Source organism: Hetaerina americana, unplaced genomic scaffold (assembly GCF_022747635.1).
Source record: "Hetaerina americana unplaced genomic scaffold, ioHetAmer1.1.p SCAF_3, whole genome shotgun sequence".
In the NCBI taxonomy this organism is placed as follows: Eukaryota; Metazoa; Arthropoda; class Insecta; order Odonata; family Calopterygidae; genus Hetaerina; species Hetaerina americana.
The window spans coordinates 43,191,041-43,263,129 of NW_027286874.1; the positions used below are offsets into that span (position 1 = coordinate 43,191,041).

Here is a 72,089-nt window from a genome sequence, read left to right on the forward strand (position 1 = left end):
TACGTCATCGAAGATGAACATCTTGCCATTGATTTTTCTATTGTTTTATTATTTATAAGCAATTTATAAAAACTAAGCATATACACCATAGATTTCTCCATCGTCATTTAATCAGGTGTGTGAAATTGAAAAATGCTATAAATATTAATTAATTAGGAATATTAAAATTATATGCAATAGACGACGTATTTGTTTGCGAATGATTCCATCAAAACCATCCACTGTCTACCAACGCAAAAAAGCTCAATTCCCAAAGTTTAAATCCTTTAAGAAGCTCGGTGAAAGAAAGGAATCTGATAATATCAATACTACGAAAAAATATTAATGCCTAGGTACCTCACATACACACCGCCAGAAGATTTAAAGTCTTCTCCATAATTTCGAAAAATGTTATGTTCCGAGATAGCCGCATTAAATCAGCAGCTCTTCAAATGAAATATTCTGATACCTTATTCATGACCTAACTACGCTCACCGGAAATGACACACGTTGCCGTAATCTAGGTATAAAATGTAACCATCGTTTGACTTTAAATTAGTCTCGTAAATTGAAATGAATTGGCAAAAAGAAGTCGCCTCTAGAAAGGTGTAGAGGGAAATGTGAAGCATATAAAGGAAGGTTATAACGTGGAGAAAAAACCCATACTTGAGATCAATGAAGGAATTTCATCTTTAATGTATTGGTCACTTTGGTATAATAGATAACAGCCCAAATAAGGGACTAGGTAACCATGCATACGTTCCCGATTTCAACATTTCATTCATCAGATCCGAGAATTCCTGCGAGTTCATGTAAAAACGGAGGAGGAACCAAGCAATTAAAGACCTATTTTCCTCGCATCCATATAATGCGAGTTCAAAGAACATTCAATTGATAGTTTGATAGTGAGACACCTTGATATTCAAGAGTTATTGATGAAAAATCAGCACCGTTTCCGAAAGACTAAATCCTGCGAGATACAACTTGCGCAATTTGTTCATGACATCCTAAGTTCGGGAGAGAGCAATGTTCCAGTTTCAGTGGACATGGTTTTAAAGATTTGAAAAAGGCTTCCGACAAAGTGTCTCATAGTAATCTACTCTCAAAGCTAGAAGCCTATGGTAAAGATGCAAATGTCATGGGCTGGATTAAAGACTTTTGAGTGGTCGGGTACAAAGAGTAGTGTTATAGATGGTGTTATCTCTAATGCAGTAGAAGTCACTTCGGGTGTTCCCCAGGGAAGTGTTATCGGGCCTCTTTCATTCATTCTTTACGTTAACAACATTAACTTTGTAGGCACTAGTAAGATACGTTTATTTTCCGATGAGGCAGTGGTTTACAAAGAATTCCGTAATTATGAGGATAAAGCAGCTTTAGCAGATGACCTAAATGCTAGTACGACACTTGTCAATTAGAACTAAACTTCGGAAAGTGCGTGGTGATGAATTCCCTGCCGTACGCCTACTGCATCAGAAATACCGAAATAGAAAGTGTACACTCGATTAAATACTTAAGCGTCAATCTCACTGACTAGCTGTTTCTGTTGACGATTTTCCATCCAGCTGAGGTAGGTATTAAATTAGCACTTAAAATCATTGTCATTATATAAGTTTCACATTTGATAATGCCTTTAAATATAATAATTATCATTATTGTACCCAAAAACGTGTATGCTGATTTTTACGATGCAAAGTCCTTTTCATATTTCTTATAATGATTCGAAGAATCGGTTATTAATTGAATTGAATCTGTATTTAATAGCATGTTAGTGCATTATTCTTTAAAAAACACCTCCTATCACTTGACCTATAGGTAATGAGGAAAACAAAATCGATAACGGGATTAATTCTTCAGTGGACCACTGCATGTAGTCAAGGATGCAAATCATTATGAAATACCGAGACAACATCAAAACATGTTTTGAGGTTCCAGATAATTTTATAGTAAATCGGTTTGACTGAAATACCATGCAAGTTAAAGTTCGAGGAAAAAATACATTAGTGATACAAGAAAATGGAAAATAAGCATCCTTTGCAGCTTAACTTGAATTTGAATATAATCAGTGTTATTAATTCAGCAATATTTGTCGCCTAATGATAGATAAATGACATGAGTAGGAATCTTTCATTGTAGCTGAACGTTCCCTTGGAGCATTTTATCCTACAGCATGTAGACATTTAATTTCGTTCTGACGCTGCCGTTGTTGGAGTACTTAAGATCAATCCAGAAAGCTTAAACTTTTCCAATAAGAGTTACATATATTCTCATGCAGTGTCATGTAAACAAATACTGATCAGATTGACTGGAATTTCTTGATTAGAAGAATTTCGCATAAAGCAATGATAGTTCAGTTTTTAATTTAGTCTATTTTTTCCTCGCGGTTTTGCTTAAGAATCGGAAGTGTTCAATAAAAACTCGATGAAAAATTTATAAACTTATCAATATTTAAGAATGATTAAAATTCACCTTTATACTTTAAGAAAAACCATTTGTAATTTGAGAAAAAATAATGTCGATGATTTTAATCATAGTTTCATCTTCAAGATAGTCAAGTAGCCTATGAAAACGCTTGCTAATGAACCTGATATTAATTACAAATTACTCTTTTAGATTTGATATTGAAACGAAAAGGTCATACCGAGGATGCATTATAAGAACGAGAGGAGGATTTAATGTGGTCTTTGACGTCTCCGAAGGTGTTGCACTGAAGCTTAAATAATATTTTCAGTACTCATATTTTGTCATATATATTTTCAGATTAGTAAACTGAAACATTATCACTGTAGACAATATTCATGTTAGTCGATCCAACACCTTGAAATGTTTAAAAAAAATCAGCGTCTCCTCTTCATTTTGGGTCAGGTAGGCACAAGTAGGTTTGGAGTTTTTTTACTGCGCTGTAATGAAAAATCTATCGTTATTCAGGGATGACCTCCATTCCAGGCACAGAAAACGTTACTACCCTTTGTTCCCTCCTAATTTCTAATACAGACTTCAATTTACATCGTAGTTTTGGGTCAAAACGATTTGTCTGTCGGATATACCTACCAAATTATCGGGGCGTAAAAAAGGTCAGGACTAGATTTTCTGTGAGGAGATTGAAAGAAAGGTTATGCAGCTAAAAGAAAAAGCAATGAAAAGTCCGGTTAAACGGAGCAGAAAGGCAGCGAGTGGGTCTCACCACGAATCATTCGCAAGCAGCTCACCGACTATGTAGCAATTAGGAACTTCGAGCAAGGGAGCTGACTAGGGATAGGGGAGAACCATGCTAATCGTGCCAGAAGCTCATGGTGGAAGAAATTGGCATTCGATATTTTGTCAGAGGAAATTTTCAGTGCTTGTTATTGCATAAATCCGGTGAATTTTACGCCATACATCCGCATAAGAATAAAAATTTTGAATTGAGTTCTATGGAACGCGGCCGCATTACAGTCACCGCAAAGATGGATGGGATTCACTTAATTGACAAAATTTCCCGCGACCATTCGAATTATAATTTACATGCCGTCGAATAAACGATTGAAAATTTTCGAGAATGCATGTGTTTTCACGGCTATTAGCCGTTTTTAGATTCCGATGCCATTAATGAAGCGATTAGCGGTAATTGCTCTCGGGCTGAAATCGGGGAAGCCGTTATCTGAGGGGTGTGGGTCTAGCCCACAGCTGATAGCCTAGGGGTGTTCATTGTCGGAGCTACCATTACGACTACGTCGCATTAATCTGTAATAACGTCATATAATGAATCAAGAGTCGAATTAATGAGATTTTTTAACATTTTGATTGTGTACGTTTAAACGGCGTGGTTCAGAACTCTGAATAGAGGTATACCGAAAAGTAAGTCAAGACTTAAATATAGGTCTCGGTGTTGTGCAGTGAAAAAACTTGTTCTTTTTAGGGAAAGAGAATTGGGGGATATGTGTTTGAAAAAGGATAAAGCAATCAGGGTAGAGAAATGAGTGGGAATGATGGCCGAGGAATAGGATGAGAGAAAAGAAAGGTTTAGACGGAGAAAATTCGTGAACAAAATTGGAGGAGACCGGAAAAGTGAATGGAAGTGATAATAAGAGATAGCGGGAATTCAAGGCCGTTTAATAAGGAAAAGATTTACTAAACTGCTGAGACGAGGACCTCTAAAGAAGATAATAGGAATTTGGGCGACATGGGTGCCAGTTAAGGAGGTTAAGAATGAGAGAAAAGTAATGAAGAGGTTTAAGAAGTCTATAATAAAGTGGAAACACTAATTTTCAGATGTACCTCAGAAGTCTTAAAATATGTCCAGAGATCACAAAGAAGCTACCTATGAATGATAATCTTCTTGTATTTAATATGGTTCACTTCACTGCAGTCTATAATCCTAAACATTTTTAATTATAAAGAATGAGGCGCTTAATTTATGAATAATCTTATTTTGATATGATGATAAATTGAATTCATAGATTTGTAAGATTGCATTAGTGTGTGAACAAAATCATAGTTTTTTCAATAATTTGGAAAAATTTAAATGAAATCAAAATTTATATTTCCATGATTAAATAAAGTATGCACAATAATTACTGGTCTCACCAGTTGATTAGAATTGGCTCTATAAGTAAAGACAAGGAGGAATACTGATCAGTTCAAAGATTGAAGTATCGCACTGTAAAATTGTAAGGTGATCCGCACCGTGCATAATTGAAATTTCAAACTAAGTAACCTAGTTTGGCTTTCAATGTTACTTTCTATTAAATTCCCCCCTTTATTTACTCGAGTAAAATATGAATTTATCAATTAGCAGAAAGTTACACCCCAGTTGCATTCTGTTTATCATAGGCTGAGGGGCAGAGCACCAATCACCAGAAACTGGCTTTGCCCATTAAGTTGGTAAAAAAGTTTCCAAACCTTTTAATTGCACAATTTCTATATGAATTCTGGTCTTTCAGAGGCTCCAGAGTGGTTTCAACTGTGCCAGACCAAATATTGGCAGATATACCATATAAGGAGTCACTAATTTAGTGGAGTAGAAGGAATGGAGGATGTGGACAAGAAAATAACTCTTCACTGTGCCAACTCTTTATTTTTGCTGGTTCTGTGTCAGCAGGTGATGATTTTTCAGGGATGGCCCCTCAGGGTTGCCTCAGGTGAGATAACCTAATCAACAATAAGTAATTAAACGGTACTACTTTTTATGCTGGTGTTATTCCAACTTAAAATAACATCAGATAGTGATGAATCATGAAGTGCAGGAAACAATCAGTAATCTCAGCTAATATGAAGAAACTACCTTAATTATTATTTTAAAATCTTATCACTAACTTGCTATATTAATGAAGATAAGTGCAGTAAATCAGCAATGCAATTTTGCAAATTATCCACACAGTATTCATTCCAAAAAGGAATAGCAGATATCATCTTATCCCTATAGCTGATTTCCATTATTATTCCTTCCGCAAAGTTTTTTTTAATTAAATCTACCAAACCCAAGAAATATCCATGGTTACATTTCTTCTTTTAAACTTAAAATATAATTTATTTCAATTACATGTAAAAAATATTCCTGCTTACTAAATAAAATGAGTAATGGTTAATTATATTTTTCCTGCTGGTCTCTTGTAGCATTATTTAATTATTTTTCTAGCTTTAAAACACACTACCTTTTAGACTTTTCTTTCTGTGTTTTCTAATAGCAAGAGGAGAAATAAAAATTAATGAGCAATTATTACTGGCACATGAGGAGGTTATGGTTTGAAAACACATGATAATATTATTCATATACAGTCTATGGGTCAATAAAGATGTAATTTTTAAAAAGTAGTGCAATAAATAATGAATTTATATAAACTAATAAATATGAACACTTATTGCTAGGCCATAGAAGATTTGGGTGGGTGTGGAGTTTGATTTAAACAATGGAATGGATGGAAAGGAAGACAAATTATGAAGTTCTAGGTATGTTACACAAAATAGAGAGAGTTATTGGGAAGAATTCAAGGAGGGTAGGACAAGTGAAGGTAGGATTCTGCAATATTAGAGGGGAGAATGCTGGGAAAGTGAGGTGAAGAGAAGACAATAATAGGCATTTTGGATGGAATTAAGGATTGTAGAAAGCGTGCAGAGTTAAATGAAGAGTTATTGTTATATGTAGTATGAATTTTAAGGGGATATTGTGTCATGTTAGTAAGTCATAAGGAGCACAGTAGCATGTAGTGTCAAGTCCCATAAAAGACTTCCCCAATCTAGGGTTACCCATGGACAAAAACTGAGGATTTATATACATGTGATATGCATGCGTACATAGCATGTAAAGTTATATATTTTGGTTATTGAGATATGAGACATTAGAGCGCAGCTTTACTCCATGCGTAAAAGGTATTTCTTATAAGTGTCAAAGCATTTCCACATTGAGTGAATTTTCAGGTCCCTTTAAAAAATTGTATTATATGAAATATGCTTTATTTTCCTAGTCAATTTATTACAAATGATGCATGCTTTCTTGTAAGGGCTCTTCAGTCATGAGGGAAACTTTCATTTCAATATCTGATTCTAGCAGTTGTTGTGCATTGATCATAATGAGTACGGATATTTCTTCACAGCATTCTTGTGTGTCAATATATTGCATATACCTATTAGTAATAGGGTTCTGAATGAGTGCTATTTATTAAAGTAGACCTTTCAGCAGAGATTTAGCTATTTTTTTGCTGAGAAAAAATGATAAATTGCGGATGGTAGAGGGGCATAAAAAAGAGTGGCTCACACGGTATCTTTGCAGGCAAGGTAACAATGGATGAATTGTTATTAAATTCAAGAGGCGTTTTCAAAGGATGGGAAATGGTGTACATAGCTATGAAAAGAAATATGCGTCTGACAAGGGCAACACTAATCTAACGTTTTATATTAAATGTTGATTTTATAGTATTATTTTATGAATTAATCTGACAATCATTTTATGTTACAATCTTATTTTAAATTCCTTAAGGGTCTTTAGGTAATGTTTTCACAAGGCTGTTTTTTTATGAATTTAATCTCATAGTGTAAACTGCAGGGTTGTTGAAAAGTTAAATTCATTTATCAGAGAAATGATACTTTTGTAAACTATCATTGATTAATATATCCTTCCTTGGCCCAAGCAATTTTCCATCATCTACCAGATCTTTCCTTCTTTTTTCCCTTTCACTATGCTCATAACAAATCAATCATTCATTTAAGGTATTATCACAAATAATATATGTTTTTGGATGGTCCCTTAAGCCTTTTAAATTCTACACAGTATAAGAATTTCTCATTTACTATACATAACAAGTATTTCCTTCTTCATTTCATGATTCATACCTACCCTCATGCTGTCAAAATAGCCCATTCCCTCCCTTTTTCTATCCTGCTTACCCAGCATTCTCTCTTCTATCATGACCTGCAACATTCAACCATCTTTCAAAATTGCCTTCATCCACTATTATTGCCTATTTCTGATTTCCATTGGCAACTTTCCTTCTTCACCCATGCTGCTTAAAACTTTGGCAACTGTCTCTCTGTCCAGCATGTTTTCCCCATTTTTTACTACATCCGCATCTCAAAAACCTCTAATATACAAGATTTATATAGAAAGTAGTGGTAACAATTTTTTCCTGGCATATGCATAAAGTGCTGAATTCAGACCACCGGTTAAGCATGATCGCAGATCGTATTGGCAATGATGAGATGACAGTGCACACCATTATCACTGAAAATTCTGGGATGCAGAAGATCTGTGCTAAATTTGTGGTGAAGGTGCTGATGGGTGACCAAGAGTAGACTAAAGTGTCTGCTTTTGAAGACCTGTAATGGCATCACAACGATTCCCCAACCACCTTACAGTCCCGACTTGGCACCAGCAGACTATTTCCTATTCCCAAAAGTGAAATTCTCCCTCAAAGGACACCACCATGGGACATTAAGTGCTGTCAAAGAGCTTTCAAGCTTACCTTTTAGAACCTTCAGGAATCCACCTACCAGGAGACTTTGAGTTGTGAAAAAGCAGCTGGCAAAAACGTGTTGACGCTCAAAGGATGCACATGCGTTGAAGAATTTTAAGGCATTGTAGCAACATCTGGAATAAATCTGTTTGTCCAAAACTTTTCCCAATACTTTTTATATAAACCATATATGCTCACCAATCCCCTTGACTCAAAGACCAAGTTAACATACCATATAGGGTCACTATCCTTAATAAAGTTCATACTAATATTTTCTTCCACCATGGCTTAGAGTACCTCTGTTCATTTCTCTTCTTCTTGTGTATTCTTATTTTGCTGATGCCATTCTTCCACTTATTTCCCCACTACTGTGGCCTTTTCCTCCTAAAATATTGCCCCAACATATTAGCTGCTACATTGCTTTACTCCATTTCCTCATATTTTAATGCTTAAATTAGCATTCCTAAACCTGATAATCTTAATACTTTTTTTTCTTGCAGTTAACCTTCATCCCATACTTCTCCTATTGCCATTGTAATGCATTCAATAATAACTGCAATCAGTTATTTGTCTAAATTTTACTTGATTATCTTTAGACCTAATTGACTTAATCATCCCACCAGCCAATCTTATTCCCAGTTCATTTTTATCCTCAGCATTATTGTTGAAAAATACCAGGGATAATGAAAAAAAATCTGTCTCACTGGACTGCACATCCCGATTTTTCCTCCGCTTACATGTGCCATCTGATTTATGAGTAAGTTGCAAACAGGTCTCTTATCCCTCCAGTTTACTGCTATGTTTTGCAAGGTTCTCATCAGCTTTATCAACATTAGTCAATTGAACACCTTCTCAAAATTCATTAACCCCACTAGGACATTCAGATTATTTTTGATGATCCTTTCTACTAATTTTCTCATCACTGCTGTGGTGTCACCTGTTCCTCTTTCCTTTCTAAACCCAATATGATCAGATGGTTTTTAGTACTATTTTTTAATCTCTATGGATGATTCTTAGGACTACCCATGCTGCATGTGAAATTAAATTTATCATTCTCACATCCTACTATTTTACACATTTTAAGGATGGTTTAAAAAAAATCATCTAGCCAAATTCCTTCCCAATAGATGCTGGGTTTAAGGTCAAAGAACCTCTTACTTCCATTTTCTTGAAACTCTTTGAATATTTTCATGGAATATTATCTTTTACTACTGCCTTTTTCAAATCCATCTCCCTTACGCTTTTTTCTATCTCATCTATGAGACCAAGCTATCTTTGTCTATATCACATTCTCAGCTATTTCTAAACTGTATCTTTACTGTTAAACTGACCTAGGGTCTTTACCATGAAACTCTTCTAGATATTCTTTCAACCTTCCTTGAATATCTTCTTGCCGTATGATTAATCTCTCTATCTTGTCTCTTGGGTTGGTATAGTTTTACCCTTGCTAAATCCAGGCAATTCTCTTATCTTGTATAGTGCTTCTACTTTCACTTGCATCTGAAATGTCTCCATGCTGTCTCACTACCGTTTCCACCCAATTTCCATAGTCCTATGAGAGTTGGAAGAATTTTTACATGTAAATGTGAAGGAGAATGTACAGAGAGTTGAAAAAATCTTTTGAAGATAGATACTGTTTTTAGCTCATCATTCATTCTTCTCCCTATTTTCATTCCTTTCTCCCCAATGTTCTTCTATTTTGTTCTTTAATCCATCCTCTTTAGAATCTATTCTGTAATCCATGGTTTCCTCATTCTTTTAGTCTTTATGTGAACCTGTGAACCATTTCTTTTGTTTCTTTTGCTGCTCTTCCTATCCTATTCTCAAGATCCACTTACCTTTCCCAAACCTAGTTAAACCTTTAAGATTCCTTTTTGGCACTTTCCTACCCATCCTGATCTTTTTTAAGTTAAAATTGAATTTCATTGCTACTAAATTGTTATCCAAGTCCGCATCCAGCCTGGGGAAGATGTGTGAGTTGATCCCCCTGTTCCTTCATCTATGTCTAACCATGTTAAAGGTAGCATAACTGGAACCTACATGATTCTCCCAGCAATTCTCTTGTGTGATGATATTTGGACCATATGCCTGTGATGATGTTTGAACCAGGTGTTAGTTATGTTCTAACCCTTTTCCCTAGATAACACAAATGTTTTCTCCCCTTGATAGTTTCTAATTCCTAAATTGTACTCTCCTACCTCACTTCTATCCCTCCCTTTGCCTTCTACTAAGCACCAATTCCCCATTACTATTGAGTACTTCCTTCCTAGCAAATTCCTCATTATTTCTTCTAATTTTTCATACAATCTGTGTTCCTCTTTTCCCAGGGATTACTAAATGGAAAGTAACCCTGGACTACCATTACATTGTCTGGGTCTGCTGTTATCTCTACCAATAATATTAGGATGGTCAGAAAAGTTTCCGACCACAGAACATTAAAAAAAAAAGTCTTTTATCTTTGTTAGGTCGGAAACTTTTCAGACCACCCTCATATTTTGTCACTCACCAGCTTTATATTCACTAACCATTTGCCCAGTTTTTTATTCATCATTATGATCACTCTGCATTGAATTTCCTCTCCCACTATAAATTATCATTCTAATCTCATTTCAGTAATCCCCACTGTCTCTTCATCCAACCTCATATTAGCATAACTCATCTAAATCCTCTTTCTTCATTTCTCTCTTGATGTTTTCCAACTTTTCTGTCCTCATTATTGTCCTAACATTCCAGGTTATTGTCCATCTTAACTGTGGTATATCTCTTCTGAGTCTTCTTTACAACTGCCTTTACTCTTTTCTGCAAGGATATCAGGGTATAATGACCATGGAGACACTGCTTCTCCTGCTGCTGGGCATGATGCCCCTCCCAATGGGGCATCGTGCCCATAATTGCCAGAATTCATTTTCTCTTTGTTTCCATCATTGATTTTATTGTAGGAAAGATAATTTAAATGATTTCCAATTGCCTTCCTCAATACTATTTTTAACATGATACTATCACTCAAAAACTTTGATATGGAGCGTAGCTATGTACGGCGTGGAAACGTGGTCATGGAAGCAGGAGGATAGACATAGACTGGAGGCTTTTGAAATGTGGGTTTGGAGAAGAATGGAGAAGGTGAAATGGACAGAGAAGAAATCAAATGAGGAAGTACTTGGTATGGTGGGCGAAGAGAGGGGTTTGTTGGGAGAAATCCTATGGAGGCAGGAAAAGTGGCTGAAGGGGGCATTGACCGGCAGCGGGATGTTGAAGACTGTAATTGAGGGGAGAATGTTAGGCAAACAAGGAAAGGGAAGGAACAGGATAGGGATATTGGACGGGATGAAGGGAGGAAGAAAGTACTCAGAGCTGAAGAGGGACCTGATGTAGAGTAGGATGTTGTGTTTTGCTAGGGGCCACAAATTATTTAATTAGTAATCATGTCCACCCAAAAACCTACCCTAACCGGTAGATTACCTAATAAAAAACTATCACTCAAATGGTCACCCCACTGTTGTCAGGTCTCTTTACAGCGACCTCACTTAGATGCTGAGGAACTCACGAATAGATGCTGTGTGGACTACCTTCCATCTGGATCCTCCAATTCAATCTATCAGGCATGGATGACCCAATTACGAACAATAATCATTTCCCCTGAAATAACAGCCTAAGGCTCAAAGGACCATGCAAGCTCTTCCACCATGTTAAGGGAATGAATAAATCCATCATATGCCAAAACTATCCATTAGTGACTGTCTCCTCAAACAAAGGAAATATATTTAAGCATGAAATAAGAACACCTATGAGTATTAATTTCAAAGCTTTGGCTGTTCCTTATGAGTACAGACTGTTTTTTTAATACCTACATTGTCCCTGGTCAAATGAGCAATTACCTACCTCTAAAACTTTTGCATTTCTCATAACTGTTGTAGTAGGTAAAAACATGTTTAATCTTCTCGGTCTCTGTCCAGAGAGGTTGGGAAAAAAAACATCATTTTAAACCCTTTTCCTGTATCATCTGTTAACCAAGCATGCCTGGCCAATCAATAAGCTCCTATCTGTGACAATGATGTTGTCAATGTCAACCAGCATTGTAATTGGATGATTTATAATTCTAACCTGGTCAAGAATTGAAAAGAATTTTCTTAAGCCAAAAGAACTATAGATATGAGAAATTGTGGCATCAGTTTCTACCCTTTTTACTTCATGAATATGCCCATAAATAATATTTCATTTACACTCTGTGCATTCATAATGAGTAATAATTGCTCCCAGATGTTGCCATCATGTTCATCCATGGCTGAATAGTTTTACAAAATTCAAATGCAGTCAAGGGAAATGTAACATCCCTTTCTATAGAATTTTTATTGTTGTATTGGCCCAATAACTCAGGGGGCTGCTGCTGTGGCATTCTTGTAACACCAAAAAGTGAGGCCATGAGCATATTTCAGTTTTTGTTGGTATCTCTTCTCCTAAATAGCTTCTAGAGACAGTTCCATAATCCTCATGATAACACTGCCCATGTATTCTTATTTAATCTCATGTGATTTAAGTAGATTTTTATTCAATATACCTTCTTCATCTAAATAGCCAACACAATTAGCTTAGAAAATTTTAAATAATAAAATAGAAAAATTAAGAATTATGAAGTTCATTTTAATATAGCACTTCTTTTGCTGAATCAATATTTTTTTAATTCTCTTATCAATGCATTTGTTAATAATAGTTGAAATGATGCCACTAAATTTAATGCACTTGGCAGAGATAAGCATAGCAGCCATACAATTTCATGAAATCACCCTCCCTCGCCAATTTAATATGTTAAAGGAAGCAATACAATATTAACTCTGAGAGGTCCAATTCAACCTAACTGACATGGATGACCTTATTAAGAGCAATATAGTGCAGTACAAACCATTGATATTTTTAAAACAATCTCAAAATTACTCCAACTTTTGAATTTTTAATTTAATTTTTAGTGCGGAACTCACAGTAACAGTTCATTGGCAGTACTTTATCAGGTAAGGGTAGGTTTTTGATGGATGCTGTCACTACAAATTACTGTACTCCTAACCCCAGGCCAGCATGACAAAATATTTTCAAACCTCATACTACAAATAATATAACTTAGTATTCAGCTCGGCATACTTGCTCTTTCCCTTAGTTTCATTCAAGAGGGTCAATTCTTTTCCTCCCTGTGCCCTGCGTCTCTAGCATTATCTGCTCTAATGTCATCTCCATTATCCCATTGCCTCTCTGTATCTTCTGCATTTAATTTTCCACCTTTTTTGAATTTCTCCAAATCATCTCTCTTCCTCTGCTGCGCCTAGAACTCATAATTTGGTTTCCTATACATCCATAATTTTTTTTCTATTCTTTTCCACACCTACAACTCAAATATTCTTCATATTACAGTAATAGCTGCAGTACTTTTTTTTCAGAAAAAGGTTGCCAAATAATTTAAATGAAAAAGCGGGATCCAGGGATATAATAATGAGTTAAAACATAAGACTGATGTTGCCCCATATAGCGATGATAATGACTACTTCATTACCAAATACATGCATGGAAATTCCATGAAACTGCCTTTGAATAGTAGTAGTAGTTATTATGACACCTTGGGTAATTTTTGGGAAAGATATAGGAATTTTGGAAGAGGCAGAATTTCCAAGAAATGGTGTAATGAGGTGGCATAGGGTCCACATTTTAATATCCCATCCAATAGATGGCATACTTTACTGAAAATGCTCTCCACATGACACCCAAGTAAGTAAGGATTAGGATAGCTCTGAAAAATCTGCCTCTGCCCAGATGCATGCCTAGACCCTTGGAGTAGGAACCTCTAGTATGACCTGCTATTAGACTTATGTCATCTGCATAGCACATCATGTTATTATTCTCTGGAGAGATTATGGCTTTTTCAATGTCGTTCACACGCACCAGGAAAAGTAAAGACCCTAATACAGAACCTTTTGGAGCACCATATTTTATAGTTCTCATTGTTGATTTGTAGGTAGCACCATTTGTTCCGACAATTTCTACATACTGTTTCCTATTTTCCAAAAAAGATGTAAGCCAGAGATAAGCTACTCCTGTGATACCATAATATCCTAGTTTAGTTAAAAGAATTCTAGATTTCACAGAATCAAAGGCTTTTGGTAGATCCATATGTACCCCTTTAACATGCTTTTTATCACTTAAAGCTTGTGCTTTATTGGCAGGTTTATTTTTATGGCTAGCTTTTTCAATGGGAAACAAATATCCCAGTAGTACTTAATAATTAATTGAAATTCTTTGAATTTGTTTGTAACAAGATTTGCATTTAGTACTGCTGCCCAGTCAAAACTCTTCAATTCCCATTTAAATAAATTCATATTTTCCTGTGAGTATATAAATGTGTAAACTGTATCTGCATTTCTCTCACTTCTGTCTGTTAAAGTGAGTGCATTAAATTCAATAATTTGAGCATGATGGTCTGAGATAGTAGTTTCTAAAACTAGAGATTTGAAGTTATGCTAGGCTATATTTGTAGCTATGTTGTCAATAACAGTTTTTGAGTTAGATGACTCTCTGGATGGGGCATAAATAGTTAACTGAACACTATAGCAGAGAAATATTTCTTTTAGCTTCTAAGTAGAGCTGTTATCTTTTGAAACATCTGTATTCAGGTCCATAGCAATGATAATTTAATTATTTTTCTTGATCACCTTCTCAAGTTTTTTATCCATTTTTTTTAGGAAATCATCGACTGGCGCACTTGGATATCTCCACAGACCAGTAGAAAAATAAGTTTCATTTGTCTCGGGCCATTTGCACAAGGTTATTTCAAATCCCTTTTCTTTTCCGATTCTATTTTTAAAGTTTTTATAGGCTCTGGTTACTGATTCAAAACAAGTTTTGGCGAAAAATTTAACACCAGCACCTTTGTTTTTTTTCCCTACAGAAATGATCGACAAAAAAATAATCCCTCAGCATTAGACTTTTCATTTCATTATCTTTTAGGCCATGCTCCGTTATACAAAGAAAATCCGGCCTCTCTTCCTTTAATAGGATCTCAATTTACAGATTTTTATTTGCTATGCATTAAATGTTTTGATGTAGAAGCTTCACAGAGCAATTTTTTGTGTAACCAACTATCTTTTTCGTATTTTGATTGGGGGTACTGGTTATATTGACACGGGCTACCTCTGTTTTCCACTTCCCTTGTATGCACAATATTTGCTACAATTTCAATTGCCTTACCTAACAGATATGCCCCTTTGTGATTTAAATGCAGGCCATTGTGAGCTAAGCAGCGATCATTTATACGTTTGTGTACGTCACATAATACAATCTTAAGAGCACCACAAGCCCATCTGAGATGATCATTTACCTTTTGAATATAACTAAGGTCAAAATCTCGTCAATGTAAAATACTGTTTACCACTATAACTGATTTTCAGAATTGTTTCTTCGTGCACCTGATAAGCTCATACATTTCTCCCATTACTTCATCAGGTGATCTTGAGCTTCGAAGATTGTTTGTTCCCACATGAAGAAAAACAATATCTGTCTTGTTGATTTTCACATTTTCAGCGATTTCTTCCACCTTTCGATTCATTTACTCAGTTTTGATTCCACTGAACACTTTTTTTCCACTCCTTTGATATGGACATGTTTCACAATGGAATCACCTATTAGAATAACTTTTCTGGGTTGAAAAACACTCGGGGAAGTAGAGCTTGTTTCAGCATGGATCAAAGGGGTAACAGAGGAATTTTTTTCTGCATTTTCACCACCTTTAAAGTTTTTATTTTGCTTTGCATTTTCCCAAACAAATTTGGATTTGAAAGAAACGGTTGTTGATTTAGCCAACCTCTTACCGACAACCGGTGAACAGTTATCTTCATAGAACGCAAGTTTCCAGTTCCCACTTTTTATTTTTTTCCTGAAGTGTGGCCAAATCCTTCATTAAAATGGATATAACTTTGTCCTTAGATTCAATCTCCTGCTTATGTTTGGCAAAATTTTCTTCTTCAGGAATCATTTATCATATTACAGAGCATCTATTATTCCCTTTTCACAGGCTAAAACCAATTTTGCTTGTATAGAATCAATCACAGGTATTTTTTTTGTTTTTATAGTTTCCTATGCTATTTCATATTATTTTCCCTTATTTTTTTACTAGGTAGCCTCAATTGAATTTGTTTATGTTCTCTAAATGATTTTCTAGCTGCTCTTCCCAAGAGAAACTAGTTACAGAAATGACATAACATTTTTTATGGTGATACAGAGAATCTGATTTTGATACAGTATTTCTGCATTAATAGTTTGAGTTGTGTATCATTGGTGTGTAGTCCATGTCTCATGTTGAAAACCTGTGCATGATTATTTGTGGTGTGTCTCATTAAATTTTAGATGAAAGAGGCACTCTATTAGCTCCAGAGAATAGAAGGTCTGATTTAGAATCATAGATTTCCCAGTTTAAGTATTCATAAAAGCATGAACAAGTGCCAAAGAAAGATAAGCTGTCCAAACAAACGACCCTGCTACAGAACCATTAGCCTTCAGATCGTTTTCAGTAAAAAAACATCAATAGTGGCCAAAAAGAGGCTGGCTTCAGAAATTAAAGAAAACTCCTGAAGAACAGGGCAAGGCATGAAAAATGAGGGTTGACCATAACACTCCTGGCTGGATTTTCATGAAGGCAATAGGAACTGCCTTTAAATGATCGTCTTCAATTTTGTGTATCAGAGCTAGCTGTCAAAGAGTGCTTGCACAAAAAAATGGAGCCAGCCATCAACATATTTTCCTAGTATAACTCCATAGGAGTACACTATATGTTCAAATTCATCATTTATTGAACAATGAAAACCTCATTAATAATTTATGCACTGTATAAAAATTGTACCATTCGTCTGCCAATCTTTATACCAAGAAATTTTGCATCACAAAACCACAATTCATGGAGAGCACAGTCCTATGTGAATGTTAGTTGTTCCCACTAAAAAATATGTGGTTGTATTATAGCAAATGTGTGCATCCCTGTATCACATGATACAAAATGATATTTGTCTTTAGAATCGAACTTTACCAATATTTTCTGTATCCATTTCTAATTGTATCAAAATAATGAGCCCAAGTCAACAACATTATACATAGCCAAGTGTCATGATACAAGCAGCCTGTATCATATGCAGCTGTCTAGCATATTACAGAAATCTCTGCAGGATGATACTGAATTCTCTACATCATTATTGCAAAAATAAATCAGGATTTTCTATATTCTTATCTGCATTTTTATTCTGGTTTAGTACAATCCTAATAGATAATTCCTACATCTCCTTGTAATTTTTCTTCTCCAAATATCATCACCATATCACATCTGATAGCTTTTATCCTTTTATTCACCAGCCCTTTTTTATTAGTATTAGCTCTTGGCTTTTAAATACCATCCTCAATTTCAGCTCAAGCATATTCAAAATACTTATCTTTTCCCAAAAATTTCTTTCTCATAATTCAGTATTCTTTTTTTTCTGCTCGCTGTCAAGGAGTTTCCTTCATTCATTCATCAAATCTGATTTATCATCATTGATTAACAAACTCCTGTTTCAATTTTTCCTCTACTGTGTACCATGTCAGTAGCATTGCATATTGCTTGATTGATGATTTCCCATGCATAATTTACATCCTTAAAATTCTTAAGCGTCATTTTTTCTATTCATTTGATGCTTATAAGTCTTTATTTGCCTCTCCTCTTTTAGTTTTCCACTGGCCAAAATAACTTGTTCTTATTTTCGATTTTTTTAGCTTTAAAACGGATTTCATCAAGATAAAAATTGTGAGCACAATATATACCGGCTCCAAGACAACTCCTACAGGCTAGACCTTGATTTTTAAATCTATCTTTAACCATTTCTTGTTCTAAACCACCATCCATGAGTATCTATTTCTTTCATGTTGAAATCAAACCTGCCCGAAGTTTTTCTTCAAGCTTAATTCTGCCAGATTATCTCTTCTTTAATTCGTTGTACTTAACCCATAGGCTCCGAAAAAACTTTCTTGTGTCCTTCTACCGAAACAGCATTCATATTTCCACATATTATTGCATCTACCAAGTTTATACCATTCGTATTTAAGGGCGCGGCATTAAAGAGTTGTTCACTAACGAGACTCGTTCATGAATTGCTTGCGGGTATTTCCGATGCTCATTTATCATTCATGGCCATGTGATGACAACAGTACAGCATGGAATAGTTCATTGTGGGCGGTGAACTGAAGATTTCGTGAATACTAAATATTGACACAGTTTGTCGAGTCACGGAATCGCGGTCTGGTAGGCTTTTATTCTGCTTTTTACGGTTGATCAATTCATCTTATATTCTGGTATTCACTAACCAAAATAATATTATGTTAATTGCTCAACTTTTGAAGTACTCAATTTAAGGCTGCACTGTTAATCATTTAGACATCATTCCCAAAACTTCTTGTGCCAGAATTTTGTTTTAAATGAGTCAAACCCCTTTATTCAACTGCACATAATTGTATTAACTCAGTTCAACGATAGATCGGCCTGGTTTGAAGCCTAAGCAGTTCTTCGACATACGATCTCTTTTTGCGTGTAACCTTTATATTTACTTTATAACGAAGAACTTGACTCATTTTCGACTAAGAATTTAACTTATACTGATCGTGTTTGTGTTTTTACCTTAGGTAATATTAACAATGAAGGCAGCAAATAAGGATAAGCTTATGGATAGAAAGGTGAGGTGCTAAATATTGGTCAATATAACATTAAATGCTCAGAAAATTGTAATGAGAATATGTTTACATTGTAGCTTCCAGGAACCTACCGAGCTAGAAAAGGAAAGGCCTTTAAGCGGAAAAAAGCCCAAAGTACCCGGACAGTTGGCAATAAAAAACTACTGGAAGATAATAAAAAAGAAGATATCATTATTTCCAAACTTGAAAAAAATTTAAAATTGAAACGAACGTCAGGTATTACCAAGTCCTTTGTTGACGATGGATTGGACTGTATCCTTATAATAGTTCTTTTTAATGAACATATAGTAGTAGTAGTTCATAAGAAGAGTGGAATTAACGAGCTTACGACGGAAGAAGAACACCTTTCGTTAACCGTTTTTGCCATATCATTGGATTCTTTTGGTTTCTTACCCCCGAGATGCGATTGCTTTTCTTCCAAGAGTCCTAACTGTTTTGATTAAGTTAGTGTGATATTCAACCGTTGTTCAGTTACATGTTATCATAAATCTAATCTCATTTCAACACATTGAATATGATTGAAATGAGGCTGCATTATGGTTATAACAAAAGAAATTGTGGGTTCATTTTTCCACCTGAAGCTTTATCCCATTACATTGGTACTGATCAGCAAATCAGATTTATTACTTGGGAAATAATTTTCTTAACAGTCTCATTGGAAAATTAGTTTTTTTCCATTAATAATTTTTGTGTGTTTGCTTTCCCCCTTGTCATCTGTTAGCTTGCAAGTCCCAATTCTCAATTATTCCCATATATTTGTTGTCTTTGTCACCACTTACTCACGGGGCTAATCTTATCTTTGATAATGTTTGCTATACCAAAGCCATCAACTAAAATTTATGATTAGTCGCCAGTTATTTATATAATACATGGGTCAAGATTATTGGTGTTGGGGACTTCCATCATGCTGGCTCAAATTTAAATAATAATTTGTGACAGGTGACATAAGAGCAAAAGAAGTGTAGTGGAAGATGTATTGCGAGGATATGGTAATTCTACAGAGGAAGAATGAAATTGGTGCAGTATTCAAGAATTTTAAAACACTATCAGGAAGTAAGAAGGGAAGATAATAGTTGAAGTAGAAAATATCCAGGAGAGATGGAAGGAATATATAAAAGAACTAACTGTATGGTAAAGAACTTGGGCCAGCAAGGTTAAACAAAGATAGAGAATGTGATGTAGATGAAGAGAGCTAAAGACCAGGGTTACTGGACGGTGAGTTATAAAGGGCATTAAAGAAAATGAAATCAAATAAGACCGTGGGGGTTGACATTATTCCTGCGAAACTATATAAATTTTATCAATTTGGGAGGGAGAGTCTTTATGCATTAATGAGTATCATTTATGAATTAGGAATCTGACTGGAAGACTTAGTGAGATCAGTGTTAGTTCCTATTCCGAAACAGATAAAGGGTACATCATGTGAGGACTACAGAACTATAAGTTTAATTTCCCACTCGGCTAAAGTGGTTCTGAGGATCATTAACAAAAGGATAGAGAGTAGGGCAAATGATTACTTAGGGCATGAACAGTTTGAGTTAAGGAAGGGGAGAAGCAGGCGTGATGCCATTGCAGTAATGAGATCACTAATCCAGAGGAATTTAGAATACAATCAGGATGTATCTACCTGTTTTGTAGATTTCGAAAAGGCATTTGCTAGAGTATTGGGAAAAACCAATGAGTATATCGCAGAAAATGGGAATAGATTGAAGAGACATGAGGCTAATCCCCAAAAATCTGTACATGTCTCAGACTGCTCAGCTGCAAGTGAGGAACGGTGAGTACAGATGGGCAGTATTAAGAAGATGACTGAGGCAGGGTTGTCCATTATCACTCGTGCTGTTCTATGTATATATGGTGGAAATGATTAAAGAGGCATAGGGGGAACTGGAGGTAGGAATGAAAGTCGGTGGGGAATACATAAAATCAGTTTTGCTGATAACCAAGCTCTAGTTTGTTTGTCAGCTGAGGGATGGCAAGCATTGCTGAGTGAATTGGAAATTCAGTGCAATGGATATGGGATGGGTATTTATATAAATTAAAACAAAGGTTATAAGGCTTTCCAGAAAGAGAAAGGATGAGTGCAACTTTTAAGTAGGGGTGCTAAAACTAGAGCAGGTAGAACAGTTTACGTTTCTCAGAATTGTTATGGACCAAAATGATCAAAGAAGTTAGGACATATGGAGAAGAATTGCATAAGGCAAAGAAGTATTCACCAGGAGGAGAGAATTGATGGCTGGGGCTTCGAGTAAGGATTTTATGTTAAGTCCCATGCAAAGTTTGACATAGAGAATAGTTATGTGCATCACAGAAACATGGTCACTGAAGCATAGACTACTACTGAAGTACAGATAGATTGGAGGCTTTTTTAATGTAGGTGAGGAGAAGGATGGAGAAGGTGAAGTGGTGGACTGAAAACAAATGAAGTGATAGGTATGGTGGGAGAGGAGAGGGTATTGTTGGGAGAAATCGTAAGGAGGCAGGAAGAATAGATGGAAATTATATTGATCAGCAGTGAGATGTTGAAGACTGTGATAAAGAGAAGAATTTTCAGCAAACAAGAAAAGGGCAAGAAATAGGAATAGATGGGAGATGGATGTTGGACGGGATGAAGGGGGGAGGAATTATACTGAGGGGCCTGTTGTAAAGTAGGATGTTGGGTTATGTTTTTTAGGAGAAACAAATATTTATTTGGTAGTTGTGTCCATCTAAAACTTACCTTAACCGGTGTATTACCTAATAGTAATTGTTATAAAGTAAAGCTTTTTTTATGTTGACATGCATTATTAATCCAAACTTAAAGTGGCTGAAGCTATTGCCATGTGTCTTTAAATTATTAAATGCTCTTTATCTGAAATAATTCCATGGTGATCTTCAATAATAATCCTCATTTGCATGAATGCATTTTATTTATCTTCATATTTTAACTTCAGTAGCAATCAATAAAATTTATAAATCTAAAAAGTGTTAATTTTATCAGATTTTATATCTCTCTCACTCCCTTCTAAACTATAGGGTAACTAAGGATCTCAAAATTTGTAATAGCCCTAAAAATTCATCATGTTCTCAACCTTCAACATGTTTTTACGGTGGCTAAGGTCGCTTTCAAGTGTGGCTGTTTATAGACCACTGCAGGGATTCACGTTTCACTCTTGCCACGTATGACATCTTCAGAAGGAAAGATGATATGCATTGCAATTTGAGAGAAACATTGAGCAGCACGTTACTCCATACTCACATTCAAAAGCCACTTAAATATTACCAAATTGCTGGGAGCATTTTTACATTGAAGCTAATGTTCATGTTCAATTTAGTGTCTTATTTATCTTGAAATTTATTTTCCTATTTCTTTGACAATTATGGATGATGACTGTCCTATTTCTTAACCAAAAACCATAGATTTACTTGAAAGTTGTGAACAGGTTTCAGACAATCTTAAAAGAATTCCAAAGGGTGAAGAAAAATCTCATCAAAAACATCCAAAAGAGAAGCATCCAAGAAAATTAACTTCTGAACCTGATGAGGAAAGTCATGTCAGTCACCAGAGAAGCAAGGAGTGGAAGATTGAGGATTTGAACTCTGGTGGTCCAGAATGTACCTTAAAATCACTGGATAGAGAAGATGTTTGTGAAACACAAAATGTTGAGGAAGAGGTGAGTTTAGTGTAGAAGTAATATTAATTTTTTTCACATTTAGGAGCAAAAGTACCTATCAATTTTCAAATCGAGATATAAATTTGTAAAGAAAGCACAACATCATTGAGTTTTTCTTCCCTTCAAAAGCACCATAATTGACTTAATTGGATTATAAAATAATTCTTGCATGGCAAAAGGGTATGACACATAATAGATAAAACAAGGAAAATTAACAATTATGTATGCAACGGCAATGATAGGAGTGGACCCTGTTGCTGGCACTTCAACATATATGGCTGGATCTAAAATTGTATGCCAGTATGGAATGGGTTACGTCATTTAAGAAGAGGTTCTCTGTTGTGCAATGTTAAGTCTGAACTAGCTACTAAGCCTAATTATTTGGGAAGTATATTGAAATCAATGGAAATTCATATGAGAAGCAATTTTAATATCCAGATGCAATCCTGAATTTACTACAAATATTGATCAGAACCTATGTTTTTACAGGGCATATATTAAAAGAACACAAAAAAGGGGATGTAAATATTAAAGCTAAATGTTGTGATGATAAATAAATTGACTCATTAAATGAATGGTTGATCATTTTTTCTCAGTGCTTGAAATTGAGTGTAGTACAGCCAAGTATTCATGATACTCTGATACCACTCAGTAATTCATATAATCCAGAATTTGAATTTATCACGATATGTATGTACAAACAAAGTCTTGAATCTTGGTGAAACATTAAAATATTACGCATTAATTATGTTTAGTAGCATATAAATATTAGAATGGTAATGATGTACTCTTTGCATATTCCAATATTTAAATGGGATGCACTAAAATCACTTATGCATAGTAACATGTCATGTAGTGTTTTTGGTTAAAACAATATATTTTTATTTATTGAAATGAATTTATGATCATAAATAAGTTTTTTTCACTTACATGCAACTTTTTTCCCTGTTTAAAGTTGTAAAAGCTGCAAAAGTGTATAATTTTGCAAAATTTCAATTTTATCTCGCATCTTATGTATTGAAAGACAATGCCAAGATGTTAAAATGATTCATTCAGCATCCATTACTAGCCTATGGAAATAGTATTTCCATGAAATTCTAATAGACGCACTTGGTATCACACCATATTTTTCAGTAGCTGATGGTAGGGCATGTAGGTATTTTGAAATGTGCATAAGAAGTAGTCTAATCTTCTGCAATGGGCTCCTCACACTGAATTTCCACCATATACAGGTGTGTTAGTCCAGTTTGATTCTTACTTTTTGCCCAAAGTTTTACCTGACGGTCTATTACAATTGAAATTACAACATTTTTTTGTCCAGCTGGAATTGCTGTGTAAAGGCATTGCATGTAGTTATTTAGATTGAACTGTGCTGTAATTTAGAAATGCCACATGAAACTGTTATATTTTTGACAGTTGTTACAAGTTAGTATACAAATGGTTGGTTATTTAATTTATTTACTCTTTACCAAGTGCCACCAGTGGTTTCAAGTTGAAATTCTGTATTGATCTAGAAATCCCACTCATCGCCTGACACATTAAAAAATATGCCTCTAAGCATTAATTGTTACTTCTAAATGTCAGCATGATAAAGCTCATTAGTGTTGGTGATTTATAATGTATTTAATAAAAAATGAAATTGTGGCAAAGGTTTGCTGTCAAAAAACCAAGGTAATTTTTATGTGGTATATTTCCAGTTGATTGATTTAACTGAAAAATAATAACTTGCATAATGATGACTGAAAATTTGACTCTTACAATGTGAATTGACAATAAACAAGACAAAAATGGCTGTATCAGCACATAAATGCACTATTAAGGACTTATAAACTTGCTACTCATGCATCTTGGCCACAGCTACTATACAAAAGATGTGGTCAATCAGTCTTGGCATTCCACCTGAATTTTTTTTTCTTGTATACCCAAGGGAATGTAGGAGAAACCCTTGTTTTCAGCAAAACATCTATTTTTATGGAAAATATAGTCAGATTTTTGAAATGCGATTCTCTGTGTCTTCTTTTGAGTTCTGTTGGATAAGGATTTCTTATATGTATTTGGTGCTGTGTTACTTCTGCAAAATGTTTGTTTAATCAGTTTACTTGATATTTAGGGTACAAGAATAGAAAGGAAAAGGCAGTGTCCTGCAGAACCTGACAGCAGTGATGACAAGCAACTTATTTCCATTAAAAGACAAGTTAAAGGCTATATGAATAGACTTGCTGAGGCTAATATGCATAAAATTTCCACCCAGGTAAAACTAATGCTAATTTTATAATTATTTTTTCTTCTAATTCTGTATGACAGTATATGTCATTCTTGTATTTTTAATGGTTTTTCAGGTGATTATTTTAAGTAGGTAATTTAGTTAAAATTATCATTTAAATAAGATCTTATTATGCATGGTGAGTTATTGAAGTGTGACTTTAAATGTCATATCACTTCATGACTGCTTTAATGAAAAATTTTCTTAAGCAAATAAATTTTCCTGATAGGTTATTACTGAATTTATGTAAAGATCTCTTTAATTTTGTCATAATGTAATTTTAAGTAATTTGCTTAGTTATCTTTGACTTCTTGAAATATAGCTTTCTCTAATGTAAGGAGATATGAGTACAAAATCACCACATTTCTCTGCGCATAAGACAGTCATTTCTAAGGTCAGAATTAATAAAAAATTCTTGGATCAGACCAAAAAAAGAATCAAAGCATTTTAATGTTAGCACTTTATACTTAGAATATAGAATTATTAGTTTTAAAAATTAGCTACTACATAAACGTTTGAATAACTGATCGAAGCACTTTTTCATTTGATAAAATTTTATTATTTTACGACTGGGTTTCAATGTATTACATCATCATCAGGTGACCTGATGATGACGTAATACATCGAAACGGTCGTAAATACACTGGTCGTAAAATAAAAAAAATTTATCGAGTAGAAAAGTGCTTCGATCAGTTATTCATTATGTTCGACTTCCACCACATCACGCCTGAAGCTACTCAATTTGTACATGAACATTTATTCATTATAGAATCCCAGAAATTTGTCATCACTGCTGCTAAAATCATATTAGCAGTTCATTTTACTGGGGTGGCCACTTTCCTTATACACAATGGCATCTTCTCTTCCATTTGGTGCATTGCTAATTCCACATTTGTAAAAGACACTACTATATAATAGTCTCGCTTCTTTTTGATGGAGCTTTTTCGCGTACTCTCAAACACTATAAATCGATGGCAATTTCACTCTTCCCATCTGTGTGACGTCATGAGTTGGGGCCTCACTCTACTTTATCCACTCTTCCATAGATCCCTTGAATTGTTTATTTACCTTAAATGCCCCGAGGTTGCAATTGAGAAGTTAATCCACCAGGAATCACTGTAAGATATATCTTCCATTCCGTGGCAAGGCTTTTTGTTGGCTCCTTTTTCTGGGCCTTAAACTGATTGCACACTAACAAAGGTGATTTCATCAGAAGACTACCTGAATGCCTGGTCCACACCTTCTGTAACCACAACATCATACCCTCTCCATCCATCCATCCTGTGGGATGAACGTATATATCAATTCCATGTGGAATTGTACAATTAGGCTGCATTTTTCATTTAAATATTAATGGAGAAGGGGGATTTGAACCTTCAGTGCAGCATTCAAGAACAACAAAATAGTGCATCTTCTTGTTTCTGGGAGACTTTATCACTACTGACTTAACACCTTTAACGTCCTCTGTACTATTTGAGGGCATGTGAAGGGTATCTCATCCGTGTTCCCGAATTGTTCTATTTAAAAACACATCCTTTTTATTGAGTTTGTGATGTATATGTGAAATTCTATAGCCTTTTGAGTCAAGGGGCAGTTTTTGTGCTATTGTACTTCTGGTATGCATGCACAGACCATTTCTCTTAATGAATCCCTGACACCATGATATCATCCCAGAAAAATCAGCAATAGACATACCTATTGCTGATTTTCTTGTTTTAATCAAAATCATTTTAATTGAAATAGTAATCCCTTTCTTCCTGTGATTCAGGATCCAGTTCTTAACATGTTCCTCAAACTTTTGTCATTTAGATGCTCATGAATGTGAACATTTCTTTTAAATTCCTATTTGCATTCACTTAATCAGTCTTCTGTTTCCTGCATCCTCATGTCATCTTCTCAGTCTCTGGGCTAAAATACCTTTCAGCTGCTCTGTTTCTGTGTTCTTCTGCGTAATTCATGACTTCAATTTTAAATGCAATACAATATGATCTCTTCTTCTCTCTTACGATCCAATGAGGTTATTCTTATTGTAACTTTTTATGTAAAACTTAGTTTCCATATGTGAAAGCAGATATGCACATTAAAAAGATAGAAATGAATAAACACATTGAATGACGCTATTATACTACTTACAGCTGAGTGCCCAAAGACTCCACATTTATCAAGAGAGATACAATGTTTGAGCAGAGGGGCAAAAGCCCCATTAGGCCAACACATATTAGTTTCGCAGCAGCACCGCACCACTCAGGAAATATTAAAATATTTGCTTACTACTGGCTAAGAACACTGTTATTATCGAAATTTGTGATAAAAATAAACATTTCTATGCCTGATAATGAAAGAAATAGGTAAAAGTATTTTCCCCAGCGAATCGGCTTGCGACTGGAAAACTTGCAATGGAAATAAGTCATACCCATATGCCCTGGCCCGTAAGATGTAGGCTGATTTAAGGGCATATTTGGAAGTGAATATTATGGGCTGGGAATAGTGGTATTTAGCGGGTGTTCCGGGAGAGAAACATTTGATAGTGATGGGGGATTGGAAGGTGATGGTCCGCAAAGGAAGGGATAGTAGTGAGGTGGGGACTATGGTTTAGGAACAAGGATGCTGCGAATGATGTATTCCATTTTTCCTTAATGGTATCAGCTCAGTTTCCTCACCCATGATTTCCTCTACAGCCTGCTACTACTGCTTCCTTTTCAATCCAGTTAATTCTTCTACAATCCATTTCCTAACTCACCTTCTCTGCTATATCGTTTTGAATCAAACTCTACATGTAATTATAATGCAAAGATTTCAGAGTGTAAAAATCATTTGCCCTGACCGGAATTCGAACCCAGATCCCTTGATGTCTGGCCGAGTACCTCTGCCAGTTAAGTTACAGAGGCATCGTCTTACACTCTGAAATTTTGGGGGCTCTATAGGAACAGGATGCTGTGACAAAATACTGTGCATACAATGTCACTGGTGTTCATAGTTTTGTGGGGTGCACCACAGTCCAGGAGGTTAAAGCCAAGTTAAGTCACAGCATCTTATGGTTCAATTTATGATACATACTGTGCATTGGGAAAATATTTATGTTCCAGTCATCCTCACAATTACAGAATCTACAACATATATTTAAAATTTAATGAAATTTTTGCTTCTTTATCTTAAGCTCTTTTATCTCTAATTTTCTCTGTGTGTGTTCTATCTTCCTCCAGCTTCTTAACTTTATGGAAAGAAAAAAAACAGCTGTGTCAATTCCACCTAATTTTTTAATTTTACATCCCAGGTTTAAATATGTAGTATCATCATCATTCTTAACTTTAGAACCAACATTAATTTCCTCTCTCACATGTCATCTTTGGTTAAGATCTATTTTAAGTGCATACCTCTCATCTCAGCACGTATATTGCGTATGATTAAGAATGTTTGGGATCATACCACTTAATTGAAAAAATGCATTGTACGTTACATAAAGAATGGGGAGTTCGCAGCAATTTAGAGTTTCCAATCATGAATTATCAGTAAATTAACTTTTTAATGGTGAAACTTCTATAAAAATTAAGCTTTGATGGAAAAGTAAATAATCACCTTTAGTCGCATATGTGAAGAATGTCAGCCAATTCCAGTAACATTTATTCTAAGTCATAAAGTTTAACATTTTATTCTAAGTTAAATAACATGAAATAAATTAAAATAGCATTTATTCTAAGCTTAAAAGTAAGTTATAACTTCTCTCTTTAAAGAGAAGATGTAATTTATGTACATGCCTTGCATGCAGCAAAGCTTGTATTTCAGCATGGATGAAATCTCATTCTTATTCTGCTTTGAGGCAAAATTTGGATGTTGTGAAGAGCATAAAGATGATATCACTGTTGTTTAGACTGATATACTTTTTACATATTTTCTCTCGATTTTAGTCTTGAAATTATTAGATACCATTACATATTTGGTGTTTTATAATTGCCTTTTTTGTTTCTTTGCGCAGATGGAAAACTTGTACATGTCCAACAGCAAGAATAGCATTAACAAAATTTTGGTAGAGGTAGTAACAGCATCCTTGGTAGCACCTGTGAGAACACCAGAAAGACTTATCATGGAAAATGCCATGTTAATTGCTATCCTGCATTCCAATGTTGACATTTCAGTTGGTGAGTTCCTGGCTAGATTTATTTTAAGAATTCAGCAAAAGAGTGCCGGCCTTTGTAGTTTTTTGATGGATCCAAAGACTAAGCACCATTACACTTAATGTTAGCTCAATCATCATATTATCTGAAACAAAAACACAGAAATTTAGTATTACTCTCCCAAATAATAAGGTATATGTATTTTTAAAAACTTTTATCCATAATGGCCTCCAGTATCATTGATAGAATTTAACGTACAGCATTTCTTGATTCCTCTTGATATGGAATTTGGCTTCATAGCTCTCCATATCCGAATGATTTCCTTACAGAGAAGTGCTGATTGGGCTTCTGATGAGGGCATTTTGTAAAGTCCATGCCAAGTCAGAGAGATGGCAGCACTGCATCCAAGTTATTTTCAGTTAGTAGCATCTCTTGAAGGAACACACATCAAGTTTCAGCCACATAGGTATATATGAAGAATTTGATGGACTTGAATAGGTCATGATTTTCTAATGAATTAAAGAGAATATCCTGTGTTGATTAAGCATTATTTGATTGAAAGCAAACCACTTCTAGAGACTAAAAAGAAACATTTTGGTTGATCTACACTATCAATTAGAATGCTTAAGTTCCAAAAGTTTCAGTGTGACTATTTGATCACAGGGTTTGCTGAATATTCTGGGTGCCCTTTTGTGATTACTTCTCTAGAAATGATTGATTAAATCCATGGTTTAGAGATGGATGATAGAAGGTTGAGGAGCATGAGTAGGCATAGAATATGGCATAGAGTAGGTAGGCATCTCGAGTGAATGGACAAAATATTTTGCACAAAGTTTAGGCTGCTATCCTTAAGATGGGTGCCATATTTGCTCACAATCAATCAAAAACAGAAATTGTGTGACATTCCAAGGTTAGTTTTCAGCTGTTTCAGCTTAATCCACAGAACTCAGGGTGTCGTTTTGTGGCTGTTGATGAAACATGGATACATCACTGCATGCCTGAAGGTGACGCACAGTTCAAGCTGTAGTTTGTCTGTTGGGATTCGGCACCAAAGAAGGAAAGGACAATGTCTTTCTTCATGACTATTTTTGGGACTCACAAGGGCAAATCTTTATTGATTATTTGGAAAAGGATCAAACCATTACATGTGCATGCCATGCATCATTACTGGACTGTTGAACCCTGAGCTGTTGGAAACATGTCTACAGTTGGCCCACATAAAAGCTCTTTTCCATCACAAATCACCAGGTCTGCAGGTGTGGTCACAAAATTTATGGATTTATAAGTCCAACTTATTCCCCATCTTCCTATTATCCTGATCCAGCTCACTTGTTCTCCAATGTAAAGAAATCAATGGTTGGAAGGATTTTATTCAACTAGTTGATTGCAGAAGCAAATGTCTATTTTGTAGATTTGTAGCAATCACATGCTTTGGAAGGTATCAAAAACCCTTAGGCAGCATTATGCCAACTTTATAGGCTTAAAAGGAGACAAATTTGAAGAATTAAAATGGTTTTAAAAGAATTAAATATTTTTCTCTTTTACATGAATTTTTCAAATCACACTCATAATTTTCTCCGTTGGAGGTAATGAATAGTCACCCTATCAAGAGCCATTCTGAAAAAAATTGGCTTACCTAGTATAATCTTTCAAGGGCTTTATCTCTAGAGTATCCAGGGCTTGAATTTATGATGTCATACATTCTGGTATAACTGCAAGGTCAGTCAGTATTTTTGTTGTGAAGGGTAATTTTAACTTCCAGTGTAAGGTAGCCCTGGAACGTATTTAGCATGGCCATTACTTTTTGTCTTAAAAACCCTCAGATCATCTGCTGAACACAGCTCTCCACCAATTCATCATTAAATCAGCTGACATCCTTCCATGACTTGGACATCTTGCAACTATCCCATTCAGTAACATTTCCTAAGGCACTTTTCTTTATTTTAAAGTAACATTTTGTAGTGACTTGGTATCATCTTCTGATACAGCTATCCTTATAGTGCAATTTTTCATTTCTTGAAGTTTCTGTGGTGCTATTTCGTGTATCTGTTTCATTAATGGTGTAAATTTATGGTCTGTTGAAGTAAATTGATGTTTATCCTTTATTACCCATTTAGCATGGAAGGGCATGGTAAATCTTCCTCAAACCAGTTAACATACCTCTAGAAAACTATTACTCCATTACTGAAGCTAGAGGGCAGATGTTGGCAAGGTTAAGTTTTGCATCACAGGCTAAAGCCATTATTATGCATCAAGTGTACTTAGTATCCATTGCTTGCCTTAAATTGTTGATGTAGAATGTTTATCAATCATGCTAATTCTTCCACTTTCGGTTTCATGATTTCCTGCATCAATATTCTATTTCAAATCATGGCCTGATTTGGGTCCACTGAATGATTTCCTTATGTTAGCACCTTTAAGTGTTAACTTTTACTCTCTTCTACAATCATGCATTTGCATCAGTCGCATTGTATTTTCTCCTGACCTCACAAAATATTTGTTTCTTCAGCATAGAACGGCACCTATTTACCTAAGATGTATATCATAACTAATCTTGTACCTAATGAAACATTTAGATGTACAGCAGTTCTGTTTTCATCGCATGATTGCCATTTCAGTCCCTTGAGCTGCCTTATTCAAAAAATTTTAGTAACTTTAACTATATATTGCATATTAAAAACTTGTGAAACATGACCTAATCAATCACTGTCATTAATCTCCTACTTCTTGAAACTTGTGAACATATTGTAGCTGTTAGCACATCAAACAAAAAGGATGGTGGATAAATTATATTAGATAAGTAAAAATGTATCCCACTTGGTTAAACTATGCCCATGTTACGTAAATCAAATTGCATAATATTTCTTAATTTGAATAAAACGGTGGAACAGTCTTTTTCATTGTATCACATGTAAACATTAGATTTCCGACTAAATGCAACTCATCTTAATTACATTCCACACTGAAAAATTGGAGCTATTCTATTGCCTGCATAATTTTGTATTCATTTCATTAGGCACAAATACATCATTAGTGGTTTTTTTCATCCATATAGTAACTTATAAGCTTACTTAATCCAACTACAAACTGCTTCCAAAGAGGAACAATTGCTTTGCATTAGGAGAAATTATATGAAATATGATCTCTAATGTTAGTGCATTATGAGGAGTAATTAGATGTTATATGCTACTAAATACAGTATGAATGCCTTGAAAATTTATAAAATATGATATGGAGGTATTTTATTGTAAATTTGAAATGTGAGGGTATTTTCTCCCTAAAATTTCAAATCTATGAGACCAATGTTTTTATTTATTGCATTTTTGTGGTAAAAACTCATCCGCTGTTCAGAAGTGTAGTAATGGTCCTGCCTAATTCCTAGTTAGGTACAAATGTTCATTTTAACCCTAGATAGCCTGGGTTTGACTTTTGGGTTTTCAAGGTTTGGGTTTCAAGCCCTATCTAGAAGGAAGTCTCTAGTTGAATGTGCAAGGGAAGCAGTAGAGAGAGAGGATGAGTTTAGATTGTTTCTCAGTTGAAAAATAGTACAACATACTGAGTGAATGAGGCCACATTTGCTGTTGTTGAAGATAATCTAAAATTAATATTTTCCCTGGATTGAAAATCAGTGATAATAGATACTATTAGATGCAATTAAAAAATAGATTTATTGATTAAAATAACGAAGTGTTGACATCAGTTTCATCCCCTTTAAATTTAATGAAAATTTACATTTAAATGTATTCCTGTATTTATTTTTGATATTTATTCTGTTTAAATGCTGAAATTGTTAGTGAATTATAGTTCTTGTTATTAGCTAATTTTAATAATTATGTTTGGATTAAATTTGATAATTTTTATACTGTTTAAATTCATGACTGTGCTAATTTTAATGTATTAACATTGTAGATAAAGACTGGTTTTAGAACAAAATCTATCAGTTTATGGTACTGAAAATTTTGGTTGCTGAATGTATTAGAGGGAGTCAAATGGAAACCGAACACCCACTACAGCAACCAGTCCACGCACCAACAAGGACATAACCCAGCAACTGCATATGCCTGAAAGTTGTCGTTATGCAGTTCTCCTACCACAGCAATCACAATATTGACATGTAAAAAGCTAGCTTCTAGCTTTAAGCAGGCTGTGTTTTATGGTGGGTATTCGGTTTTTATTTGACTGCCTATAGTACTGTAAAAGATAAGTATGAATGAGACTTTTATATTGCCGCTATCGTGCGGAGACCTTTTTTTATGAATTTTCAATTATGTACGAGTACAAGTCTAATAATTAGGTTTGGTTCTTGAAGGTTCCTCTGTCACCTATGCCGCTGCCAAGGAATTCAGTCTGCAAAATAGCAAACCAAGTGAGGATGAATGCAAGAAAGTGGACAATGTGATAGTATTAATGTCATATCTCTATAATTTTAAGGTCAGTTGATGGAAAAGTAATACATAACTATTAGCTCTGTCTTTTGATTTGTAAACCTTCGTAGTATGTCACCAGATTTTCTTACTTGTTTTCATACTGTACTGGTTGTATTTGGTGTTAGTGGGTTATGTAACTGCAACTGCAAATTCATTTAGCAAAAGTATTTGCATGTGGTGTCAATGTTTTAAAATTGATTGGTTTGATCAGATTTTGATTCAAATAAATATGTCACTGGTTCAAAATAAACTGCATGTGATGTTTGGACGTTTGTTTGTATGTTGTCCAAATTTATATATACTTACATTATTGCATGTTGGATCTAGTAGTCTAGTGGAGAGAGCACCAAGCTGCTGACCGGAGGACTCATTCAATTCTGGGTGATTCCACTGGGCACCCTCAACTTCACCCAAGTCATGTGATTTTTCAGGTACCAGTTCTTTCTAGTAAACCATAAGTGGCACAGGGGGAGGAACCCTACCCGATGTGCCGATTTTGCATGCCGGTGGGCTTATTACTAGGTGGGCTCTAACCTCAACTATCAAACTAGCCTTTGGAGTGACAAGTGTGGGTTTTTGTAGATAATATCATATTTACTCTCAGCTACATTTAAAAAAAAAAGGAATTTATGTGAAGGCTTACTTATAATATTAGTTTTTCCTAATGGTAAGAAGTATAGCAGTAGTGGTACTCCAGTGGGTCGAACGTTGAACTGTTGCCTGGAGGGCCCAGGTTCAATTCCTGAAGATGCCTCTGGGTAGTAGTAGTAGTATTTAGGGGAGGCGACCGACAGCGAAGGTCATTTGCGCAATAGGGGATGGACAGGAAAGGATGAAGGGTGGAGAGAAACCCGGCATCGGCATTAGCCTACTCTTTACGAAAGGTGCCTAGGGGTCCACAGTTAAACGTCCCATCCGACGGACGGCGCACTCACTCAAAGTGCCCTCCACAAAGCACCTCAAGTAGGGATCTAGATACCTCTGAAAAATATTCAACACCGCCAGGATTTGAACCTGCGCCCTCAGGGTGGGCCAGGGCCAAAGCCAGTACGTTAGCCCCCACACCATCTCAATCCCCCGTGCCTCTGGGCCACCTCAGTTTTGCCCAAGATGTGTACCAGATCCCAGTACTCGAAAACCTTCATAGGCGGCACAAGGAAAGGAACTGGATCCTTACCTGATATGTGTATTTCACCTGCTGTCAGGATTAATACTAGTTGAGCTCTACCCCTGTCTATCAAGCAGACCTTCGGGTTGATAGCTGTGGCTGAATTGTAAGGGAGTGTCACATCTCATAGTCTCTTATAGTACTAAACTTCAAGAATTCATTAGGTGACTTAGCATTCATTAGGCCCCAAATTTAATATTTTGCAGAATTAGTGTGAAATGAATCTCATGGAATACAAAATCTTTCCCTAAAGTCGTATGACTGAGCTAATAAAAAAATATTTTTGCCAGAATTGATACATTCGCTCACAAGTCTTGTAAAAAAGTAGCACCCTTGTGCATTTGCACGCCACTGCCAGCAGGTTTTCCATGCTTCATATGCCCTCTGGAAGGCATTGCCCAGAATGCTGCAAAGCTCCCTCATCATAACCTGTTGTAACGCTTCCACAGAGCCATGGGGATGTCCTTTCAGCATGTATTTGATGTGGGGAAGAGGACAACTTATAATAAATATTTTTTCTTTATTGCAGGTTATCGGTGAGATTTTAATCTATGACATTCTTAACCTGTTGGCAGAAAACTTCTCGGAAAAAAATGCAGAGCTCATTGTGTTGTTGTTACGAATTTCTGGGATTAGTCTACGTAAACAAAACTCACTTCAGTTGACAGAATTGGTACAATTGATTCAAGAAAAAGCTACTGCTGCAAGAGTGTCAGAAAATGGGTTAGTAAAATTCAATAATGTTCTGATGCACTATTTACAGCATATTTCAACTCAAAAATTATTTTGTCTGATTTTAAAGTTATCATTCAGTTCTTGGTGTTTGATCTCATGAAACTCATGCATCTTGTTCAATATTTCTATTCCATTTTTGTACCATGTGATGAGGGCTGAAATAAAAAAATTCATTAAATGCAGGAGTATTTACGATGGAAAATTCTTAGTGAAGTTAAGGTTTAAATGGAATGAAAAATTAATAGTCAACTTCCACCATGCTCCCTCCTTGTCTCCTCAGAATCCTGCAGAGAACTAAATTTAGATGGTCACAGCTTCATTTCATCTCACAGCTCTTTCTTGCAAGAATTAGTGTGTGTCATGGTATTGAATGGGAATTTTAATGATTATTATTTCCCAGTTGCGAGCCTGAAGGTTACTTTTAAGAAAATAAGGATATCATTATTTTTTTCTCTGAAAAAGTTCATACTGTTCTAGTCAATTACAATTGGGCAATATAAGTATCTTTCAAAGTTCTAGAAGTTATACCTACCTCTTATGATCTTAAGGTAAAAGCATTAAATTTAATTTCTCTCCTGACGTGGGAATTTGTAATGCAGACGTTCATGCATTTTAATTCATGAAAAACATCACGTCAATTAGCATTTAAATCACATGGTTATGAATAGCATCTCCCTTAATGATGCATTAAGCATTAGTATTTGATTTATGTGTGTTTTAATTTTTCTCTATTAGTCATGAACATGTTTGTAGCTCGAAGTTAATTTATTGCTCTCATTGTTATAACTGAGCATGATTTTATTCTTTTGCAGTTCTCGTGCTAAGTTTATTCTGGATATCCTCCTTGCATTAAAGAATAATAATGTACAAAAAATACCCAACTTTGATTCAGACCACATGGAACATTTGAAGAAGCTTATGAGAGGTTTTCTCCATCCAGGCAGCTGTACAACTCCAATTAATATGACCCTTGATCTAATCCTGAAAAGTAAGTTATTTTCCATCTCTAATGAAATTAAGCATTTGGTACTCTGAAGTGTTCATAGTGCAGCTAGAGAGATTTTTCTTTGTTTGAGAGGCACAGTATTTTTTTAATTTGAATGGCAATCAAATAGTGAAAGTAAGCATAGGTCAAGTTGCCATAGAGGCAACATAGTAGAGTAGTAAAAAATTTAGCAAATTTCCATTATGTTGAAATTCTTTTTATAATCAGTTATATTAGAATTCCACTGTCGACAAAAGACCTGTTTTAACTTTCTGACATGTAGCAGATTCATACATTTCTTGTCTGAAATGAAATACCTATGTATTCTTAGAGTTCATCATTCATCTCATTTCAGCAATTTATTCTCTTCCTTCATTTAAGTATTTAGTAAGTTATCAGCATTAATAACATTCAAATTGTACCTTTTCTGTGAAATTCATCCCTTATTTAATCCTAATTGCCCTGACCTGAAAATCTTGGAGATAATTTGAAAGTGCACCTCTGCATTCACAATATTTTGGTTCAGATCCCAGTTCCTTTGTAGCAAATACTTCTGGCAAATTCATGCTATTATCAGTCGTACCATAATATATTTCACAATATTTTCTTCATCATATAATTGGTGGAAAAGAATTGTGATCTCATGGCATGCAGTGATTGATCATGTCTATCCAATTTTGATTGAATCCCTCTTTACTTCTGAGGTGCTTGAAAATCTCTTTTGATTAATCCTTGCAGCTAGCTTAAAGTCTTTAGTGCGACTCCTATGAAAATGTAGTACACGTATAGATAATTGAAATGTTTGCTCTTGAATTGAATCAAAGTAGCTACACGAACAAGATGAAGTATGTTCATAGAGTTTCTTCTGTTGCACGCTGCAAGTGTATGATAATCCTAGCTTATCATTGGTCATTACAATTTATTACATATAGTACACCTTGGGAGTGGATGTGTTAACATGAGTTGAAGTCACTGGTGCTATTTTCAAGTACCTACATGTTTAGGAGGAAGAGAGAGTGGTATAGGTTAGCTTGTTGAGTACCAAAGTTACTGTGAGTGAAAATAAGCAATTATAATAATTATTATTTCTCAAAGGGTTAAAGGAAGAAAAAGAAGTAGCTTTATGGCATTTAGTTCCACTGTAATATAATTTTAATTATGAATTAATATGAAATTGTGGCATCAATTTTGAAGTTGAAAATTGTTTCATAAAGTTACAACAGGTGAAGTGATAGAATTATCTCATTCACAAATGTGTTTCAGTTTTCTTACAGTCAGTATTTCAAAAATTAATTTTTAGCCACCAATCTGGAAACTGCCAGTTCTTTGTAAAAATACAAATTTAATGTGAAGTGTTCAATTATTAGTACCAGATATCGAATATGCAGAATTTCAAAGTGCAAAAATTATTTGTCTTGACTGAAATCCAGACCTGGATCACTTAATTTTTGGCCTAGTGCTTTAGTCAGTTTAGTTACCAAGGCATCCTCTTACACTCTGAAAGTTTGGGGGCTTTTTAAGGTGCATGATGTTCGATGTGATGGTTTTTACACTTTGAAATTTCTACATTTTAATGCATGTTAGCAGATGACTCTGCTAAAAGTTACAGCTGCTGCATCTCCCTCTGTTATTTGAACCAGATGTCTAATTAATCATTTAAATTGATTGTAAAACCTTTAATAAAACATGCATTTTCATAATATATTGATAGTTGTATCGGTAGTGGTATGTGTTGTGGAAAGAAGAATCTATTAAGGGTTTAACTTAATGTGTAGTATGAAGAAAACCGTTCATTATAAATATTTATTGTGCTGATTACCTTGATTAATCACTTAGTGATGCAACCTTAATTACTTTCTTTAGCATGTATTTACAGTTGTTGAATTCAGCTTTCAATCCAGCGTTTGGGCGGTTAAAAAGTATTGGCTTCATTTGTATGATTGAAAATGTTTGCAAGTGACTTGCACTTAAATATGTAAAAGTGACATTAATAGATATTACCTCATTTTCGTGTAGGTGGAGAGCAAGGTGTTGTACGTGCTATGACAAGTGGACAACTAATTGAGGAAAGTTCCAAGCCACTTCCTCAGACATGTGATAATTGGTCTTCTGGTCCTATAGCTAAACTTTCAAAAAAACTCCGTATGAACACAGATGTTCGGAAGTCTATCTTCACCATTCTTGTTACTTCTGAGGTTAGTTTGTTTTTTTTTCTTTTAGCAATTACATTTGTAACTACTTGGTCTTAAATTCTTCTCAATTATGTATTATTGAATTGAACATAGTTGTTGAGAGTTTAAGGCTACAATACAACTTTACGGCACCCACATTGATATCTCCATGGTATGGATGAATAAAGATTATTATTATGCATGGCATTAATATGTATATATAGCATTAAGCGCCCTACTGGAATACAGGCTATCATCATTTAATGACATATTAACTCTAGTTTAAAGCTAACTCAAATAAAATAACATTTTCAAATTTTGAAGGATAATTTATCTCAAGTTTTAAACAACTACAAAATCATTGGGTTTTAAATTTGGAACTAATTTAAGATGTTGATCTAAATTTTGATATTAATGCTCTTCATTGCATTAATTCATTAATTTTGGCAAAAATACTTATAAGGTCTTTTGTTAAGGCTGATGCATCTATTATTTCAAACTAGCATATCTCTGCCTGGCTAGGTGTCTTCTGAAATGATATTGGTTTAAGTTGGGTTTTGGGTATTGGGACGGTGCGGTGGCTAGCGTACTGGCTTCCCACATAAAGGACTCAGGTTCTAATCCTGGAAACAGTAGATATTTTTCAGTGGTATCCCGATTTCTATTTAAGGTGCTTTGTGAAGAGCACTTTGAGTGAGTACACCATCCATCAAATGGAACTTTAAACAGCGGACCCCTTGGTGCCTTTCGTTAAAAGTAGGCTAATGCCGGCGCCGGGTTTCTTTCAACCCTTCCTCCTTTCCCATCCATCCTAATGGTGCAAATGACCTTGGATGTTAGTCGCCTCCCGTGAAACTACTACCACTTGCTGGGTTTTACAATCATCATTTCCATCATTTATACAGGTCACTGCCCTGTCATCCATGATTTTTTCAGATTCTCAAAAGACATTCATATAAGTGAAGCATAATATATAAGGGGGGACCCAAAAGTAACAGGAATTGGGCTGCGGTGGGGAGTGAGATTGGGGGAAGTTTTCGTTTGGCCGGTCTTACGTCAGGCTCAGGCCTCCTGTGTCAGTATACGCAGTGCCGTTGCTGTGACTGGATGGGTCCTTCCATGAGAGCTGTTTCAGTGTTCAACTTTTTTCTTTTCGGCAAAAAACATGATGGCGGAGTATCAAGAGCAACGCACTGAAGTGAAATTTTGTTTCCCGTTGGGGAAATTGGCCGCGGAAAATATTGTAATGCTCAAGACTACTTATGGGGAAACTGCCGTAAGCAAAACCAGAGTCTGCGAGTGGTTTACACATTTTAAAAATGGTGAAATGTCAATTGAAGACCAACCCCGTTCAGGATGCCCTTCAACATCAAGAATTGACGAAATCAATGTTGACAAAATCAATGCCCTCATTCGTGAAGACCGTCGCAGAACCATTGATCAACTCTGTGAGATGTCTGGAGTGTCATGGAGTTCAATTCAGATGATTCTATCTGAAGATTTGCGTATGGAAAGGGTTGCAGCCAAATTTTTCCCTCGCCATCTCACTAACGAGCAAAGGGAGGGTTGAGTTCAGGCATATTTTGAGCTTCAAAATCAGTTCGAAGAAGACCCTAATTTTTTTTCCAAGGTGATAACTGGTGATAAATCGTGGTGCTATGGATACGACCCTGAAATGAAGCAGCAATCAAGCCAATGGAAGACAGTTGGCTCTCTCCTCATCCAAAAAAAGCTCGCCAAGTGAAATCAAAAATCAAGACAATGCTCATTTGTTTTTTCGATTGCAGAGGCATTGTGCAATCGCAGTTTGTTCCCCCAGGTCAAACTGTCAACCAGAAGTTTTACCTGGCGTTTCTGAAGGGGTAGAGGGAGAGTATCTGGAAGAAAAGAGCAGATCTTTGGCACACAGACAACTGGTTCTTCCATCATGACAGTGTGCCGGCTCATACCACCCTCTCCGTGATGCAGTTTTTGACAAAAACGGCATGACATCGATTATCCACCCCCCTACTCACCAGATTTAGCTCCCTGTGACCTCTTTTTGTTCCCCAGACTCAAAAGGGACATCAAAGGAAAGCGTTTTGACTCTGTGGAGGAGGTAAAACAAAAATTGCTAGAAGGCCTAAGGATATCCCGATAAATGAATTTCAGAAATGTTTAGAATAATGGAAGCACTGTTTGGAGAAGTGCATTGTAATAAATGGGGAATACTTTGAAGGTGAACAAAATTTAATGTAAATATATTGAGAACTAAAGAATCTATGACAACATTCCTGTTATTTTTGGATCCCCGTCATATTATAATTTTCCTTTGTTTCAACTTACATTTTCTTACAATCATGGTGTTTAATAATTACTCCTTATTAGTGCCAGTGATGTATGTAGTGTACTCTTTAAATCATCATGATAATGCTCCAGGGAAATTTTGTATGTTTTATATTATAAGTACCACATTGAAATGTATCAGTCTGTATCTTGATGAGGTACAATATAATACTTTACCAGTACATGACTGACACCACTTTTTACCTGCGCATCTTTTCTAACATCAACATGATAATAGGTATTAAGATCCTTTTTCTTGTTACCTTAATCTAATGGAAAAATGGATGGTTTCAAAACCACTTTTTTCTCTTAGATTTTCACTTCAGTAAGGATAACACTCCTCAGAATGGTACTGTTGCAAATCTTTTTATAAAACTTTCCTACATCATTAAAGAAACCTTTCTGCCAAATTTGAAGTTTCTTCTCAATAATGAATCTGTGAGTAAGGGCTCTCACTTTTACCACACCATGATGTTCCTTCAAAATACTTCATATCTAGATATTGTATGAACTTTCCCTGTGACATTTAGCATAAATTCACCATGTAGATACGTGGCCACTAAGATATAAAATTAAACCAAGTTCTGGATTCAACCCATCCTTAATTTTTTATTGTTATAAATTATGTCTCTTGATGTTTTGTTGAAAATGCTGAATTATTATATATTTTATTACAGGATTGTGATGATGCATTTGAGAAAATCCTTCATTTCCATTCAAGAAATCAGCAAGATACTGAAGTAATGAACCTCATTATCCACTGCTCTATTCAAGAAAAAGTGTACAATCCATATTACCAGTTCTTGGCATGTAAGCTGTGCAGATATAACAGGAAGTTCTTGGTCAGTACCGCAATGTGCTATAAATAGTTTGTATAAAAAGTTCCGGATGTATGCATTTATGTTAGATATTGCTGCAATGCCTCAAAATTCTCCCAAGTGCAACTCTTGAGCATCAACTCACTTTTGCCAGTGGCTTTTCCATGACTCTCCTGGCTCTCTGGTTGAGAGATTCCAGAAGGTCGTTAAGGGAACGCATGCAAGCTTCTTCAACAGATCTTTCATATTGCCTGATTTGCAGTGATAATGGTGTGCACTGTAATCTTTTCAATGCCAGTACGATCTGCTTTCATGCGCACACTTAACCAATGGTCTGGAATCACCACTGCACCCAACAGTTTGGAAAAAATTGTAAACGGTACTTTTTATACAAATCTTGTGTATCGTTATTTTTGTATTGCCCAGTATAACAGACCTTCATTCATTTATATAAATAATAGACCAGTACTGCATGAATCTACATTTATATACTTAAACTTGTTGATGCCAGTACCCGTCAGTGGCCAAGGCCAAGTAAGAAGAAAGGCCCTTAATAAATACATTAGGCAATGAAAGTATTTATGCATTTATCTTGATTGATTTTTCTCAACATTGCTAACAGGTATGTCTACAGTATTCCATTTGGGATAAGCTTGATGATCTTGAAAAATTAAAGAAGCTGCAGGTGTCCAATTTTGCAAAATTTGTTTCTGGCTGCATCATTGGAAAAGATCTCCCCTTATCATCACTCAAGGTGAGAATCATATGACTATTATGTGTGAAAACGTTAAATTTTGTGTTCATTGAAACTTCCTACAAAAAAAGATCTTTGTTTATTAATGAAATTTTAGTCTTTTCTATTGAAGCTTAATTTGGAACATTTTTAATTGCCTTTGTAAGATGCGCATGTCCCTATTAATTAAGAAAAGTATCTTGAAAACAAAGTTTTTGGGAGTTTACTGATCCTGACCTGATTACTGCATCTGCTCTTAGTTTGCTGTGTGTTCCCTAAATGAATTTTAAAGAACTAGAAAAGGTAGCTCCTGCAAATAGGTAATTTTTATGAAACAATATTAATGTGAATATTGATTGTTTTCATGTAAATATTATTTGCTTGAATCTTATATATCACCATAATTTGTAAGAAAAATGTGTACCATTGTTTCTCAAGAACTAAGTAGGCTTAGTTACACAAAAACTGTAGGGCATAAACTAGTTCAGGTATTTAGAAAATGTTTGAGGACAATATAGCGAGGACATAAATACATTCATACCCTACGTTCTTGCTCCCTTTTGGGTTGGACATAGTCATAGCCTTTTTATTTATTGATGAATGGAGACTTATTCTTCATTGCTAATTCCTGCCATGCTGCCCTATCCTCGCATGCTTATATTGACTCTGCCTCATTCTTACATGGCCTTATCTTCCTGAAACTTTGAATTATCCTTGACTTTCTTGTTGTACACCTTACTCTCATAACATAAGTGCACTGATCCTCATTCTTTTGTGAATCTTTGTGCCTCATTCTTATCTCTCCTGTTTTTACCACAAGAGGAATGGGTTGGCACAGTGAGTAGTGTACTGGCTTACCACACCAAGGATCTGGGTTCGAATCCCTGTGATGGCAGGATTTTTCATTGGGATCCCAATTCTTATATGAGTGTCATCTGGAGAGCATATAAAGGGGAGTATAGCATTTGTCTGATTGGACATTAAATTTTGTCCCCCTGGCACCTATCATTGACAATTTGAAGCCCAAGACATTAATACATGCAAGTACACAGAAACTAGAGGTATTTAGAGTTATTTTAGAAAATCTCATGCTATGATACATTATAGATGAGGAAACGAATCAGAATGATGTCTGTAGATCATAATATGAATTTCAAAGCATTAAAATAATGAATTCTAATTTAAAAAAATTGTAATACAAAAGATATTTTTTTAAATATAAAACAAAGTCATACCCCCAGCTTTTTCTGCAAAAATGTGCTTTTGTTTGATATACCTTAAAGTAGTCCGTCGTGCGCAATGCCACACCACAGCAGGAATGTCACCAGATTGCTTCTTTAACCTGAATAACCCTTCTGCGATTGCCTGCATAAAGGTTTCCAAGTGGCAATATTTCTTTTGTTCCCCACTTCTTGTTGCTTTATATAGTTCAAATGCATAAATAATGGCTGCATGCATAATAAAATCTGATCACCCCCGGCCAACTCCAACCTTCTTCAAATTGTAGTCAAGTGTAGCATCAGATGTGAGTTTTGTTTGAATCCCCTCCTTGACATGAGCAATATGTCATTTTGTTTATGAAGGTAACATTAGAACATCTTGAGTCTCTCTCGAATTTTTGCATAGTAAATGTTTTCTCCTTGTAAACAGTTTCCCATTGTGTTAGCAGGCTGTACTAAAATCAAGAACCACGGTTTCAAACCAACCAGTGATACCAGTGGATTATGAAGTTGCCTCATGATTGGCTATAGCAGCACCATTGGTTGGGAGCTTGATACTCAATAAATCTGTGTAGATGTCTTTAAATGGCAATCTAAACCTTAATATTGATTAGACACCCATTAAGGCGGAGGGAGGAAGAGGCAAAACTAGTCAAGAGGTTAGGATAGCTTGACCCTGAGTCCAGGACCTTCATTGGTGGAATGCCGCACTAAGTCTCGTAGCAACTCGGGTGACAAGCAGTCAGCAGTTTAGCCTACCGATCAGAGCTAAAGGAGTGGTACAAGTGAGGAACAGTCTCCCCTTTGATGGTCAGGGATTCAACCGATGCTCAGGGGGAAGACATCAGTAGCGTGGTAGAGAGAAGAGAAGAAATTCACAGCTTTGGAGGAGGAGCTTAGAAGAAAGTTGGATGGGTGATCTGGGACTTCAAGATGTATGGTAGACTTGGAGGTCAGATGAATGACCCACCACTTGAGTGGGGACGAGGGAAGTGGGTCTTGATTCAGAGATGCTTATGTCTTTTAAAACATACCTGAGGGTCAATGGTTCCTGTTGCATTTCAGAGAGATGGCATGGTCATTGGTGGGGAGAATGACCAGCTAGAATTAGCACATGGGGGAATATTGCATTGACTGACGTCTCATTTTTGCATGTTGCAATGAAGTATAAGCCAGTAATGAGAGTGGATTTAAGATAAATCTAAATAAACTCATATGATACATCAATATATAGTTGGCATCATTGTAGAATATATGAGCATGCAATAAACTGGGTTCACAACTTCCTAGTGGAAGTGAACTTATTATAAAAAATGTTTTTATATCATAAAATAATTAGGTGGTACCTGCAGCTCCACCCATAGCTTGGGTGGAGCAGCAGGTACCACCTAACCCAGCTGCATATATTGGCTCTCCGATCAGTAGTCCAAAAGCCTTGAAAATTAATCTTCTGTGACAAATAATAAACTATGATCTTCCATGTATAAACAATTTAAAAATCATATTATTGTCCACTCTAGGAATACAGAAATGTTTGCTGAATTCCAATGACTGCTGATTCATTGTATCAAAAGATTTTATTGAAATTGTAGAAAGGAAAATCGCGTGTTATTTTGCATGGAGGAGGAAGAGATTTAAGAGCCTACTATGTTTTGAATGCTATTCATGTTTGTTGTAGATTAGTAATTCATCATTGCCCAACCAGGGAAAGAGGTTGCCCTTTGTTGCTACATTAGTAGACACTGTTATAACTATTCTTTTATTTTGTAGGTATTGGATTTCAGCATGATGAGCCGGAAAATGACCATTTTCTTGAAAGAAGCTGTGCACAACATTTTAATGAATTCCTCCCAAGAGAACTTCCACATTATATGCCAAAAGGTCACCACTCCTAAACTTCATGTGTTCAAAGAAAGCCTATGGTTATATGTTCGTCACATTTTTTCAACATCAGAGCATATTAATCAGAATGGTCAGTTGAATTTACTCACTCAAAGGGTAGGAATTATGGGGTCTATATTTGGACTCTCCTGATAAATAAATATTTTTTTAATGTTTCTTAGTTTTTCATTGTTTTCAATTTCAGCCAAGCATATAATAGATAAGCCACTTTTAATTTGCATCTAGAATCAATTGGAAACCATTCTGAAACCTTTCTTCACTTATAGCATGTGTTCTTACCTTAAAGAAAAAGAATGTTCTGTTATATTCCTTGAGATGAACTTTCTGAGTAGAAGAATCCATTGCTTCAACCTTAACTTTCAAACCCTTGGAGAATTTGAACTCTGAACTGGCTCCTCACAAGTCTAAAGCTGCCAGGCATGATACACAGTCCATTGGGCCAATCACCGTAGTCACGAGGACTCATAGTCTGCATATTGTCCATCATAACATTCTTGAAATGAATTATTAAAGTGGCTTCTTGTTGCCTTTCTCAATATAGTTTTTAACGTGCCACCATCACTCAGTGGGTTCAGATGCCTTTGAAGTTGCCTAACTGAGGAACAGATACTGCACAGACTACTTTTAGTCTGGCTCTTATACTTCAAGCTATCTGGACGATTATCAATGCTCCTGCCAGCACAGCTTTAGGGTGCATCAAAATTAACAAGCCCTTCCACCACGTCATGGTTTTAGTCCATGTGTGGGGAAATACAGCATTAATGATTTCATGGAAAAACAACAAACAGTATGCCTACATAGTCTGAGAAAATAAGTCCCTCCTATGTTTAGGGTTTCTGGTGATATCAAGGTTCACTAGAATGTGATAACGGCAGAAGAGAGAGGCTCAAAATCATGAAAGTCTAATCAAACCAAAGAAACAATAAATAACTAGCAACCCACTGGCAAAGGCTAGTAATATGCTACACATATGGTGTTAGTATTGCTTTTGCCCTGCTGTAAAAAGCACTAAATGAAAAGTTTTTGACAAACTTAATTTTAGCTGAACAAAATCTGTTTATTATTCACATTGAATGATGCTTACTATAGGCTTAGAAGTACAAGTGAATGTCAAAATGAGCAGAACTTCAAAATGTATATGAACCATAATGGGATAAACTGGTACATTGATTGTGTTCAATTTTTTAGAAAGATTGGCATCATAGAACACAAGAGACAACCTATTCTACATGAAATAAAAGCTAAGTTAACAACCTGAAAGTCAGTTTGATGGGTGAGAGTAGATTAAACCCTAAGCTAAGCCCAACACACATAAAGCTTACTCATTATGGTATGGGGTCCAGCTCCTTTCTTTGTGCCCCCAATGTATTCCCAGGAAGATGTTACTCAAAAATGAGATGGCATGGATAAAACTGAGGGTGCCCCAACGAGCCCGATCCCTCCAGCCAGCAGCCTAGCTCCATACACACTGTACTACAATGTATCTAACTAGAGGATGCAATAAAAACATGGTTGTAAGTTCACTATACCAGTTATTTTTATTCACCTATAGGTAGATAGTAACTGTTCTCACAAACTTAGATTTCTTTTGCAAAGGATATATCTTTCCTGGATCAGCATTGGTAAACATGTGATTTTCCCAAGAAAAAATGGTCTACAGGGTATACACAATAAGTATCGGGACTGGTTTCAAAAATCAAAATTTATTGCAGTTATCATTACAGTTACTTAATAATCTTCAAAATATATTCCTCCTGCATCGATACACTTGTAGTTAGGCACGTCTGCCACTCAGCAAAAGCCCGCTGGAAGTCTGTTTCCAGAATACTGTTGAGAGCCTTTATTGTCGCCGCTTGAACCGCCTTGATGCAGTCAAACTGATATCCTTTGAGCTCCTTTTGAGCTATCCTTTGACGTAATAATGTTGTCGAGAAAATCTTCCTGCATGCAGTCCAAAATTTCTTGTGAAATTTCCACCCACCACAGTTTTTGTTCCTTGCTCAAGACTTCCGGCACCAGCTTCGCACACACTTTCCTCGTAGCAAAATCCTCTGTTACAATAGTGTGGATGGTTCCGACTGAAAGGTCGGTCTCCTCACTGATAAGGGCGATGGTTAAACGCCTGTCAGAGTCCAAAACTTTTTTCACTTTGGCCACCTGAGCATCAGTTCGAGCAGTCGTCGGGCATCCGTTGTGCTGCTCATCTCCGACAAGCTCCCGGGCTTCCTTAAACATTTTGTGCCACTCAAAAATTCTTGTGCCCGTTAAGGCATCATCCCCATAAGCCTGTTTAATGAGTTCAATGGTCTCCGATGTGGATATCCCGAGTTTAATGCAAAACTTCCCAGCGTACTGTTGCTCGATCTTGCACTCCATGCTGGCACGACGGCACCACAAACAATCACACGTCACCAAAATCCACCTCCTGTCTCAACGCATGCCCGGAGGGGACTGAACTAAAGTGCGCCTGAGTGTTGGGGGACCCCTCTACCGAGCCAACTGGTCGGGCCCCCATCCACCGCTCTGTTGAGGCTACGGCAAACCAGTCACGATACTTATTGTACGGACCCTGTAAGAGATCTCTTTCTGGACTACTCTACAAATGGAAATAAATGTTTATTTTTCCCAAGGACATCTCTCCATGTTAATGCGTAGCAAAGTGAACATTTTTCGTGAGATATCAAGTGCTCCGCCAGTGCAGTCTTGCTGACACCTTGAATATCCTGGAAAGAAGATTCAACAGTGATACCGTGAAGCTGTTTCAACATGTCTTGCATCCACCCATTTCATTTATGGCAGGAACTTCTGTAAGAAGGCTGAGGATGTTGCCATGGGTTCTTTGTTCATACCAGTCATATTAAACTTCTTTAGAAGTAATTAGAGGAAAAGGCATTCAAATCAGCACCCTAGGTATTCCTTCAGATGCATGAATGACATGTTTATAATAGGGTCTATGGACTAAACACCTTCTATAACCCATAAATAAGCAGTCTTGGAACATACAACTCATGGTGGGGAAACAGAACAATGGCAGCCTTCTCTTTCTGTAGATCACTATCCACACAAAGGTCAGTTTGGTAGGTGAGTGTATAGCTCATTTAATACTGAGCCCAACAGCAAGTGAAATTCAAACGTCAGGGTAATAAGGGCGAGGTCCTTTCCCTGAGGATGACCAGAGGCATGCCTGAAAAGTAAATACATCCCTCAGGTAAGTATCCTCGCCATAACCCCTGGACTACCACATCCCCCCAGGCAAAATTAAAAACATTAAAAAGACATCAAAATCTTCACAGTATAATGCTGTCCTACAAATTCCCACTTTCTGAAACATATTTTAGGTGAGTTAAAAGGGTCATGATCATTACCATTGACCAGAATCTCAATCCTCAAATACTGCATAAAAAGAAATAACACTGAGACCAGGTGTTTCATTCCAATAGTGAACTTCCATCATGAATAAATTATGAAGGATTATTATAGCATCAAGAACATGATTTCTTCATGACAAATCACCCTTAAGCAATTCACAAGTAAGAAAATATATGGTATACATGCACATTTAGTCTTACAACAGCATTTTAACCCAAAAGTGCTGGGGAGGACTATCAACTATTATCTCTGAACTGTTTTATTGTTCCAGTTAATTTTAAAATGAGGCTTTTAGTCTATATTAAGATATCTTTTTTAAGGATAACCATAAATCATCATGTTAATATTTCCGTGAAGAAATGATATATTCATATAGTGGCCTGAATTTGAGCACCCCTTCCATTGCATTGCCATGAACTCATAAGCAATCAGAAAAATTTTCATTCTCTTGTTAACAATCTATTTTGTAAAATAAAAATTGTACCAACAAAATAACTGTACAAAGTATCATAATAGAGCATGTGAAATAAGTCCGTTCTGCTAAATGTAGTGAAACCATAGTAGTAGATTTGTGGGAAGTGACTGACAGCTAAGGTCATCTGCACCAATAGGGATGGGTGGGAAAGGAGGAAGGGTGGGGAAGGAGGAAGGGTGGAGAGAAACCCAGCATCGGCATTTACCTACACTTTTAGGAAAGGCACCAAGGGGTCCGCTGTTTAACATCCCAGCTGATGGATGGCATTCTCACTCAAAGTTCTCTCCACAATCACCCTAATTACTACAAACTAATCGCTATACAGTCAGTTTTCGCTAAAATATTTGAAAAAATATTTCTAAATAGAATTACATACTACTTCAGTAAAAATTATTTATTTTCAAGTTATTAACATGGGTTCAAGAAAATCAAGTCCATTATTTCAGCCACACGCGAGGCCATAAACTTCATTTTGATCTCTCTTGACAATAATAAGGTAACCAGCCTGTTCTTAGATTCAACCAAAGCCTTTGACTCTATACCTGTAGATAATAGTATTCTTGCTAAAAATTGCTGTGTGAAAGAATAAAAGGGGTACCGAGGCAGTGGATCTAGTCGTATTTGAAAGGTCATGAGGATATAGTTTCTATAACAGTCAGTGGTTTTGAATTCATTACCAAAGGCTAAACAAAATCCATAGGAGGGCCTAATGGGTGTATTCTTGGTCCAATATTTTTCTTAATTTATATTAATGATCTACCCTCAATTGAAATGAGAGTAAGTGTGATTAAAGCACTTCTATCTGCTGATGATACCAATATATTAGTTTCTGCAACCTACATAAATTAATTAAATTCAAAGAGTAAATCAGGATTGCAGCTACACTATACTGCGGCAATACACTCATGCAAATAAAAGAGCCTGAAACTGAGCAATACAAAATCCCAGGCAATATATGTTTCTCTCATTCCACCCAAATCCAGTCCAACAACAGTGAATAGCCAAAATATGGAATTTATCACATCCACAAAAATTCTTCCCTTCCATTCTGGCTCAAACTTGACATGGGTAACCCATATAAACTTCCTTGCAGATAAATTAGGTTCAGGATGTTTCCTCCTAAGAACTTTGAAGTATACAGTGAGCAAAGGCATACTAGTAATGCCTTACTATGGCCTTATCTACTCCTATATTAAATAGGGTGTCATTCTCTGGGGCTCATCTCCTTTCTCGCGAGTCATATTTAAACTGCAAAAGAAGGCTATTCACATCATTGCATCTAAACCCCTGATTTCATCTGCCCATTCAAATTTTCCCATCCATATACATCCTATTCTCAGTAACATACATGAAATAACATCTGTCAGACTTCTCGCCACCACAGTCACCATACCAGAACCCAGTCAAGCCTGCATATTAAATACAATTGAACCAAAGTTGTAGGCTTAGGACTAAATTCACTGGGACTAAACCAATGTAATAAATTACAACAGAAATATAAAGAGAAGAGACAACCAAATAATTCTAACTGAGAAAAAGAATTTGGGTGTCTGAAATTATTAATGGTAAAATGTGACGTTTGTGTAGAATACAACTAATGAAAACACCTATGCTTATCTGTATATGATAAAAATGCATATATGTACGAATGTACAGGGAACGTTCCGAAAGTAATGCAATTGAATTTCCCACGCCGCTCCAATTGGTCGGAGTGGGATCGAACCACTTGGAGTAGGTGGGGGACGCTAAGATTTGCCGTGAAACCGGTCTCAGTGCTCTCCGACATGGGGAAGCGCCAGGGAGTCAGTTATTGTAGACCCTGGCGCCCCGACCTTGTCACGAAAAAATGGAATCGACGTCCGAGTAATACGGATGAAAAGAAGGTATATGACAAAACTAAAATCGAGGCTATATCTAGGCTGTCATAATCCGACACTATTATTCCTAGTCCCGTACTGTCCGGAGAAAATCAAACGAGTTCGTTTTTCGTGCGAGTTGGTTGACTATGGGCCGTAAGTCTTTTGCTCGGATTTTCAGTAGTATCTCAATCGAATGAATATCTAATATAAATACATGTTACAATCTAAAATTAACAAAGCCACACAAAATGGCTATTTAGTCTCGCCCAAAGGAGCTCCAGCCGAGGATTGCAGACAGAAGAGGAGGGCGGGGATTTGGAAGCGATGATCGCCGACCCTGGCCCGCGTTGGTTGGCCTGGGACTATGTATCTTGTCGGGGTGGCACAATGTGTACGCACCACAGGAGCGCTCGCTTTGTTCGCAGCGTCATTCACCCTTTCCTCACAATTAGCAACAACGGCAAGGAACATGAGATAAAACTGTAATGAACAACGTTCTAGACAGTTAAAAATCCCATCATTTAACCGTCATCAAAGAAGAGCTTATCTCATTCTTGACTTTATTTACTATACTAATTTGTCATGCTGTAGAAAAGTTTGGAGGGTTTTTTTAGTGATTATGTAGGTCCAGGCTGGGTTCAAGAGGGCCCTGTTATACCCCCAATAGATATGCCAAGATGTGGTCAACCTTTGATTTGTTTAAAAATTCTTAAAAGTTACAAGTACTCAAAGACGGAACAAAATTGGGTTTTAAAACCAACCCATTTGAAATTACTGATGTAAGATTTTTCTTCACCCTCTGGTCAATGCTGTGATCAGGATGAAGCCAACCCCTCAATTTTACCCTTGGATCTGTTCCTGTGTAGATGCATGAAAGAAGTTACTTCCGAATAATTAATTTTTTTGAGCAAAATACACGTCTATTTTAATATGGCGCGAGATATGATTTTTCATGAAGTTTTGTATCATTTTAAAAATATATATTCAATCATAAAGTAATATTAAAAATTGGATCGAGGATATCTAGTTATTCTAAATTCCAAAAAGTCTTAAAAATCGTCTTTTTATCCGATGTAAAAGGTCAAGAAACATTTCCGAGTCTCTCCAGAGGAGACGAGTGTCGAAATGTTACATCCTGATGGGAATCCCCTACATCCACCTCATGCGCGTTTGCACGCTCGATTTACGAGATCGAATAGATAAAGGGGTAGGGCTATTAGGATAGGGGTCCTAACCCCTATCCTAATAGCCTTTTCGCCCTTGCATCTCGACCTTCCGGTCCACACCGTCACGTACGCTAGTATTGTGTCTTAAAATAAAATTTAAAAAATCTTCTGATCTTGGAATCGTCAGTCAGCGCACCAGAAACAAAGCCGGGAGCGTTACTGACTGAAGAAATGTGTGCGCAAACGCTGAAATGTGCTGAAATAGACCGCTTGAACACACGGTGAGATTCACGTATAATTCTATACAGCAAAGGGAGTTGTCCTTGGTGAACCATTCTCCATACGCAGTAGACAATTGCCCAAGTTGCGTGCAGCACACTCTTGAGATTCGGCCGTATGCGTCTCATTCAGTTGAATTTCGAATCTGACACCAAACGCAGGACACGGGGGATACATACTGGCCCGCGTTGTTTGGCCGGGGACTCCGCACCTAGGCTTGTCGGGGTGGCACCATGTGTGCACTCTAAAGGAGCGCTCTTTTTTTTCGCAGCGTCAATTTGCACTTCCCTCACCATTAACAACAACGGAAGGAACATAAGATAAAACAGTAATGAACAACGTTTTTGACTGTAAAAAATCCCATTATTTAACCGTCATCAAAGAAGGGCTTATCTCATTCTAGAGTCTATTTTTACTAGTCTGTCATGCTGTAGAAAATTTTGGTGGGTTTTTAGTTATTAAGTAGGTCCAGGCTGGGTTCAATAGTGCCCTGGTATACTCCGATAGACCTGCCGAGATATGATCAACCTTTGATTTGTTTAAAAATTCTTAACAGTTGCAAGCACACAAAGACGGAACAAAATTGGTCTTTAAAACTAATCCATTTGAAATTGCTGATATAAGATTTGGCTTCACCCTCTGGTCAATGCTGTGAACAGGATGAAGCCACCGTCTCAATGTTACCCTAGGACCCGTTCCTGTATAGATGCATGAAAGAAGTTACTTCCGAAGAATTAATTTTTTGGGCAAAATATACGTCACTTTTAATTTGGTCTTTGACGCGAGATAAGATTTTTCATTAAGTTTTGTATAAATTGAAAAATATGTATTCAATCATAAATAATATTAAAACATTGGATCGAGGGTATCGAGTTATTCTAAATGCCAAAATGTCTTGAAAATTGTGTTTTTATGCGACGTAAAACGTCAAGAAACACTTATGAGTCTCTCCAGAGGAGACGAGCGTCGGAATGTTACATCCTAACGGGAATCCCCTCATCCACCTCATACGCATTTGCACGCTCGATTCACGAGATCGAATACATAAAGGGTCCCCACCCCTATCCTACTAGCCTTTTTCGCCATTGCATCTCGGCCTTCCGATCCACACCGTCACATACGCTAGTATTGTCTCTCAAAATAAAATGTAAAAAAATGCATTTCCTTGCATCAAAATTCATCTTTACGTCAGAAATATTGTTGTTTAAAGCTCAGTCGGGTAACAACTGCGGTTTTCTCAATTCGAAGACCAAACGAGGCAGTGATCTTGGAATCGTCGGTCAGCGTACCAGAAACCAACCCGGGAGCGTTACTGACTGGAGAAATGCGTGTGCAAACGCTGAAATGTGCTGAGATAGACCACTTGAACATGCGGTGAGATTCACGTATAATTCTATACAGCAAAGGGAGTTGTCCTTGGTGAACCATTCTTCATACGCACTAGACAATTGCCCAAGTTGCGTGCAGCACACTCTTGAGATTCGGCCGTATGCGTCTCAATTGCTTGCTTCGCAGGTACTCGAGCACTTTGCACTCCGTTCATCAAATGCAGCCTGTCTCACGGTCCTTGCACATCTCCGAAAATTTCAACTCTACGTGTGCTGCGCCACCTCCTGTGTGTCGAGGGAACCATTCACTTGTTCGCTCGGGTCGAGGGGCATCGGGAGAATATGCGGGACCGGTCGGATTTACCGCTGCAAGCAATGCGTAAGTTTTATCCTCATGAAAAATATAATTCTACTAATATTCACCGTGAAGCAGCAGTTAACGAATATTTTGTGATTAGAAATAATGTCAGCCGATTAAACAAAGTGATTTATAGTAACTATAAGTTGGTCAAATTGGTTCTCATTTTTTGTTTTATTTCTTCCATCCACAAATCAGAAGAGGAGGAGACTTCATGCAGTTGTGCTGATGGCATCGGTCACCAGTCCGCGGAGAGGTTTTTTGCCGGATGCCGTCGGTGAGTGAAATGAACAACTTGAACTACGCCCTCAGCTAGCTGATCAAACTCTTGCTATTTTTTCGGTCGTGACCAGTCAGCGTAATTCTGTTTAAAAAAATGGATAATTGGTCCCTGAATTATATCAGTTTAAAGATAAAGATTTTACTCATCAAATTACGGGCGCAATCAGAATCCGGGTTTTCCAAGATTAAGTATCATTCGGCCACCGATTTATTCATCACGCTAAACTGAAGCAGGAATACGCTTGATGAAATCACCGTAGTTGAAAATTATTCTATTCATCTTACGATAGTTATCCATTCTAACTGAGAACATAAAGAAAAACAGGGCACTTACTTTGTGATACAAGATTTTCATATGCCCAGGGTTTCTAACATTACCATTCTTCCATTTCCTTTGTTGCTGGTATGCAGTCTGTGGGGTGTTAATTTGGGTTCATTATTGCCACCTGCGTCAGATGTTCGCGTATTTGTGTCTCCATTGGATTTCCTTGTGGTGTTCGATTGATTCTTGTATAATGCTATTTGATTATAACATTGCTATTTCAGCTGTTTTGACTCCGTAGTGAAAGGCGGAAATAAACGGAATGGAAAAGAGGAGCGTCCAGTCTGAGAGGGTATGGGGCACAAGGTGATATCTAAAGCATTTAGAAGGAGTCAAGGGATTATTCTTGTCTGATGGCCGAGAAAGAATAGGGCCTACGTAGTATAAGTATGATAGGAGTCTCTGGGATGTGTGTGAGTGGGAGAAGAACCCGTGTTCGGCGGTCTAACCTTGAGCGATGGGAGGATGGAATGCAAAAGAGAACATTTGAACAGAGAGGGACATAAACAATGCAGTACGTTGAATAGTTCGTCTAAAAGATAACTTCCGCTGTATAGTTCCTTGAGTTTTCCAATAGTTTCTGGAAGAATTTCCTTTGAATTATTCCAATTTATTGCTCTCAGCTTTAGGGAAAAATCGAAGTTACTGTGACATTTTTGGCACATAAAGCAGGGCACATGCCCTAATGATCGTGACTTCCGTTTTGTCGCAACTAATATAAGAGGAAGTAAAATGGAAACCCACAAAACAACCGCTACAACAACCAGTCCGCGTAACAAGGTTTTCAAGGTGCATGTTCACCAATGCGACATCAGAAGACGTCTGGTTTTAAATATATGCTGGTAGATCTTTTGAAGTCGAGGGCTTTTATTAACTAAATAGTCAAATGCTGTGCTTGGTAATAGCGGATCGAGAAACTATGCATAATTTTTTTTTTACTTTCTTTACCGTGCATTTCTTCTATATACTCCTTCCACCTCTCTTCGATTTTTCTATGTCAACTATTATCTTACCCGACTTACCTCCAACTGTTAGCACAGATCTTCCCGATAGTGATTTAACCTTGCTGTATAGCGCACCCTTCCTCTGCAAACTTGTTGTAGAGTAGTATGTTGGGTTAAGAGTAGCAAAATTTGGCCCATCACAAACTTTCTTTAACCGGTAGATTACCTGAATAAATAGGGGCAGAATGCGAACCGTGATGCATTACGTACGAATTAGCGACACCTTTCGGGGCTCAGTGATTGGTCCGTCTAAGAATTGACCAAAAAAAAAATACTCGTTGGTGATGAGGGATAGGAATGCGGAGGTAGGCGCAGGGAGGGACGTGGAGTGAGCTAGGAGAAAGTCGAAACTGGGATCACGGGGAGGATGGGGGCTTGGTCGATTGGAGTGGCTTGGCGGTGAAATTTAAACGCCGCTGCAAATATTTTGCCATACGCAGCCAAATGGCAACTGTATGGGTTATGGCGCTCATGGCTTGAGTGTAAGAATCAAGCAAGATAAGTTAAGGAATTGTTTTGCGGAGAACGCGGGTTCGAAAATGAATACTAAAACGATGGTTTCGTGTCGTTTTCTATGCAGCTTAGCACATTATTTTGAAACCCTGGTAGAGCATTTATTACGAGAACAATTTAAGTTAAAAAAAACTTCCAGCATGTTAATTCCCGCATACACAACTTCCCCGAAGTACTAGGTATATATCCGACTCCTTTCTTGGATAGAGTAGGTATACGCTGTGGTTGGGAGTGTTCGGAGCGTCGGTAGCCGAGTGGCCATTACGCTATCGACTAACCGAGCATGATTGACCATGGCGAGTGTCGACCGTATGCCTGAAATATCCTGCCTTAATTACTCCCAGTGCTGTCGGCATGTGCTGCAACTGAATCCGTAGAATCCTCCCAAAGGGTTCGAAGTACGGTGTGTGCATGCTGACGGTTGGGTTGATTGAGTCTCTTAAGATAGGATATTTTGCAACTCTTTAGTGGTTTTTGCCAATCCTATTACTTTTTAATTTGCGCCATGAATAAAAAAATAAAGATTCTTTGAGCAGAAAGGTGTGCCCGGCATGCCTGTATCTATAAAGTTGTTGGACATGATAAATTCAGATTAATCGCTTATTCAAATATCTATTAATCACAAAATGTGGCAACGGTTTTTTATACTCTCTCCTTTCCAGCTCACTTTGTCTTTTATCATCGTTGGTGGTCAATAATGATGAATTGATTGTGCAATGTAGATTCCTACCGAAAGAAATATATAGTGATACCTCCAATTAAAAGTAATAAAAACTGGTATAGGTACGGTTACAAGGTACTCCTTAATCATTGAGCCAAAAATCTTTTTACACAACCTTAAAATATTCTCTCATCATTTCCAGATGTATATTTCCTCATTTTACTATCCAATTATTTGTTCTTTCTTCTAGCACAATCTGTTTTCAAGTCCTTCCGTTTCCTTCTCTCCTTCCTTCTCCTGAACGTATCTGTATATCCCCACTCACAATGTTCCCTATAGTCTGCTGAAATTCCTTTCTTATCCTTTTGGTTTGTCTTAATACTGTACCACTCATCTTCCTCACACTGCCCGTCCGGACTCTTCTTCCCTCAGTGCACCTGGGAGATGTACAGGTTGCGGATATCCTCTTAGAATTCCATTCGACCCCTGTTTTCTGAAATGCATTCACTGATCCTCACATAATGTAGTATTTCCCTTTTTTTGAATAGGAAATAACACTGATCTTACAAAGTTTTCTGACCAAATTACTCTCTCATAAATGCTACTCACAGTAGTTGTGGTCCAAGCCTTTAATATGTTTGCCATTGGGAAAGGTGCAACTGTAATATTACTTTTAAAAACGTCTTTTGTTCTAATGTCATGAATATTTAAAATTGTACAAAGTGAGGCACTCCCATAGGTAGTAATTAATCCAGTAAGAGAAATTAGGGCTTTTTAATATCAGCATTATTTATTTTTACTCGTGTTGAAATTCCTAAAAAAACCTTCATTGAGCGTGCACGCATAGTCTAGTGAGAAGGAAGGCTGGGAGAAGAGGCATAATAACTTGACTCTTCTTCACAAGTGTCATACTTGTTATAAATATTTAAGCAATTAACACAAAAGGACTCATAAAAAGTGTTGGACAAACTTTCCATATCCATGCACTGCATGGTCTCCCAGACGTCAATAGAAATCGTCACAAAAAAAATTACGTAGAAAATAATGCTAATAATTTACAAAGTTTATATGATGACTACTCTCTGTTCAGAACAGAGGTGTTAGGGGAAGGAATTAAGCACACCTGCCCCTTTTCACCCACTCTCAATTGGAGAAAGTAAAGCTGTTTGATGTAAACATTATTTATTTTTCATTTGTACTTTTGGAAAGTAATATCTGGAAAATTTTTGTTGTAAAATTTGATGCATCTGTAAGTGTGATCAGAAGAGAAAGACAGAACTTTTTTAAGACATCCACTTCGTTCAAATGCAATTTCCTACCATCCTAACTGGAACTTTTGAACTTTTGACCTAAATGTTCACAGTAGTTGTGGTGAGGGTCCTAGCCTTTAATACGAGGGCGGTTCAATAAGTACCCGTCCTTGACGACAAAGGACGTTCCTGAGGGAAGTCGCCGCCAAACAGCATGAACTACGTTATCAATTGCTGCCGCACCCCCCGTATTCACCCGATCTGGCTCATTGCGGCATTTTCTTAATCCCTAACATGAAGAAATGGCTCGCGAAAAAAGCTCAAACGAGGAAGTTATCGCCGAGGCAGAGCCGTATTTTGAGAGTTCGGCAAATCCTATTTTTTGGAGGGGTTAAAAAATGGCCGGAACGTTGGGAGAAGTTTATCTTTCTAAACGGGGCCGATGTTGAAAAATAAAAATAAATGTTTTTGAAAAAATGGCTTCTTCTTTTCTAACACGGGTACTTATTGAACCGCCCGCGTATTTATGCCAATTGGGAGAGATGCAACTGTACCATTACTTTTAAAAACGCCATTTGTTCTAATATCATGAATATTTAAAATTGTACAAAGTGAGGTAGTCCCATAGGTAGTAATTAATCCAGTAAGAGAAATTATGGCTTTTTAATATCAGCATTATTTATTTTTACTAGTGTTGAAATTCCTAATAAAACCTACATTGAGCGTGCATGCATAGTCTAGTGAGAAGGAAGGCTGTGAGAAGAGGCATAATAACTTGACTCTCCTTCACAAGTGTCATGCTATTTATAAATATTTAAGCAATCAACACAAAAGGACTCATAAAAAGTGTTGCAGAGGGACAAGGTTATATTTTCACTCTAATTGCAATTGGGCATGCACAGTTCCCATAGCCTGGGCACATAGAGAGATAACTCTTTTTGCTAAAGTGGAGTATCACCATTGCATTAAAACACCGTCCTTCTTGTGAATAGATATTTTTTACTTCACATGATGGATCAGTAATTAATAGTCAAATCTAAACCTATAGACAATAGGATCATTTAATGTACTTAACTATGAAACCATTGAAGAAGTTTTATAGTTCATAGTTTTGAATGTTTCTTATACGTCATTCAAGTAAAACACCCACTGGCCCACCAGCAATTGCACAGGATTGGGATGGAGTTGATGGTTAACCCATAACAATTGATAATATTCCATTTATGTAACTTTAACGTCCTAGTTCCCTACTTGAAACTATTATTGAATCAGCTCTTATTTAGTATTATCAAAAATTAGTACATTTCCCAGGGCAATGAACATAGCCCCAAACATCAGATGACACTAATGATGTGCTTAGCAAGATTATGCATTTATTATGCATTATTTTGATGTCATTGAAAATTTCCTAAAAATAATTATTTCATTTCATGTTTCAGCAACTAGAAAGAGGAGGCCAATGACTGCAGACTGAAGGCATATATGAAGAGGAACCTGATGACTGCATACTGAAGGCATATATGAAGAGGAACCTGATGACTGCAGACGGAAGGCATATATGAAGAGGAGGCTGATGACTGCAGACTGAAGGCATATATGAAGAGGAGGCTGATGACTGCAGACTGAAGGCATATATGAAGAGGAGCTGATGACTGCAGACTGAAGGCATATATGAAGAGGAGGCTGATGACTGCAGACTGAAGGCATATATGAAGAGGAGCTGATGACTGCAGACTGAAGGCATATATGAAGAGGAGGCTGATGACTGCAGACTGAAGGCATATATGAAGAGGAGCTGATGACTGCAGACGGAAGGCATATATGAAGAGGAGGCTGATGACTGCAGACTGAAGGCATATATGAAGAGGAACCTGATGACTGCAGACTGAAGGCATATATGAAGAGGAGCTGATGACTGCAGACTGAAGGCATATATGAAGAGGAGGCTGATGACTGCAGACTGAAGGCATATATGAAGAGGAGCTGATGACTGCAGACTGAAGGCATATATGAAGAGGAGGCTGATGACTGCAGACTGAAGGCATATATGAAGAGGAGCTGATGACTGCAGACTGAAGGCATATATGAAGAGGAGCTGATGACTGCAGACTGAAGGCATATATGAAGAGGAGGCTGATGACTGCAGACTGAAGGCATATATGAAGAGGAGCTGATGACTGCAGACTGAAGGCATATATGAAGAGGAGGCTGATGACTGCAGACTGAAGGCATATATGAAGAGGAGGCTGATGACTGCAGACTGAAGGCATATATGAAGAGGACAAAGGGAGTGGTGAACAGGATCTGAAGGTGTGAGTGGTCAGTTTCTGTTACAATATCATACATTAATTTACTTGCATTTTTGAAATTGATGGGTTTTTAATTGGTAGAAAATGTGAAGTGACTTCTCCGTGGAGGTTCAGCTGTTGAATGGATCAGAGAGGGGCCTGAGTGAAATATTTCATTTAGGCTGTTTTTCAAGGTTGATGGGGCAAGTAGTACTATTATTTGTTCTATATATGATAGTCAAATTACAAATCACCTCTCCACGACCAGTTTGTTTGGCCCACCCACTCCCTTTACTTTACACTTAATTATTTTTTTAAATTCATTGAGTATAGGCGGACATTTTTACTTATTGTTAATCTATGAGTCAAGATAAAGGTCATAGGTTGGAGGATTTTGAGTGTGGGTTGTGATGGATAGTGGAGAATATAAGTTGGACAGAGAGAAAGGAAAATTTAAAAGTTGTAAATAAGATTGATGAAGAGGGTAAGCTACTTGTGAAAATGGGAAAATGGCAGGGAAAGCAAATGTAAGAAAAATTGAATAGTAAGGGGGTGTGAAGATGATTTTAGACATTACATTGCTGTGTAATCATGGTGAACAAAGAAGTAAGATAGACATTTTAGAAAATATGAAATGCAGGTGGGCATCAGGAGGAAAATAATGTAGAGCAATAGAAGAGCAAGTCTACGTGATAATTAAAAGTTATCAGCCATTAGGGATCATCTGAAAATCTCCTTTTAAGCAAGCAGAAAACCTTGAAATGAAATCATAGTTTTTGACATCCTACATTTGCACAATATCTTTCGTTTCCCTAATTATTACCTTGAGGCATAAGGGAATTTTACTCCTGATGACACATAACATTTGTGAGAGGATTCAAATCATTCAACCACTGTATATGACTAATCTTGAGTAATTATTGGAAAGGACAAAAATAACCAAAGTTATTTCTGATGAAATGAATACTGGACGATACTGACCACTTTCAAATAAACAGTGATTGTGGGTTGTGGAGGAGCATGAAAAAAACAGATGAAATGAGGCTCTCTGGTCATTTGCTTCTTCATTTCTTAAGGTGACATTTCCTAAATGACAAAAAAGTTATGCAAGTGTTTCCATTTTGCATAATGAGATGAGTGAGAACAAGACAAGTTGTAGTTGTCTGTATTGAATATACTATTGAAAGTGGTTCTCATGAGCTAATGATGAACTCAATAGAAGCTAGCAGTATTTGCAGCCTCCCTATGGGTGTCCCACCCATCTGGTGCATCTTCTTTGACATGTAGGATTCTTTAACATGGGTTTCAATTACATTATTCAAGCACCATATTTTTGACAGGAATACTTAACCATCTCATATTTCCATTTAGGAGTAAGCACTGTGAAGGGAAGCTGAAGTTAAGCTCCTTCAGGAAACTCTGTTACTCTCACATATTTACACCATAATGCTATCTACTTTTAGGTGTGTATATTTCCATTGATTTTCTCAATTTTTGTGATGCTTTATTCATACTTATTGAATATTTGTACTCTTGATTTTCCATGTCACAAAATCATTACCAAGGTTTTAAATATTTCAAAATGTTCACATTTCAGTCCAAAAGTTAGTTAACCCATGATGATGATAATATTGTAGAATTGATACGTATTTTGAGAAATTAAGATTATTATGGAAAACTACAGCTTGCACCTTTCATGAAAAATAAACATTTTCCAAAGAGTAAATCCTGTAGGTGTAGATGTTGATGGCAATGCTTACTCATTCATGTGTCTTACTTACATATCAGATCCATATTCTTTCTTAACCCTCCAATTCCCCAGACACTCTTTCAATTTTTTTCCACAAACCTGAAAAGGACTCAATACAGACTGCCAGTTTTTGACACATGATCATCCTCTAGTTGAGTTTAAACAACAAGATTACTAAAATGCATGTTTTCTTATCAAACTAGCAAAAGCATTATATTTAGAAAGTCATAGGTGAAAGACAATTTGCATGCCATTTTCATGAGGAGATTATGATGGAAATTATTTTTGTATGAAGGGGTTGTTTTGTTTCAACCTCTTCGTATAAATTGAGCCTGTCATTCAAAATCAAGATGAACTGGAATGGGCAGTGTTGTTCTGGAGTGTCCAAGACCTGATAGTAGAGTGACACTGCAGTACCACAACTGGTGGACTGTTGGGCAGTAAATAGCAAAGGAACATAGGATAGATTGAGACTAGTGAGGTCAGCTTGGTGCTGATTAAATTGGTTAAACAAGTTAACAGTAATCACTGAATAAGAATTTTTGATCCATGCTTTTGTTCAGTCTCTCCAATAGCCAAATGGTTTCATGCCTTCATATTTCTTCTTTTTATCTCTGTCATTGCTTGTTCCTATGCCTTTTTCTCTTGTTATCCATTGCTAAATGCATTGTTATGATGCCATCCTTAGAATTTCTTTATTAGTACCTACCTCTTCATTTACCATCCCCTTTGTCCCCCCTTCCTTCCAGTATTTCCTAATGATGATTTGTGATCTGTGGGAACTATTAATGAGTGAAGGTCTCTGAACGAATTAAAGGAAAAATTGTCTTTTCCTCCCCTTGTCCCTTCTGTTTTTCCCTTAAGTGTTGATGCTCTCAACTCCTTCATCTATCTTGGAGCACATTCTCAAAGCTACTTGATAATTGGCAAGCACTTGTCATTTGTTCATGCATACCCTTTATCTGATGATACATTTGTTCATAATGAAATATTTATATTTATGCCATAGAATTTATATTTAAAATATTTAACCTTCTTTTAAAGTTTGCAAGAAATTAGTAGCGAAAGCATTTGATATGAGAAATCAGCCATCCCTGATCTACTTCTTGTAAGTCTTCCTATTACCTTCTAACTCCTATAATTAATCAAGTGAATAATACTCGATAGTAAAGAGAGAAGTAGCCAATGGCAGTGATATTCCCCACCACTCACATCTTGAAGTTTTGTAACATCATAGGGAAAGAGCAAAATACTGATAGCTGTTCACAAGAAAGGCATGGGAAAGTATCTTACAGGGTATCTTCTGTTCAGGTTATTGGTTTGAGTACACAAGGGTAATGATGATTAACAATATTGCTTTTAAAACTAAACCATCGTTTAATTATGAATACTCTTCTCGAACCTGAAAACTCTCTTAGTGTGCCATGCATGTCAGATTGAGTCAGCCACTAACCCTCATGAGTGGTTCACCAAGAATGACCTGATGCTTACAGCTTTACCCCTCATAGCTCTGTTTCTTGAAAATACATTTTCTTTCCTTTGGAGGCCATTAATATTTCCTTGCTTAAAATATTTTGCCTTGACAGTTGGTATTCTGTCAAAGTACTCCTATTCATCTCTTGCCACAGTGTTTCTTATGTATTCTCAAAAAAATTCCATTTTGGCCAATGCCTCCGTTTTCAATTAATATTTGGCGTATGACTGCTAGCTAAATGAGATCTGAACATGTGACATCTTTCACCTCTTCATGGGTCTTATTCTCTAATCTCAACACAGATCCTTGAAGTCATAACCTGCTGCCAAATATTTTCACCAAATTTGCTAGTATCATAACACATCTTTCTTCATTATGAATAATCCAAGGGTTGCCTGGCCATCATCACACCACACAATGAAAAAGTCTAGTTATGCATCATTTCCCTGACAGTGCACAGCTCAGTTTTGCTATGCATTTCAGTTTAATAGTATTGTCAATCTAAGGCTTCAAGCAGTGTACTAGTAGGGTAGATTTCCTTGTTTCACTAATTTGCCATTGGACTTTTAAGGTGTATTTCGTCTCCGGTTTCATTTTCATGGTGATGCCCTCAAACAATGTAATTTCAAACCACCACTCATTTTCAGTGAAGTTTCTGTAAAACCCATGATACCGAAGAAATTCAATTGAAATTGCATCACAAGGGTATGGGAAAACGTTATAATCAGATTCATACAACTAAACATGTCTGACTGCTCAAGCCTTGTTGAAATGGTTTAATATTCCAAAATATGAACATTTTTTCCCATAAGTAGGGCTCTAAAAGGGTCAATTGTTCCCCTTTGTTGGATTGATTTGAAATTAAGCAGTCTTTTATGAGATATTTGTTTCATCACCTTAATGAAGTTCTTCCTCCATCTTTCCTAACCAGACTCATATATTTCGACCCAGGTTAAATTATCTCATCCCCTCAACCATTCCCTACACAGGGTTTTAGAAGACTCATGCCTCAATAGAGCTCAGATTTTATTTTCATATGCTCTTCCATGTTGTCCCCTCTTCCACAATCCTTGAATATACCTCTTTTTTGCCACTATATATGCCCAACTTCTTTTACAATTTTTTGGCAATGCCAAATATTGAAGGCATCCATTCTTCTCTTTCTTTCTACTCTATGGACCAGATTACACACCCTCATAGGATAGTGCTCGAAAGAGAAACCTATTAATTTCTACTTTAATTCTATGCTGATATTTTATTGCTTTGAGGTGAATCTCTTTTTGCTATTAATATTCTGATCCTTATTTCTCTCAGCATCATTTGTTGTTATCAACCCAATTTTTTTAAATTCTATGTATGTATTTTTGCACATTTTTCTTTGTAATTCTGCTTTATCTCCATTGTGGGCCATTCACTTTGCTTTGTATCATTGGTAATTGCTTTCTTTGTAATTTTTCCTTCTAATACAGATTCATTCATGTCGAATCCATAGCATGTCCATCCCAGTCACCTAGATAAACACACGTTCACTGATTCACGTACTGTTCACTCTGAATTGAATCTTGGCCATGCAAGTTCAGGATTGTGAAATTAAGCAAAACTGCATCTGCTTACTTCCACTCCTTCCTAGACCTTAGTTAACATGCTTTATCAATTGAAGGATAGGTTGCTTCTCCTTGCCTCCTGTCTTTTTATCTCCTGGATAGCTCCTCGGTTGTTGAACTTTTGTGAAACCTTCTCAATAATCCCTCCATTTCCATATTATTTCATCTTCTTTGCCAGTTTTCATTTCTGATAGCTTAACTCACTAGATTCTCTCTCTGAAGAAGTATCTGACAAAGTTAACTCTTTGTGGTTTGATTATTTTCATCACTGCCATTTAAATGCAAAATCATCATAGAACGTCTGATAACATTGTTAAGATCTTTCCAATAGATTCATAAATATCTATAATTGTGTAATTTTTCATGAGTAATTCTTTGTTCAATTAATGTATGGCATTCTCATATTATTCTTATTATCTTCAGTATTCACCTAATTCATTGTTTCTTTTATACCATAACTCTACCGATGGCTTTTCAACATCCGGGGGTTAATGGTAGCATTCTTGAACATGTTTAAATTTCTGGCTCTAGGGACATTTGAGGAGTTTAACATTAATGGCCTCAAAAGTTGAACTCATCATTGGTTGTGTACTGGACACTACATGATTGGATCACATTATTGACTCAATTCCACCAATACCAATGATGGTTAAAAAATAACTCTTGCTACGATGATAGCCGTCACCAGTTTAAAGGCATGGCATGAAATGGTAATTTATCAATATTTAATTATTTCAGATTTCAATTTAGGACATAATTAGAAGAAATTGAGAAATATCATCCAATATTGTGTACAAAGTACTAGCCATTGATTGGTAAAGCAATCATTTCATTACAGAGAGAAAAAATGCTTAATAAGTGAGATACATTCATTAGCGTTCAGATCCAAAGCAAAGTCACCATTTCATATTTGTAGGCTTTATTCATTTTTTAGCTTATGCATGTAGTTACTGATGAATTACACAGTAATCCACATGGTCATTCATAAAATAGGGGAGTAGGCATTTACAGGAGCTTTTGATGCACAGGCAGATACAGGTAGCCTCAGACAGGTGGAGAAATACTATCCTGAAATAATAGAAAAAGAACAATTAGATGTTGCAGTGGTATATTCATAGTTATCAGCATGATTGAGGGTGGCAATCAGCCTTGTTTGTGAGAAGAAAGGAGACTTTATAGTCTTCAGATTAATTAAAAGAAGTCAGTCTATTTTTTTCTGAGATTTATAGTGAAAATGAATACATCCATGTAGAAGTGGATGAGGCTGCTTGCAACTTTTAAAGTAATGTAATTCAAAAAAATGAAGTTCTCACTGAGGTATATGGTTATTGGGACAAATTTAGTTTGAATTTGGAACTAGGGGGAAGTAATAATAATAATAGTTTTTATTTTCCTGAAGATTTGGGTACCTACATGTTCCAGGATATACGGCACGTCAATGATCATAGTGTAAAATAACATACGTACAAAACATAGTTACATGCTCGGAAATTCATCAATGGAGTAGAATAAATGTAACATGAAAAAAACTCCCTCACTTTAAATTTAAAAGTCGACATTTTTTCAATACTCTTGATAACCGGAGGCAGGTTATTACACAATTTGAGTCACATGTTCTGGGGGGAAACTGGACTGGCACGTTCTTATGAAGTTCACATATAGATGATTACAGATCCTAGTATAATGGTTGTGAATGCTATTGTTAGTGGCATATAATTAAATATGCCATTTAGCATAAACAATAGCCTTTAGCATATACACGCAGGGAAGAGGGAGAATACCAAGTGTTTTGAAGAGAGGGCGACATGGAGCTCTAAGGGGTGCATTGCACATTAGTCTTAGTATCCTCATTTGGATTTTAAATAAAATATGAGCACAGGGTAATGGGCCCCAAAAAAGAATACTAAAAGTTACATGGGCGTAAAACTCACCATTATAGATTGACGTAAGTACTTCATTATTGACAGTTAGCCTGATAGAACGTACCAAAAAGCACACTGAACAGAGTTTTATGCGTAAACTAGAAATATGGCTATACCAGTTTAGTCTACTATGGGTAACACCCAGGAAGGAGGCATTATCACTCCTTGGAATATTCACATTGTCAAAAGATCCTGAAATGTCTGTTAAAGTCTTATTTTTGTTCACAAAGTATATTAAATTTGTTTTATCCTTATTAACATAAAGAAATTTTGTGATCACACTACTCTTGCAAAAGGTGGACAATATTGTTAGCACTTGATACCAGGCCATTGATTGAAGAGGCAGACACTAAGACATTTGTGTCATCGGAATACAGTATGGGAAGTTTACTAGGTACAGAATTAAGCATCCTTGGGAGGTCATTTATATATATATGAGAAAATGCACTGGGCCTAGAACAGATCTCTGGGGAACCCCGGCAGGATATTGTTTTTGCAGGTCATACATGAGGTAGTCCATCTTTTATGACACTTGCATTCTGTTGTCTGTTGTTTAGAAAAGATTTAATCCAATTATATGGAGTACCTCTTATGCCAGATTCTTGAAGTTTCAGCAATAACAGAAATTTTGCAAATGTAATAATGCTCATATATTAAGGTAGTTACATTTACTTATACTCAACCTAATAGGTACTTTTTGAACATCTAAAGTGTTACAACACTTGAAATTTCATCAGAAAGGTCTTCCGTTAACGCTCATATGATTCCAGTATTCAATGCCCCATTGTGCCTAACTGCAATATCAAATTTTAATAGATGCCTGGTATTCATAGAAAGGCTGTCCTTGAGGAAATAGCCTATTGTCTTATTAATAAACTTCAAATTATAGGTAATAACTTACATTTGTATATTACAATTGCAAGGTGCATAAGGTTAAACTGTTATTAAAAACACATTGTCAACATTTCATTGGCCCTGCCTATAATATTACTGATATATCTTTCATGTTAATCCAGTTAATGATTCTACATCCTATTTCCTTAACCACTTTCCGTTTCATCTTTTTGAATCAGACTCTACCCTCAATAATTACTAAATGCTATCTGAGTCTGCATACAATCCCTGGAAATTGTGCCAATTGATCAAGTTTTGGTGATAATTAACCCCTGACATCTACAGAGCTCTAGTAATTTCTCCCTGCTATGATTTTTTATTCTAAAAATGTAGCCCTCACTACCATCTCTCATATCCTTCCCCTTACTGTCACATAGTAGTCCCCATCACTATCATATATATCTCTCCACGAATACCTGTGACTATGTCCCCTGACTGATCATATGTCCTGTCTACTTATTCCTATCTATGTAGATTGCTTGGTGGCATGTTTGCATGAGATAATATTCGAAGTAGTTTTTGTTACCTTTCCCAATAGTGTTTTTAATGTGACACCATCACTCTCCATTTGGGTAAGTCTCCATTCATCTGATTCATACCCTTCAAAATATCTGGTATGGGAGCAAATATCATTTGAATGGAATAGAGTAGGCATTATTTTTGTATCAATGAAATACTCTTGAAATACTAAATTGCATATTATGCAATACAAGCTTGATCTTACTCACTACTCTCACTGCTCTACTACCCTCTCTAAATTGGATGGATTTGTATTTGCCTAATTTCTGCATGTTTGAGTTTTCAGAGTATTGGTTCTAACTGGGATCTCATGTTGTAGGATCATCAACAATATCCTTGAATTCCCAACAAAATACTTTCAGGATTTACAACCATGCCCCTACATTGAGCAATTTTTTGTCATAAATCTAAAAATATTCAAGCAGGATAACATTAGTATATCTGATTGTAAGTTGGGCACTTGGCATAAAAACTATCTAGCATTTATTCAGTCATATAACTCCCTTTCCCATAAATTATCTGACCAAATGGTGCTAGTACACCCTTTAGTACATGGTAGAATGACTACCTATTTACTAAAGGTTATTGGTAATCGCACATGAATATTCAACAGCACCCACATTAAGGCTGAATTCTTCTGAATGGAATCCACATTTGAACATGTTGTTAATCATTAGGTGAAATTTAATTATGTAGTCTCCAAGGTGATTCTTGCATTTCAATGAGCATGGGAAATTGGAGCTTCATCATAGCAAAACACAGACATAAGCTAAACACCATAAAATGTGAAATGTACAATCCGTGAAAGTTTCAACTCCTTATCTTCATTCAATTGTTTTACAAATACCTTGTATGATCAAAGCAGTTTTTAATATCTATTCCTGAAATTTCTTCTCTCAAAAGTCTGATGCTCAATTATAATAATTATCAAACTTTCTATAATTTTTCTAATATTTCTAAACTATATTTGTCTTTTTTTCTGTCGTGCCATATCTTCTTATTGTGTTTATCCTGGGATTTAGTCTAACAACATATGCATACCTTTCTTATTGGTTATCCTAATTTCTTCAATTTTTTCAAGTTCCAATATGTAACCTTAAAATATTTGCACCTTTGTCACACATTAGAAAAATAACATAGGTGTCAGATTCAAGAAATCTCTTTGGTATATCTTCAGAAAATAATCCGAAGGCTTTTGCATTATTAATTGCTCATTAGCAAAAGTCTTGAAAATGATAGCTATTTAGCAATCACTGTAGGTAATCAAAGCCAGGCATTCCAATTCCATTAAGGGCTCATTTCTTTCTATAGAAAAAATTTAATTGTATACCAAAAGAAACAAAACGAAAAGTAAAGAGTGAAAGGATAAGGAAACCATGGATTACAAATTAGATGATTAGAAAGATAGATGAGAAAGAGAAATGGAGGAATGTAAATGTAGACATAAGTAAAAGGAAGAATAACAAGTTCAATAATTAAATGAGTGGACTTTCTATGGACTAATTCGTAGTAGCATTTAAGATGGAGGAATTGGTCAAAAGACTGTCAGATCAGTGTTAGTTCCTATCCTAAAAATGTTAAGCCAGTCATATTTGTGGAACAATAAGTTTAATTTCCCACACAGCTAAATTGGTTCTCAGAATCATCAATATGAGAATGGAGAGCAGGGTAAATAATTACTTAGGGGATGATCAGTTTTGGTTCTGGTGGGGAGAGGCACGTGTGATGCCATAGCAGCAATGAGGTTACTCATTGAGAGGAATAGTAGAATACAAGGAGGCTTTACCTGTCAGTTTTGTAGATTTCAAGGAAGCATATCATAGAGTAAATTGTGTGGAATAAAGGAATGTACTTTATGTATTTTTATATACATAGTACCCTTCAAGCCACCACTAGGGTATTTGGCAAGGACTGATTACACACCAGACAACTTTAGACCCTTAGTACTTCCCTGCTAGTGTGGTTGGGAGAAATGACATATGAGGAGGGAAATGAATTGTGCTTAACCCTCAGTGCTGTTCTCAGTACGTGATATGTTGCAGTCCACAGGCTTTATCTGCGGATCGAAGTAAGCCCCGCTCCCTTGGTTTTGAATTTTTTTCTGCAGCATCGAATTTTTTTAATAAATATGGTTGCCCTAGGCCTTTCAGATAATGAGTCTTCATAATCGTTCTGTTTTGGGTACATGAAAAGGCACTCTAAAAGGAAGATAAATCTATCAAGTCTGTAGTTATGAGATAAGTGAGTTCTTTGCATTTACACTTTGTCCTCAGGTTCTGCTCCTCTTTATTGCTTGATAGGATCTCCCTATTCAATTTCTCTGGAACCATTCCAGTATCATTCTCTCTTTTTGTTTCGTCATAACAGTTGCAAGGGCAAAAGGCCTCACCACCATGTCTCAATTGTTAGATTTCTTTCTTAAGAAAGAAAAGTAGAAAACCTTTTATATAACCCCCATTATGGATTTCAAGAGGGATAAGCTTTTTTTGAGTGAAAATAATATAGAGAATCTAGTTGAACACCAGGACGGAGAAAAAGAAGCGGGTATTGGATGTGATAGTGCAAGTTCAAGTGAGTAAGTTTGGTCAATGGGCACTTTGTTGAAAATATATGGCCAATCAGGAAGAAGCCCAGGCCTCAAAGATGTCAGGTAAGCTCCATACAAGGTAAAAGGAGGAATAGTGTACTGGTGCCCCCACTGCAATTCAGGCCTATATTTAGAGGATTGTTTCAAATTATATTCTCACAAAACTGAACTTTTAGAATTAAGGGTTGAAAAAGGCTAATTAAGAAGTGAAAAGATAAAATATAATGCATGTAAAATTTTTACCAAGTAGAATATCAATTTAATATAAGGTAATTTTTTTTTAAATTTGAGAATAAATATTTAAAAATACAAATTATTTTCAACAATGCTGCAACAGGGAGATATTTTAGAAAAATTAAAGACCACAAGTGGCACCCAAGCATTGAAATACCTATGCTGGGTTTAGGGGTTAACAAGTGTGATGGAATTGTGATGCAAGAATTGGAAAACTTTAAAAAGGAAGGGTTCATTGCTGGACTAGACATGAAGCTGAAAGCACTGGTGAATCTGATTGTGTTAGTAGTACTTGGAGGGAGATGTCATACCTTCACACATAGTACCCTGCAAACCACTGCTGTGGGTAGGTGGCAGGGGGTGATCACTCACCTAATTACTTTAGACCCAAACTAATTTTCCCCGCCTAGCACTGTCAGGGCAATGCTATTCTGATCCCTTATCATTTGTGAGAAAAATTAAATTCTACACTTAATCTCTCCGATTTTACAGACGATTTATCCTACCTGCTACAATGGGGCTAACAATATATTTTCAACATCATAGCTACATAAATATCTTCCAATTTATGCGCGAGATTTAACTTGTAATTTAATCTTTACTCCCAACCTAGTCCCCTTAATAAGTTTGATAATCCAATCAGCCATAAAAATATTTTACAAATCTAGGTGCTCATTGCTGCACAGAATCCAAATCGGCTTTTAATCTAACTTCATGTGGATCCAATATACTAGCAGCATATTCTATTTGAGGCAAAATATAACCTCACTCATTCACCTATTCCTTACATTC

General features: G+C 36.2%; 1 protein-coding gene across 1 annotated transcript; it reads left to right on the top strand.

Moving 5' to 3' along the window:
• The first annotated feature begins 18,141 nt into the window (after nucleotides 1–18,141).
• Nucleotides 18,142–45,314, top strand: LOC139690334 (nucleolar MIF4G domain-containing protein 1). Its single transcript, XM_071587733.1, has 13 exons — nucleotides 18,142–18,151; nucleotides 18,579–18,629; nucleotides 18,704–18,899; nucleotides 22,047–22,300; nucleotides 24,411–24,551; nucleotides 28,537–28,699; nucleotides 32,985–33,106; nucleotides 34,800–34,993; nucleotides 35,818–35,993; nucleotides 38,007–38,185; nucleotides 41,164–41,328; nucleotides 41,927–42,058; nucleotides 45,028–45,314. Exons 2-13 carry the CDS (start codon nucleotides 18,591–18,593, stop codon nucleotides 45,289–45,291), a joined length of 2,025 nt encoding a protein of 674 aa, XP_071443834.1. The 5' UTR covers nucleotides 18,142–18,151; nucleotides 18,579–18,590; the 3' UTR covers nucleotides 45,292–45,314.
• Nucleotides 45,315–72,089: the final 26,775 nt, after the last annotated feature.

What these genes read in the sequence shown, in the direction of transcription:
- LOC139690334 (XM_071587733.1), top strand. Translation starts at nt 18,591, where the DNA reads ATGAAGGCAGCAAATAAGGATAAGCTTATGGATAGAAAG. An exon ending in GCAAGAGTGTCAGAAAATGG is followed by an intron (nt 34,994 to 35,817) that starts GTTAGTAAAATT and finishes ATTCTTTTGCAG; the next exon opens with TTCTCGTGCTAAGTTTATTC. An exon ending in TCCCCTTATCATCACTCAAG is followed by an intron (nt 42,059 to 45,027) that starts GTGAGAATCATA and finishes TTTATTTTGTAG; the next exon opens with GTATTGGATTTCAGCATGAT.